This window comes from Lynx rufus, unplaced genomic scaffold (assembly GCF_022079265.1).
Source record: "Lynx rufus isolate CCGP_SWC_20201006 ecotype Redwood Valley unplaced genomic scaffold, mLynRuf1.p SCAF_4, whole genome shotgun sequence".
Taxonomy (NCBI): domain Eukaryota; kingdom Metazoa; phylum Chordata; class Mammalia; order Carnivora; family Felidae; genus Lynx; species Lynx rufus.
The window spans coordinates 15,527,505-15,598,206 of record NW_025814856.1 but is presented as its reverse complement, the minus strand read 5'-3'; the positions used below and the strand labels follow the sequence as shown (position 1 = coordinate 15,598,206).

Here is a 70,702-nt window from a genome sequence, read left to right as displayed (position 1 = left end):
CACTGTCTTTTTTTTTTTTTTTTTTTTTTTTTTTTAACAAATTGAAGGTTTTTGGCAACATTGCTTTGGCCAGTGGTTCCCCCTGCCCTCCGTCCGTCTTTCTCCCTCTCCTCCGGCCTCCCTGATCCCTGAGACACAATATTGACATCAGGCCAGTGAATAACCCTACCGTGGCCTCTGAGTGTTCAAGGGAAGGGAAGAGTCCCGTGTCTTTCCCTTCAAATCAAAAGCTTAGCGAAGAAGGCGCGTCCAAAGCCGACATAGGCTGAGAGCTAAGCCTCCTTTGCCCAACAGTTAGCCAAGCTGTGACTGCGACGGGAAAAAGGAAAAGTTCTTGAAGGAAAATGAAAGGTGCCCCTCCAGGGGACACACGGATGATACGAAAGCTGATAGGGAGAAAGCTTTTCCAGCCAGGAAATGCCTGGCCCTGGAATTGCCTGCTTAAAGGGTGGGCACTTCAAATCATCTCCCAGGAAGGTTGCACCAGTCTCCTCTCCCCCGCCCACCGAGGCTCCCTTCCCCTTTGTCCTCGCCAGCTGGCTGCAGAAAGCACCTTAATTTGTACCAATTCTGTGTCCGAAAATAGTATCTCGTGGTTTGCATTGACATCGTCTCCAGGTTTTATTGGATGTTGTGTTTCTTTCTCTACGAGCTGCCAGGTAGTTCTTAGAACGAACTTGAACTGACTTCTTTCTTGCCATTTGCTCCGGGAAGCCCTTTCCTGAGGACAGTCCTCCCTTCCCTGGCTTCCGGTTAGCCCGGAGCCCCGACCCGGCGCCCGCTGCTGGAGTTGACCTCGTCTTAGCCATACTGTATTGTGAGCTGCTTATTTTCAGGTCTTTCACCAACCCGTCCCCCAGTGCCTTGTTCCCCAGACGAGGAGGTCCAGGGACCTGGTCAGCCCAGCATCGCAGCTTCCCCGGCCTCTTGTGCAGCGTGACCTCGGGCTGCCTTCCCTCCGGCTAATTTCACTCCGCCTGCCCCATCCCCGGGTGACAGAAATACGTCTCAGCCGTCGCTTCGGGAGGGGGTGGGGTGGGGCGAGGGCAAGGTCTTTGAGAGGCACCACAGGAGGACAACTTGCTTGCCTCATCTCGAGCCGGGAAGTCCTACAAAGCATGCCCCTCCCCCAGACAGTGAAAGGAAGAAAAGGAAATCCTAAGTGCTCCACGCTCTGCTGATTCCGGGCAACTTATTCGGGACAGCTGACTGTATATAAGACAAGATAATCTCGATGCGCTTACCGGAAGTCTGATTTAGGCTTTTCGACATGTCTACGGTTTAGAATGCTTTCCCACCAAAACTGTTCTCCTGCCAATCAAATTCAACAAATATTGACTGACCGGCTACTGTGTGCTGAGCGCAGTGGGGGAGACAGAGATCTCCGGCACCCTAATCACCGGCTCCTTCCGTCATAAGACAAGCCCAGAAATCTACGCCAAGTGCCATTTTAGTTTCAAAAAAAAAAAAAAAAATGCTGATGGAGAGGGAACACCGACCGAGTCATGGCTCCAGCAGAGCGGTGGGGGGTCACAAGACCTGGAGAATCTCATTTCAAAGCGCTTCTTAAGTGGATTTTGGATTTGATTGCATCCGGGCATTCTTCACAGCTCTGAATGGTTTTGAAATGGATTAAAAGCAAGTGGAAGTTGAAGGCCGAAATGCAAATCCCAAACCGAATCAGAAATGGATTAAAGTGAGCTTTCCCCTATGCAAATGACCCTGGGCACTCTGAAGCGTGCCCAGCTCTGGAAACCGTCCGAGCCAGGCTGGACTTCTGACCTACGGTAATTGTGATCCACAATCACTGGAAGTTGTGTTAACCCAGTAAGTTTGTGAGAATTTCTTACACAGCAATATAGAAGGAATGCAAACACTTTCAGACTTTTTTAAATTGAAGTATATCATGCATTCATAAACATGTACAAAAAAACAAGGGTTATAGGTTAATAAATGATTCCGAAGTGCCACATAACTACTACCTAGGTCAAGAATAAGACTATTGCTTGGGGCGCCTGGGTGGCTCAGTCGGATAAGCGTCCGACTTCGGCTCAGGTCATGATCTCACGGTTCATAGGTTCGAGCCCTGCGTTGGGCTCTGTGCTGACAGCTCAGAGCCTGGAGTGGGCTTCAGATTCTGTGTCTACCCTTCCCCCTCTCGTACTCTGTCTCTGTCTCTCTCAAAAATAAATAAATGTTAAGAAATTTTTTAAAAAATAATAAGAATACTACTAGAACCCCAGAAATCCACTTCCCAGTTCCCGAAAGCCGACTACTTTTCTCATTCCTAATCCCAAGGATTGGTTTCTCCAGGGTTTGGAACTTTATGTGATCATAAGTGAGTGTGTATGTCTGCTTCTCTCTGCTCAACATCATACAGGTGAGATCCATCCATGCTGGGTGTAGAACTTCGCTCATATTCATTCCTGTATAATATCCATTGCACTGAATCTGCGCAAGGACTCAACACCGCTTATTGAAAAGATCATTCTTACATTTCCGCTCTACAATGCCATTTTCTTTTTTAAATTTTTATTTATTTTTGAGAGAGAAAGAGCGTGAGCAGGAGAGGGGTGGAGAGAGAGGGAGACAGAATCCGAAGCAGGCTCCAGGCTCTGAGCTGTTACAACACAGAGCCGGTTGTGGGGCTCGAACCCATGGACCGTGAGATCATGACCTGAGCTGAAGTTGGACGCTTAACCGACTAAGCCACCCAGAGGCCCCTCTACAATGTTGTTTTCATTAGGAATCATTTGTTCACATGTTGTGAGGTTTCTGTTTGTTTGTTTGCTTGTTTTTTAATGTCTGATTCTGTTGCCTTATTCTGTTTGGTTAGTCTCTGTCTCTTCTTGTAGAATACACACACACACACACACACACACACACACACAATATATTATTCACCAATAACATGATTCTACATGTAGACAATCCAAAATAATCTAGAGATGAACTGTGGGGCTTGATAAGTGTTCTGAGCATAATTAAGTTGTCCCAAAATTTATATGTCGAAGTCCTAACCCGTACTAACTCAGAAATGAGTGTTGGAAACAGGGCCTTTGGTGAGACGGTTAAGGTAAAGTGATCTCACATGAATGGGCCCTAACCCAGTATGACTGGTGTCCTTATAAGAAGAGGAGATTAGGGCAGAGGCGTGTGCACACACAGAGGGAGGATCCCGCGAGCACCCGGGGAGAAGATGCCCATCTGCAAGCCAAGAAGAGAAGCCTCAGAAGAAACCAGACCTGCCGACGCCTTGATCTTGGACCTCTAGCCTCCAGCACTGTGAGAAAAGACCTATCTGTTGTTTAAGGCACTCAGTCTGTGGTATTTGCTATGGCAGCCTTAGCAAACTTACATAAGTAGATTTCACAACGGTATCGGATACAAGGTCAACAATGAGAAGTCTGCCACCTGGAACAGGGCCACCCCTCAACCATGCTGGCAACTTGACCTTGGACTTCCAGCTTCCAGAGCTGTGAGAAATGGATTTCTGCTGTGTATACGCCACCCCGTCTACAGTGCTTTATTACAGCAGCCTGAACAGACGGAGACAGTATGTGAACAGACACACTGACGATAAATCTGACGGCGTAAGGCCACAAGGGGACTTAATGGGAAAGACAGCACAGGACACCAAGCAGACTAGCTGGTCCGGAACTGGATCCTTCAGGCTAGAGCAAGGCTATGGTGAATTCAAGATTTTAATAATAGGGGGAAAAAAGGGCATTTTTCCCATCTCGGTTTCTGAATATGTATTTACCTTTTTCCTTATCCACTCATGAAAAGCACCAGATCTCAAGTCCATTGTCTTATCCAGTCTCTAGATAAGCCATTCAGGTGTTCCTGAGCGGATCCCACCCCCACCCCCTGCCTCCCCCTGACTCTATACAGGCTCAGGTGTAGTTGGATCAAGATTGGCCATTGACGTGGACCTTGTTTATGAAGGAGTATTTGCAGATGTTCTTTTCGTCCATGTTCTAGGTCATGCTGTGCCAAACTGATGCCAACACCCAAGGCCATGCTTCTTGGAGTTTCTCAACAAATATGTTTAATGCCGGTGAAAGAAGGAAGGTGAGTGCATACATTTAACCTGCTTTGAAGAGGTTACTAAACCCCAGCTTCGTCATCCTGCATTATCCTCATAAAATTGGCATATGAACACCTGCCCCACAGAGATGCCCGACTACAGGCTTCTTATATTTTTAAGCTGTCTTGTATCGTATCTTTATCAGGTAAAACACCTACTATCAGGCCGCCTGGGTGGCTCAGCCGGTTAAGGGTTAAGCATCTGACTTGATTTTGGTTCAGGTCATGATGTCATAGTCGTGGGACTGAGCCCCATGTCGGGCTCTGCAGTGACAGTGCAGAGCCTGCTTGGGATTCTGTCTCTTCCTTTCTCTCTGGCCCTCCCCTGTTCGTGCTCTCTCTCTCTCTCTCCCTCTCTCTGCCTCCCCTCAAAATAAATAAATAAACATTAAGAAAAAAGATAAACACCTACTAGAGTTGCGGCATATGTAGGCACTTGACATATGTCACTGCCTTTCTATCTCTCTCTCCCTCCTGAGGCAGGTGGACCGATGGTCCCACATTCATTCACTCTTCACTCCTACTGTTTGCCAGGTAACGAGCGAGGCGTGATGCCTTTCAGGATTCAAACAAACGATGGTTTCCATCCTCAGGCCGTCACGGTCAAGAGGAAATCGACATGTAATTAAGCACGTTTCATCAACGTTAGGGAGTCCGTGTTAATGATGCTGCGGTGGCAGGAAGAAGTGAGGGGCCACTTTTCTAGGGGGCGGAGGAGTCGGACAGGGGAACAGGCACTTGCAGAGCGAAGGCGCAGAAGCATGACGGCCTGGCTGAAGGAGGAAGCTGGAAGGGCAGGCGGAGCTGGAGAAGTGTGATGGGGGCCGGTGACGGTGACATTAGTGGCAGGGGCAGGCCAGCAGGGGGAGGGTCCCAGAGACCGGGTACCCCATGAATTCTGCCTTTCGATGTAGCACTATGAAGAATCAAGCAGGAGAGTGACCTGAGCTGGTCTGCGTGTTTAGGGGGGTCTCTTCGGCGTCAGGGGGACCTAAGGCTGGTAACAGAAGTTCTTCCAGGTGACTGTTGCAATAGAGCAGCCGGGAAACGCAGAGGCCTCGAGTGATGCTCAGCTGTGCGCCTGGAGAAGTGGCAGATATGGATGAGGGCGAGAAGGTGGAGTCTGCAGGGTCTGCCGGGATTCGATGGGGTCAGGGAGGGAGTGGTCATGCATTTTAAGCGCATAGGAAAAAGAGATTCAGGGCACCTGAGTGGCTCAGTCAGTTAAGCGTCCGACTCTTGATTTCAGCTCAGGTCATGATCCCATGGTTTGTGAGTTCGAGCCTCGCATTGGGCTCCATGCTCACAATGCAGAGCCTGCTTGGGCTTCTCTCTCTCTCTCTCTCTCTCTGCCCCTCCCCTGCTCTCTCTCCCAAATATAAATAAATAACCTTAAGAAAAAAAGAAAAAAGAGATTCGTGTATAAAATAAGCACAAACAGGCTTCTGGACACCATACAGTATGTCAGAAAGGTCACTGGCGTTGTGCATCACAGGCCTAAGACCGGGGTCCATGTCCACCTGAGAACAGGGAATCCTTGGGCCTCGGAGCTTGGTCAGCGAAATGAACGGAGTAGTGCTTCTCTGCCAGTGTCTCGTGGCCAGCATGTGACCAGAGAACAGAAAACGCTGAATGTCATTTCTGCCACGTTAAGGACAGCAGTACATTTTGACAGCAGTACATTTTATCTCCTGTTTTGTTTTTGGTATTTTCCAAGGTTAGATATGTTATAAAGCACCTAGAACCGTGCCTGGCCTATAGTAGGCACCCCACCCAAAGAGTGTGAGCAATTATTTATGTGTGTTTTGTCATTTTGTCTTGACTTTGTGTGTTTCTTCTTCTTTTTTTTTTTAACATTTATTTATTTTTGAGACAGAGAGAGACAGAGCATGAATGGGGGAGGGGCAGAGAGAGAGGGAGACACAGAATCGGAAACAGGCTCCAGGCTCTGAGGGGTCAGCACAGAGCCTGACGCGGGGCTCGAACTCACGGACCGCGAGGTCGTGACCTGAGCTGACGTCGGCCGCTTAACTGACTGAGCCACCCGGGCGCCCCTGGCGTTCTTGATAATTACAGATTGGCTGAGTAGGAACCACCAAAGCATCCCTGAGTTTCTAGAGAGCCGATGCATTGGCAAAGTTCTCCTCCAGGGGGCGCTGGTCAGCAACACTGACTGCCGGTGGACCACAGGGCTGTTTGTTCTCGTCCGAGGTACAGATGACAGATGACGCGACTCCCTGCGGTGGACCTGGCACAGATCCGAGTTCTGGCCTCTTGCCGTTGAATAATTGTATTTGTGAAGAGGTTTGGCCTCCTCCCAGAGAAACACTAACCCCGTGGAAGTCTTCGAGAGGGTGCCACTTTCCGATCCTGGGTTCTCAGCGCTCTCTGTGGCCCATGCTGGTGGTGAGGGGAGCGGCCGTCAGGATGGCCCGCTGGGGTCACCCGGGTCTAGGCTCTGTTCTTTGGGGCGTGCAGCCCAATAGAAATGCCACGCCAGCCTCACGTGGGATTTTCACTTTTCTGGCTAGCCACCTCGCAAAGTGCGGAGAATCGGGTAAAATTAACTTTCATGGGGAGCCTGGGTGGCTCAGTCGGTTGAGCATCCGACTCTTGATTTCAGCTCAAGCCATGCCCTCATGTTTCGTGAGATCGAGCCCCGCTGTCAGCGCAGAGCCGGCTTGGGACTCTCTCTCTCCCTCTCTTTCTGCCCCTCCCTCCCTTGCTCGTTCTCTGTCTCTCTGTCTCTCAAAATAAATAAATACACATTTAAAAAAATTATCTTCCATAATGTATTTTAATTTAGCCCAGTTGATCCCAGAGAGTAGCATTTGATCACGTAGTTAGTATGATTTACTATAAGACGAGGGCCAGGGAAGCCTTCCTCAGCCCGGGGCGCCGTGCTTGAGGCTTCTAGGGCCGGGGCAGGTGAATTGGGCCCTCACCGCACGCCCCTACGTCAGTGGGAAGCATTTTGCAACGGTCGCCGAAGTAGAATGAAACAGTTTATAGCATTTGGGGTTTTTCATCCTTCTATCATTGTATCACGAAACGGGAATGACAGGCTTGTGACACCAGAGGTTTCCTTGGAAGAAGGCTTCGCGGTACGTGTGACTCAGTGTCCCCACAGAATGGAGGTGAGGAATGGAGTTGGTCCCTGGGGGTGCCTGGGTGTGCTTGCGTGTGGGACGCCCTCACACACGAGGCAGAGATGTAAGCCTCCCCTGGAGACGCTGAAGCTGCGGTCTGTGGATGTCGTGAGAGGCTCCCAGGCCCCCGGGGGCTGAATTGCACGAACGAGCGTCTGGTGGCTCAGTTGGTTGAGCGTCTGACATAGGCTCAGGTCATAATCTCTTGGTTCATGGGTTCAAGCCCCGGGTCAGGCTCTGTGCTGACAGCTCAGAGCCTGGAGCCTGCTTCGGATGCTGTGTGTGTGTCTCTCTCTCTGCCCCTCCCCCACTCACTCTCTCTCAAAAATAAATAAACATTAAAAAAAAGAAAACTTGGGGTGCCTGGGTGGCTCAGTCGGTTAAACGTCCGACTTTGCTCAGGTCATGATCTCACGGTCCGTGAGTTCGAGCCCCACGTGGGGCTCTGTACTGACAGCTCAGAGCCTGGAGCCCGCTTCGGATTCTGTGTCTCCCTCTCTCTCTGCCCCTCCCCCGCTCACGCTCTGTCTCTGTCTCAAAAATAAATAAAAGACATTTAAAAAAAACAAAACAAAGACCATGCGAGAGTCAGGGACTCAGAGGGACACTGGCGGGTGAAGACCACAGGCCACAGTCTTACGTGCTGCCCCCGGGAAGCTCAGAAGCTGGAAATGCTTTCTGGACACAGCCGAGAGATGCGGCCATCTGCACACGGTGAGTGCAATACGATAATAACAATTCCTTGTATTAACAGAAGTGCATTTTGTGCTTTAAAATACTTCCTGATTCATATCGCTACCTGTGAATGAGAGGCTCTGTGGAACATGCTGGAATATGGACCACTGGACCTCGCCCCAGACTTACTGAGTCAGAACCTCCCAGCGGGGAGGGGTCCACCCAGGCCAAGCCCCCAAGGAGCCAGTCCCAGGTACCACTGCACCAGACTGTGCTAATTCCACGTCCTTAGGGCCACTTGTGGTGTGGTCCTCCCAGACCAGCAGCTTTGGCATCGCCTGCGGCTTATTAGAGAGACGGACTCTCGGCCCCTCTCTGGCCTCCTGCGTCAGACTCTGCGTTTCGGTAAGATCCTAGGTGGTTTGGGTGGAGGGTTGCCAGATAAAATACAGGACACCCAGTCATATTTAAATTTCAGATAAACCACAAATACTTTTTAAGTATGACTCATGCAACATTAGAAACATACTCATATTAAAAAATGACTTGTGGTTTGTCCAAAATTCAAATGTAACTTGAAAGTATTTTTATTTGCTAAATTCCTGAGTCTTAGTTGGGTGCACATTATAGACTAAGGAGCCTGGGCTAAACAGTGGCCTGCTTCTCTAGCCCTGGCATCATAAAGGAAGCCCATTGTATTTGAATGTGTTTGGGGGTGGGGGCAATATTTTTCCCTTTAAATATGATCGAGCTTTTGAATATGTAGCCCTCTTATAAATTGAAAAAGTATTTAAGCAGTGTTTGAACTGCAACTACCTTTTTCAATTTATATTCTTTGGTTCAGAATATCATAAACAAAACAAAAAACCAAATGAAACCGTTACTAAATAGGTAACTTACATTATGTATCAAAGGAGAAAGATACCGTACAAATTCTAAGTAATGAGAAGCACATCCAACACGTGATTGGTATGATTTAATATTGTCGCAAGGATTTGGGGCACCTGGGTGGCTCAGTTGGTTAAGCGTCTGACTTTGGCTCGGGTCATGATCTCATGGTTTGTGGGTTCCAGCCCTGAACTGGGTTCTCTGCTGTCAGCCCAGAGCCCACTTTAGATCCTCTGTCTCCCTCTCTCTCTGCCCCTCCCTTGTTCACCTGCTCTCTTTCTCAAAAATAAATAAAACATTAAAAAAGTATATTGTTGCAAAGATTTATCTGATTCTCATCAACTTGGTATACAATTTAAAAGGATAATTTATTGGGGCACCTGGGTGGCTCAGTCAGTTAAGTGTCTGACGTTGGCTCAGGTCATGATCTCAGAGTTCTTAGGTTTGAGCCCCGAGACGGACTCTGCTGACAGCTCAGAGCCTGGAACCTGCTTGGGATTCTGTGTCTCCCTCTCTCTCTGCCCCTCCCCCACTCTCTCTCTCTCTCTCTCTCTCTCTCTCAAAAATAACCAATAAAAACATTTTTAATGATAATTTATTAAGATTTTTTTTGCCTAGTAAAATAAAAAAAAACTTAAAATATTTTAATTCCAATATAGGTAACATGTGGTGTTATATTAGTTTCAGATTGCAATATAGTGATTCAACAATTCTCTACATCATTACTCAGTGCTCATTATAAGTGTACTCTTTTTTTTTTTAATTTTTAAATGTTTATTTATTTTGAGAGAGAGAGAGAGCACAAATGGGGTAGGGGCAGAGAGGGAGGGAGACACAGAATCCGAAGCAGGCTCCAGGCTCCGAGCTGTCAGCACAGAGCCCGACACGGGTCTCAAACTCACAAACCGCGAGATCATGACCTGAACCAAAGTCCGACGCTCAACCGACTGAGCCACCCAGGCGTCCCATAAGTGTCCTCATAATCCCTATCACCTATTTCACCCATCCCTCCATGTGCCTCCCCTCTGGTTAACCGTCCGTGTGTTCTCTATCGTTAAGAGTCTATTTCTTTTTTTAAAAATTTTATTTATTATTGCTTCTCGGCCTTTTGGCTAAGATCACGTGTACAAATTTTATTTATTTATTTATTTATTTATTTATTTATTTATATTTTCATTTACATCCAAGTTAGTTAGCATATAGTTCAATAATGATTTCAGGAGTAGATTCCAGTGACAAGAGTCTGTTTCTTGGTTTCTCTCTCTCTCTCTCTCTTTTCCCTTTGCTCATTTGTTTTGTTTCTTAAATTCCACATATGAGTGAAATGATAATGCTATTTGTCTTTCTCTGGTTGACTGGCTTCTCTTTGCGTGATACTCTCTAGCTCTTTCCATGTCATTGCAAATGGCAAGATTTCATTCTTTTTTATGGCTAAATAATATTCCTATATATATATATATATATATATATATATATATATACACCACTGCTTCTTTGTCTATTCATCTCTCCAAGGATACTTGGGCTGCTTCCATAATTTGGCTATTGTAAATAATGCTGCTGTGAACATAGCGGGTGCATGTATCCCTTTGAATTCGTGTTTTTGTATTTTTTGGGTAAATACCCAGTAGTGTGATTACTGGATCGTAGGGTAGTTCTACTGTTAATGCTTTGAGGAACCTCCACACTGTTCTCCAGAGTGGCCGCACCAGTTTGCATTCCCACCAACAGCGCATGAGGGTTCCCTTTTCTTTGCATCCTCACCAACGCTCGTTGTTTTTTCTGTGTTTTAGATTTTAGCCATTAAGACAGGTGTGAGGTGGTATCTCACTGTGGCTTTGGTTTGTATTTCCCTGATGATCAGTGATGTTGAGCATCTTTTCATGTGTCTGTTGGCCATCTGGTTGTCTTCTTTGGAAAATGTCTGTTCGTGTCTTCTGCCCATTTTTAATTGGATTATTTGGTTTTCGGGGGTGTTGAGTTGTATCAGTTCTTTATATCTTTTGAGTACTGACCCATTATTGGATATGTCATTTGCAAATATTTTCTCCCATTTCCTAGGTTGCCTTTTAGTTTTTTGATCATTTCCTTCATGGTGTAGAAGCTTTTATTTTGATGAGGTGCCGATAGTTTATTTTTGCTTTTGTTGCCCTTGCCTCCCTTGTTTCCCTTCCCTTCCTTTTCTAGAAAAATGTTGCCAGGGCTGATGTCAGAGAAATTACTGCCTGTGCTGTCCTCTAGGATTTTTATGGTTTCAGGTCTGGCATGTAGGTCTTTAACCCATTTTGAGTTTATTTTTGTATACGGTGTAGCAAGTGGTCCAGGTTCATTCTCCTGCATGTCGCTGTCCAGTTTTCCAGCCCCACTTGTTGAAGACACTGTATTTTTCCCATTGCATATTCTTTCCTGCTTTGTCGAAGATTAATTGCCCATATAACTGGGGGCTTGTTTCTGGTCTTTCTATTCTGTTCCATTGATCTAGGTGTCTGCTTTTGTGTCAGCACGATACTGTTTCGATGACCATAGCTTTGTACGATAACTTGAAGTCTGGAATTGTGATGCCTCCAGCTTTGGTTTTCATTGCCAAGATTGCTTTGGCTATTTGGGGTCTTTTGTGTTTCCGTACACATTTTAAGATTGTTTGCTCTCATTCTGTGAAAAATGCTGTTGGTATTTGGATAGGGGTTGCATTAATAAAATGATAATTACAAATTGTTTAATGTTTATTTGTTTTTGAGAGAGAGACAGGGTGTGAGCAGGGGAGGGGCAGAGAGAGGGAGACACAGAATCCGAAGCAGGCTCCAGGCTCTGAGCTGTCAGCAGAGAGCCTGATGAGGGGCTCAAACTCACAAACTGTGAGATCGTGACCTGAGCTGAAGTCGGACCCTTAACCGACTAAGCCACCCAGGCACCCCAATAAAATGATAATTTAATTATAAATGCCAACAAATAGAAGATGTTGCACACAGAAAACAGTCCTTTCAAAACCCAACTATTTTGTAATTAGAGTTATCTTGTCTATAGTAGGCAAAAGGTGTTCTTCTGTTTCGGATGAAAGTGTATGAGGAGTCTGTGGCCATGAAGTGGGGGTTATATGGACCTCTTGGAACAGGCAGGGGTAGGGGCTGGGCGGGGGGATGTGGGGGTGGGGGATGCAGTGAGGTGAGAGCAATTCCTGATGAACTGATCGTCAAATTGTCACAGTGTTGGTTCTTAGCAAAGCATCTTTGTCCAATCAGTAAGATCACCAAAGAGAACCCAAATTCGCATATGTTTTAGGAAATTTATTGATTTATTTTTTTAAGTTTATTTATTTATTTTGAGAGAGAGAGAGAGAGAGTGCACGAGCAGGGGAGGGGCAGAGAGAGAGGGAGAGAGAGAGAGAGAGAGAGAGAGAGAGAGAATCCCAAGCAGGCTCCACACCATCAACATGGAGCCCAACACGGGGCTTGAACTCACGAATCGTACGATCATGACCTGAGCCGAAACCAAGACTCGGGCGCTTAACCGACTGAGCCACTGAAGCACCCCTGTTTTAGGAAATTTAAAAGAAAAAAAAGGGGAAATCCAGATCTCTGATGTCCGTGGCTTCAAACACGGAACACAGTTTTACCTTCCCTGGGTCCTGTCCCTTTCTGATCCCCCGTTTTGTTCGGTTCTTAGCTTGGAGTGCTAAGAGCACGGGGCCCCTTCCCTGTTTCTCTGGCCCGTTGGGCTCGATGCACTCCAGGATGGCTAGCGTACAAAAGGCCGTGCGGTCTGTACGGGAGGCGCGGTAATCCTGGGTTACAGGGCTCGAATTGGCCGGCTCGTCGTTTGCTCTGGGCCAAGCCCTCCCCTCTGAACGGTGTTTTGTCTCATGCCGGGCTGAGTCACATAGAATAGATAGATAGTTTATCAGCACATGTCCTACAGATCATATTCTCGACTGACAAATATAGCCCGTTAGCGCACAGGCCGGAGGCTCCAGTGTGTGTGGCTGCTGTGAGTGTCAACAATACTCCACAGCCCGGATTCCACCTGGCAGGCAGCGGGCAGGGGCCGGGACTGCGGCGCTCTCACGGGTAGGTGGCCGTCGTGGGCGTGGGGACGTGGGGGGAAATGGGAACGAGGGGGCTTGTGCACCTGCTGGTGGGAGGCTGGGGGGCAGTGCCTCCTTGTTTATATCTTTCCCACTGTGCCGTGCATGGCAGGACCCTGGCAAACATCCCCGGTGGAACATGGTGGGGGGGGGGATTAGCAATTTATCTGCGTTTTAGGGCAAGAAATGGAACTGAATGGAGAAGGAGAGACTGTGGCAGAGGTGGGTGGTGCCCAGAAAGGCTGCCGCTGTGGCGGGGGGGTCCCCAAGATTCCTGCTCCTGGTTTGTGAGTCTTTCCCAGGAAACTGCCCTGGTGCCCGCGGCTGAGCTCAAAATGTTCCGGTCCAAAGTGCTGTCTAGGGGGAGATAAATCAACTTTGTTTGTGTCTTCGGTGCCCTGAAAGGGATGATTGACATCTGGGGGTGGGGGGGGGACACTTTCCTTCTGGGGATTGTCTCCCCGCTCTCCAGAGAGAGACGGCGAGGGTGGGAAAGGGATCGGAGACCCAGAGGAAAACCATCTGGCTTTGTGAGCGGCTCAGCTGTGCTGGCGGCTCTTCTCCACCAAATCCTCTCCGGAAGCTCAGGGGCTGGGGCGGTCTCCCAGAAAACCTCGGCTGACCATGCCCTGGGCACAAGAATCCAAGGGTGCTCACGGACCCCTGGTTTGTGTCTTACGTTTAATAAGTGATGATGTCCGTCTTCAACTCTTCTCTTTTTTTCCTTTAAATCACTGACATTTTTGGGGCGCCTGGGTGGCGCAGTCGGTTAAGCGTCCGACTTCAGCCAGGTCACGATCTCGCGGTCCGTGAGTTCGAGCCCCGCGTCGGGCTCTGGGCTGATGGCTCGGAGCCTGGAGCCTGTTTCCGATTCTGTGTCTCCCTCTCTCTCTGCCCCTCCCCCGTTCATGCTCTGTCTCTCTCTGTCCCCAAAAAATAAATAAATGTTAAATCACTGACATTTTTGGAGCTTTACTGGGTGCCAAATACTCTCTTACGCACTTGACCGAGATGATCACACGCGCTCCAGTCGCCAGTCCCGTGAGCCGGGTGCCCCTGTCAACCCATGTTCAGAGAAGTACACCGGGGCGCAGAGGGGTTAGGTGACTGTCTCAGGGGCGTGCAGCCATAAATGGAGGAGGCGGGACTCCGGCCCAAGCAGGCTGACTCCTCTTACTCCCATGCCCGGTGGCCTCTGCCTCCCTGCTTGGATTTTCCGGTTTAACAAGTTACCAGGAAAACAATGGGTGCTCCCAGGGAAACTCTGGCCCTGTGACGTAAGATGTCATTTAATTCAGAATTTGGCTGAACTATCCTGACGGTACCGACCTCACTTGAGCACTTAGCCCTTCATAACCCTACTGTTTCTAGCCGAAAACTCACTCTGGGTGCCAGCTCTGGGGTCCAGGCAGTAGTCTTACGTGAGGCTAGAACGGGATTTGTGCGACGCTGAAGCCCCTTGTTGGCCACGTTACTGCCTCTTCTGTGCGTTGGGGTCGCCAAGAATTCCCACTGGTTGTGGCTGTTCCCTGAGCTCCGGTGAGGCTGAGGTGGGTGTCTTTTTCCCGAGGTAGATACACTGGGAAGAATGCTGTGGAGGGTCTGGAGCTGGTCTGCCCAAGGGAAAGAGGGGGCCCTGGGGTTCTGAAGAGTAGGTCGGGGTGAGGGGCCGGGCCCCTCTCCCCATGGCTGTTCAGGTGACCTCCTGACCTCAGCTCTGTCCCTGTCTCCCCACCTCCCCGCACTTGCCGCTGTCCCTCCCCCAACCTGGCACCCGGAATGGCTGGGCACCTGCACTGTGGGCTTTGCGGGGTCTCTTCCCCCGGGGCCTCTGCACCTTAGATTCTCAGAGATGGGAGCCCTCTACCCAACCCCCTGCCCCCTCTCTGTCCAGACTGCTGTTTGACAAGAAGGGAGAGGACTAGGTGACCAGAAAGTACCCCCCTCCCGCCTGGAACGCTGGCATACGTCTTCTGAGTGGGGACTTGTGCTCTGGTGCTAGGGGACGTGTTTTTTCCAGTCATGCCCTCTGGCTCGGACAGTGGGTGGTTCTGCGAAGTGATTCTCATGTGCCTGGCTTGCAGAGGGAGCGTGGACAATTACTCAAGCAAACCTGCACGGATAGTCCCCGTCCCCTTCCTCAGGGTCCCGTGGTGCTTCCCCGAGCCCCACTCTCCACGCGCGCTTGAGGGCCTCCCTCCTAACCCGCCTCCACAGCATCTATCCAGCCACCCTTGTCAAATCCCCACGCCTCGCTGAAATCCGTCTCTCTGAGCCTCTGTTCCCCTCTCCAGGGGGAGAGCTCTGACGCAGGGACATTCACCCTTCTGCATTTGACGAGCGCCCCCAAACGTCAGTTACTTGGGGTTCCCAGGAATCAAAGGACAGAAATGCACAGCAAGGGAGCTGGGCCAATACGCAGGGTTTCTGTGTTGAGGTCAAGGAGCCGGACCCTGGCTGCACCCCCCCTCCAGGGCTACCATCATTCACCCGGTGACCTCTCGGGGCACGCGCCTGACTTGGAGCCCACCTCTGGGGCCTCTCCGGGGGCTGCTCCCGTCAGCAAACCGGCCCTTCTCAGCGCGGTCTACCGACAAAGCGAACTTCAACCAACCAGCGGGCAACTCAACTTGCCTTGTGTGCTGTGAGGTAAACAAGCAACAGTCTGAGGGAGAAAGTAACAGGGGGCTCTGGCTTAGAGGAAGAGGCCACGCCAAGGAGAGACCACTGAATTCAGGGTATGGGGTGCAGGGGAGCTCCGTGGACGAGGGAAGGGGTCCAGGCCGAGGCACTGAGGAGGAGAGCAGTCGAGGGTGGACATGCCAGGGCCCTGTGAGGGGCTGGGATGTCCCCTTCATCCCAAAGGGAAGTCTCTGGAGCACTTGAGCCAGGTGGCCGCGTGATCTCACCCTCGTCGGAAAATGGCTCTCGCTGTTGGGTGACAAATGGATTGGACGTGGGTGAGTGGGAAGTCGGGGCGCCAGCTGTAAGGATTTTGCACGACCGGGGCCAGCTGTGACACTAATCGGTGGTGAGAAATGCCTGCCCTCTAAGACTTGGGTGATAGATCGGATGCGTGAATGAACGTGTGTGTTTGTGTATGAGTTCATGCCCACATGGCGGGAGGGGTGAGGACACAGAAGGCGTAAAGGAGTGACCTCCAGGTAACGGTGGAGTCAAGGTGAGGAATTAAGGCGGCCGGGGACGGATAGATTCCAAGTGAGTAACTCTGGAAAGGAGTTGTGTTTCTTCGAGAAATGTGGGAGACATCCAGGTGGATATGTCAAGGAAGCGGTGAGATCCAGACCCTAGAGGTCGCTGTAGATTGAGACCGGTTCTTTTAAGTGGCTCTTATTTCACTGTCCACTGTATTCATTATTTATCGCCGCATAAGAAATCGCCCCGACACTTAACAGCTTAGTACAAAAAACGTATTATCTTTCTCTTTGAGGGTCAGGAATGGCTTAGCTGAGCGGTCCTGGCTCAGGGTCTGTCGTGAAGTTGCACTTAAGATGTCTTCTGGGGCTGCTGCTATCTGACGACTCAACTGGGGCTGGTGGACCTGCCTTTAGACAGCTTCTGCTCACATGGCTGCTGGCAGGGGGCCTCTACTCCTTCCCGTAGGAAGCTTCTCTATTCAGCCGCTTCAACATCCTCATGACATGGCGGCTGACTTCCCCCAGAGCGCGTGACCCAAGAGATAGAGAGAGCAGTGCCCGGTGGGACTTAGTCTCAGAAGCTGCACGCCATCACTTTGACCACATTTTATTCATTAGAAATGAGTCACAATCCAACCCACACTCGGGGGGCGGGGGGAGGAATGAAATTCTACCCCCCTTTTTAGAGAGCAAGAGGGAGTGCAAGCAGGGGAGGGGCAGAGAGAGAGAGAAAGAATCCCAAGCAGGCTCCATGCTATCAGTGCAGAGCCTGATATGCGGCTTGAACTCACGAACCATGAGATCACGACCTGAGCTGAGATCAACAGTCAGATGGACTGAGCCACCCAGGGTCCCCAAGCCCTACCCTTTAAAATATTTTTTTCATGTTTATTTTTTATTTTTGAGAGAGAGACAGAGACAGAGACAGAACACAAGCAGGGGAGGGGCAGAGAGACAGGGAGACACAGAATCCGAAGCAGGCCCCAGGCTCCGAGCTGTCGGCCCAGAGCCCGACGCGGGGCTCAAACTCACAGACCTCGAGATCGTGACCTGAGCTGAAGTCGGACGCTCAACCGACTGAGCCACCCAGGCGCCCCAAGCTCCACCCTTCTAAAGGAAAGAATGTCAAGGAATTTGTGGGGACAATTGCAAGCCATCACATCCACAAAACAAAATACATTTTATTGTTCACCGAAGCCGGGAAGCACAAACAAGGCTGGCACACGTTTTTGTATGGCGTTCGGGCACTGCTGGAGGGGGCTGGTGCTGCGAGCCATGGAGACCGAGCTGGAGTCCCCCCCCCCACCCAGGCCCCTTGCCTCCCCCTATTCCCCTTCATTCTCAGTGCCTGTCTGCCTGGCCCGCTGTATCTCGCGGCTGCCCGAAGCCCACGCTGGTTGCCACCTACATGTTGGAGATTTCGCTGTAGTTGCAAATGCCAGGCACTAAGCATGGAATCTCTGCTCAGGGGCTGGTGACTTAGCAAGTCCACCTAGCTTCCAGCCAGCTACCCAACCCGAGCTGACACAGAGGAGAGAAGGACAGACCAGCATCTGGGCGTCACAGGGGCCGGGAGGGAAACTGAGCACAGCAGGTCCCCGTTCCCCATCCTTCCGCGTGCTGGCCTGCCGGGGCCTTTCCCTCTTGGGCCAGTGGCTCTTGTCCTGAGTATGTCTCCAGCAGGTGGCAACTGATCACAAAACACGGAAGCAAGCTCAAGGCTGGGGCGAGCCCACGGCCAAGTCAGCCGGGAGGGGCAGGCCAGGAGCTTTGTCTTTTGTTATGTAAGCGCCTATATAATATCTTCCATTTTGCCGGTTGGCCCGCGAAGCCTACAGCATTTATTCTCTTGCCCTTTCCTGAAAAGGTTTGCTGACCCCTAGAGTCAAGTGAAAGATTTTTCCAGGAGGAATTTTCCTTTCCACTAGGAATCCAAACTTAGAGAGTCTCTGATTGTTGACGTTTTCGCTCAGGACCCGGGACACCAAGAGAGGTACACAAACGAGCCTGACGACACTCTGTCCCAGTGTCCTTTCTGTTGCCATGAGTGACGTCATGCTTATCCTCTGCTCTCTTCTAGTCCCATGTGGTTTCTTGTCGGGAAGATGCCCTGTGGCTGCAGACCACGTAGCCCAAATCTAGGGATCTGTGTTCCCTTATGATTCTGCTGTGACCGTGCAAAGCCAGATCTCCAGCAGGGAACTGGGATCAGGCGTCTTCTTGGATTCGTGAATCTTTGCTGTAAAACTCAGTGAGGGCTTGCGCTAAAGCCCTGCGTTTCTTACGGTGCCTCAGGACAGTCTACTCGGATGTGGAGTTTTCTTTAGGAGGATATTGCTTTCTTTGAAACGAGGGTCTCTCAGACTGGATCCTGTAGAGGTGAATTTTTCTCTGTACTCCAGCTTTGGTAGAGTCTACCATGGTGCTATTTCTATAGTTCTGGAGAAAGTTAATGCTCAGGAAATTACATTTTACGTATTTGCAGGAAAGGTTGTGTTGACTAGAACTCATGCTACAAAGAAGAGATTAGCTTTGTCTCTCTTTCCTGAGACCGGCTCTCTTTCCTGAACCTGCTGAGTGACTGTCACCTGCATGGGTCCCTGACATCTGCCTGCTTTCTGCCCCTCCAAAGTGGCTTTGTCCCTGGATGGAGGGTCTCCTACCTGTCCTTCAATGACTCATGGGCTTTGTTGTAAAACCGCTTCTCGGATCTGGCACCCATCCATAGAGCTACTCTCTGAAGGGTTAACTTTGAACCTGTCCCGTGGTTTAGGGAGGCCTCCGTGCTGCCCTGGCCCGCACAGGACACCAGGGGCTGGGCTGGACATGGCCTTCAGGCGTTGGTATTTCTTAGCTTCCCTGGATTTCACATTATGTGTAGACCCCTAGCGAATGTGGTCATCTCTTACTGTTCTTAGAGCTTCCACATTTTGTCACACACGTTTGCAAACAGAACGTCTCACCGGCAAGACCTTGACTTAAAATCCCGGCACATTCAAAGCCCTCTTGACTGAAGACTGGAACCTCCTTCACTGCTTTGCAAGACGCAGGGGAAATGGGGAACGTGGTTGGATGGCAGACAGGATATACTCTTTCCCACCAAAACACTGACACTAACACTGATTTACAACCATTTAAAAATAGAACCCAAAGGCATCAAGAAGAGACCATTCCTCTAAGACGCAAACTTGAATCATATTTCTCCAAATGAATGCATGGAAACTAATGAGCAATGGTTTTTGGTTTTGTGTTTTAAGGCATGGGCAATTAAGGTACAGATTTGGCTACTCCCCAAGGATTTGCTGGTCTAAGAAAATGACAGACACTCAGCAATAGAGGCCGAGTCACGGCTGGTTGATCTAGAGCACACACGCTGTCCTTCAGCTTTAAGTACCTTTGACTGCCTGGGCTGTCCACGCTGCTCAGAAAGTTCCCTTTACTTTAGTTTTTGCTTTGCTTTTAATGTATTTTTTTAATGTTTTATTTTTAGTTTTGAGACAGAGATAGGGCATGAGCGGGGAAGGAGCGGAGAGAGAGGGAGACGCAGAATCTGAAGCAGGCTCCAGGCTCGGAGCTGTCAGCACAGAGGCCAACGCGGGGCTCGAACTCACAGACTGTGAGAGCACGACCTGAGCTGAAGTTGGACGCTCAGCTGCCTGAGCCACCCAGGCACCCCTTTTTTGCTTTGTTTTTCTGCATAGACTTAGGTTATGTGTAGAGATCGCCTCAAAACAATTAGTCTATCTGGTTCTTTCTCTCCTTTGAATTGTTCTCCATTTCAGGAGGGGGCCTTTGCTCTCTTGTTTGTAGGCTGGTGCCTCGCATGTTTTAATGGAAACTTTTTTTTTTTTTTTTGGTCAAAAACCAAAACCTTAAGCCCTTGGAAGCTTAGGCGCTCCGGACCTGAAGATGACAGTAAGGAAACTGATAGAAGACAAATTAAATGCAGCGGTCTCTGGTTCTGGGTGAGACGGAGTTAGGCATACTCTGCTGTGTCTCTCCCACCAAAGGCAGCTCCATAAAACCCAGACAGAATACATGGAATATGAAGACTCTGAAAAGTAACTGGTTGCAAGAGAATCAGAGAAAGACACCAGAATTCCAAGTACCAGGAACCTGAGGTGTGTTTCCCCTTTTCCCCTCCAGTGTTCCGCAGCCTGGACCCAAGGCAGCCTGGAGCCCAGAATTGGGCACAACGGTTCCTAGTCGTGCTCCAGGAATAGAAAAATAGAAAATAGGGACTCCTAGTGCTCAGAGAGTGGGGGCAAATCCCTGCTCTTCTTTTCCCCATCCTGTCACGTCTCAGCCCCCAAAGGATTCTGCGGTAACAGGAGGGACAGGGAAGGTTGGTAGCAGAGGACCTCGGTCACCCAAAGCTTGGAGAAAGGGGATCCTTCCATTCTGATCAGAGGAGTTACAGGCCCCAGAAGGTGGAGAAAACTTTCATTGCTTTTGACAACGAAAGCGAGGTCTGAAGTCCTTCCAAGTTTTGCCCTTTCTGGGGTACTCTCCCTCTGCCCTCTGGTGTGAATGGAGAGGTAGGAAGTATCAGCAAAGACACAGAAGCTATAGAGAACCAAATGGAACCTTGAGAAATAAAATAGGCCATCACTGAAATAAAATACTCCTTGGATAGGCTCATAAACGTAATTGGAGATGATATGATATAGGGAAGAGTGGGACATTTGAAGATGGGTTGCTGGATAATACCAACCTGAGAAAAAAGGGGGAAAGAAATTTATAAAGAATGAACAGCCTCAAGAATCCACGAAACGATAGTGAAAGGGCTCATATTCGTGTTGCTGGAGTCTCAGAAGGAGGGGAGAAAGAGGGCAGGGCAGAAGAAAATCGTTGAAGAAAGAATGGCTGAAAATCCCCCGGTTTGGCAACAGAACAACCCTCCTGACCAGAGGAGCAAGGCAAATCCCACACTGGATAAACTCAAAGAAATCCATGCCCGGATTCATCATAATTAAACCGAGGAAAACCCAAGACAAGGGAAAACTCTAGAAAAGTTGTGAGAGAATGATGATGTGTCACCTTGGTGAGAATTATGGTTCCAACAACTGCACGTTTCTCCTGGGAAACCACGGAGGCCGGAAGACACAGGCACAGTGTTTTGTTTTTTTTTTTTTTTTTTTAATTTTTTTTTTTTCAAGGTTTATTCATTTTTGGGACAGAGAGAGACAGAGCATGAACGGGGGAGGGGCAGAGAGAGAGGGAGACACAGAATCGGAAACAGGCTCCAGGCTCTGAGCCATCAGCCCAGAGCCCGACGCGGGGCTCGAACTCACGGACCGCGAGATCGTGACCTGGCTGAAGTCGGACGCTTAACCGACTGCGCCACCCAGGCGCCCCTGGGCACAGTGTTTATACGGTGCTGAAGAAAAAGCATTATCTCAGGGTTCCAGAGGCAGCCAACACAATCTTCAGGGTAAAGGTGAAAACGAGATATTCAGATGGGGGAGGACAGAACATTTATCAGCAGACATCCCCTGTCTGAGGGGACATGGGACCACAGGAATGTGGGAGGAACAACAGATATGGTACGTATCAGGGTAGACGTGATGGGCTCGCGTCCTCCTAGTGCATTCTTTAACATAAGATTCATGATTGGAAGCCCAAAATAGAACACTGACAGGTTCGGTGCCTGGGAAAACTGCAGCACAAAGGCGAGAGAGCCTAGGGGAACCTTGGTGGGAGTCAGGTGTCTATGGCTCACTCTCAGTGGTGAAATGTTTCTGATAGACCGAGATAAGAAGTGAAGCCAGAGTTGATCCTCCGGAGGGCAGCCATGAAAACGGAGAGGAAGGATACAGAGAAACATAGTCAAAAACACAGTGGAGAAGCTAAATTGAATCCTAGAAGGCGTGAAACACAAAAGAAGGCAGCAAGGCGTAAAGAGGAAAACAAAGGAGGGGTCATGCAGAAATCGGGTAATAAACGAATGTAGACCTAAAGGCAAAGTATCAGGCATTATATTAAATGTAATTGCCCAAACACACCAATTAAAAGCCACGGTTGGAGTGTGTCTAAATAAATGATCCGACAAGATTCTGTCTACAGGGGAGGCTGGCTGGCTCAGTCGGTGGAGCATGCGACTCTTGATCTCAGGGTTGTGAGTTCGAGCCCCACATTGGGTATGGAGCCTACCAACAAAAAACAAAAAACGAAAACAAAAGATTCTAGCTATAAAACCTCACATCAAATATAACCGTATACGTACTTAGGTTAAAAGTAAAAGGATGGAATTGAGAAAGTGAAAAAACAACTCCGAACACGGGAGAAAAGTTTTGCAAATCATCTATGTGACGAAGGACCTGTGTTTAGAATATATAAAGAAGTATTTATGACAAGTCAACAATAAAAAGACAAATGGCCCAATTGAAAAATTGGCAAAGGATCTGAATACCCAGGAAGGTATAATGAGGGCCAACAGGCACATAGAAAGGTGTTCCATCAACATCATTAGCTGTCAGGCAAATGCAAATCAAAACACTTAGATAGCACTTCCCATCCACTGGGACGGCTCTGATGGAAGAAAACAGAAGAACGAGTGTGGAGAGGATGTGGAGACGCTAGAGCCCCAAGCAAGGCTGCTGGGGTCATAAGATGATGAAGCTGCTTTGGAAAAGAGTCCCGTGGTTCCTAAAAAGGTTAAACACACAGTTAGTTATCAGACGACCCTGCAAAAGCTGCTCCCACGTAGTTACCCAAGAGAACCGAAAACATGTCCGTACAAAGATGTGCACCGTTTGCACCTGAATCAGAAATCTCCTGTAGGTAAAAGAGTTTTAAGGGAGACCAAAGACAGTCCCAGATGCCAGGAATGAAGGGAAAGACGGAAATAAATTGGGGCCAGCATTTTCAGCTTGTTAGACGGAAATTACGGCTCCTCAGCGCTCGGCTGCACAGACGAAAGCTGCGTCCCCCCCTCGGACTGGCAGGCCATTTATGGCGAGGACACAGCTGAGTCAGAAGATTAAATATTTGGTTTTGTATCCCCACTGACTGCCATTTAGAAGCATCTGGAGCTGGAGCAGAGAGTATTCAACAGCCCTGCTATTGGCCAGCCGACACGCTGTGTGTGTGTGTGTGTGTGTGTGTGTTCTGATTAACTCACGAACTTCCCTTTGAGTATGTTCCAACCTGTGGGAAGATTAGTTGCTAGAAATTCAATAGAAGGCAGAACCATGAGGCTTGAGGAAGGAATGCCCAGGGGGCTCTGGGAACCCACAATTCAGCTGAGAGGCAAGGGCAGAAGTGTGAACTTCTAGAAGAGATGCTTGAAGGGTGATGTTGAACTTGACTTCCCCAGAGTACGATCAGGCTTTAAGAACATTAGCAAATGCCATCCTGGAAGTAACAGGCATTTCATCATTGCTTAAGAGAATTGATTCATTCATTAAATTTTTTTTTTTTTATTTTAGAGAGAGTGTGTGTGTGTGAACGGGGGAGAGGGACAGAGGGAGACAAGAGAGACAGAGACAGAGACAGAGAATCTCAAGCGGACTCCACATCCAATGTGGGGCTCAATCCCATGACCCTGGGATCATAACCTGGGCTGAAATCCAGAGTTGGACGCTCAACCGACGGAGCCACCCAGGCACCCCTCATGTTTCATTTTAAAGCTCGTGCTACAACTATTTTCTTCTCTGTGTGTGTACAAAGCTGACATAACGTATGTTTCTTAAATAGGTAATTTCACACGCCCGAAATGGGACACAAAGTGGTCGTATTCGACATTTCTGTCGTCAGAGCCTTGTGGGAAACTCGTGTCAAGAAGCACAAAGCCTGGCAGAAGAAGGAGGCAGAAAGGCTTGAGAAAAGCGCTTTGGAAAAGTATGTGTTTTCTGTGCTTGCCTGTGGCTTCTCGGGGACACGGGGGCTTGGCAGGCAGCATAGTGGAGGGGGCTGCCTTTCTTCTGGGATTTCTCAGTCAGTGACTCTTGGTCACGGGACCTCAGAGCTGTCACGCTGTTGCCTGGCTAGTGAACGTTCGATTCCTGTAACAGTCACCCCCAGTGTCGTAAGGACCCACATACCTTCCAGGCGCGGTACTGGGCACCAGGACACCACAGGGAACTTGGTGGAAGGCTGCCAGGCTGGCCTCACTAGGCCATCTGATGCTCTCCACACCTGGGCGGCCCCTGTGACCATGCCCCGGGGCAGCTCAAGGCTACTCCCCTTCATCCATTTCAGCCCTCACCTATTGAACTGAAGGCTGCATAAGAGTCCCTGTATCGATGCATTTTTTACTCCGATTGAGATGATGTGATTGGACTAACTATTCGTGTCGACTCATGAAGTCTGAGGAAAAGAGAGTTACTTGTCTATGGAATTAAGTCGAGTGCTTTGGAAAAAACTGCATTTAGGAAAAATATGAGCCACACAATGGACTCTGCACTGCGCAAGTCTGAATATGACAAGCTGGAAAGGTTGCACATGGGGGTGGATTTGCATGTCTGTACTTTTTATTTCTTATGGAGGAACCCAAACCGGTGTTCCTGGCTGATGCGTTAAGGATGTGACTTACCTAAGAAAGGCAGAATGGGATTCCGACTGGCAGACCCATTTTCGGGGGAGGTCCATGACCCTGTCTCAAGTTGGCAGCCGGTGACCTATTTCTATGCTTGAAGCTAAAACACAAAATGCGTAAGGTGTCAGTGTGTCTCTATCCTGGGCTCTCCATTTTTCTGAACTATTTGGACACAACAAATACCTGTTCTGACCATGCTTGATAATTCCGCTGTGGCTGTAAGCCTCACCGCTGTCCCAGGGGGATATCATTATCCCCAGTCTGAAGACGAGGTGGTTGGGGCCTGAGTGACTTTGCCTGAGTTGATACAGCTGGTAAGGGGAGGATTTGGCCAAGCTCTTCCCCCTGCATCGTGCTGTAATCCCAGAGAGTTGGGATGTTCTTTTCACTTGCACTCGTCTGAGGTTATCCAATATGATGTGAATCTTGAATTTAAGAACGGGAACCTCAGAGTAGGCATCAATGGGTCTGAGCGATCTACACTAGCAAGAATTATCTACACTAGCACGAATTACACGAGGGGCCTGTGAGCCCAGAGTGACTCTCAGCTCTGTTCCTCTCCTCCCTCCTCCTCCCTCCTAGCATCTGGGGTTACCCTAGGGTAGGACAACTTGCTGAATGGGGACCCAAGCCCTGGGGGTTTTGGGGAAAGTGTCTGTAGCTGATGTAACCCCCCGAGGATTCTAAGGGAGCAGGAACCATCTTCAGAGAGCTGGGGTCCACAGACTCTTCTCCCAGTTGCTTTGGAGTGGTGTTTGCCTCTTGGACTCTGTCGTTCATTGTGGTGCTAAATGCCTTCATGAACAGGTGCGCATGCCTCTTGTGCCCCAGGTAGGCCTTGAATTGGGCTTGGGGTCATTGGGCTTGTGCTGTGTCCTATCTTGTCCTAAGAACAGAAAACCTTTTAGGGATTTGTTAGGCTTTTCTAGCTCAAGATAAGAAAAAGAGCCATCCAACTGGCTGGGCAGGTGAGGGGGAAGTGGTGATGGTGGAGGGAGGAACGTAGGTGTAAAAGGAGGAAGCTTCTTGGTTTCCCAAGACCTGCAAAACAGGTAGTAAATTTACCTTTTTATGCAGGTAGCTGAGTTTCCATCATATGATTCATACTGTGATTATTAATACTATCTGAAGGTTAATCTTGAGTCTCTCAAGATCTGTTTCCTGCAGGGACATTAACTCGTCGAAAAACTGATGAATGCCTTATCGTAAGAGGCAATTATCTGGTTAATTTAATTTCACGAAAACAGGCCAAACCCTGCGGCTTGCTCTGTGACCTCCCTTCATGGTACTTTATTTTGTAAGACTGTATTTGTTCCATGAAGCATGTATCAAAACTTAGAAGTTATAAGTAGAGACATAATACAGAATATCCCTACCTGAATGAAATCCAATCAATCACTGATGGAGAGAAAGAGAGGAGTCGCTGTCAGGGTCCGAGGGATGATTTCCTCATCCAACGAGGCTCCTTGCAACGTTTTGTCTGCACGTGATCGATTTAATTAGTAGGACCCTAAGGGCATTGTTTTACGTGTTTGGCTCATATTTGACGTTCTATTAAAATTGATTCAAGGGGGGGGCGCCTGGGTGGCGCAGTTGGTTAAGCATCCGACTTCAGCCAGGTCACGATCTCGCGGTCTGTGTTCGAGCCCCGAGTCAGGCTCTGGGCTGATGGCTCAGAGCCTGGAGCCTGTTTCCGATTCTGTGTCTCCCTCTCTCTCTGCCCCTCCCCCGTTCATGCTCTGTCTCTCTCTGTCCCAAAAATAAATAAACGTTGAAAAAAAAATTAAAAAAAAAAATTGATTCAAGGGGAAGGTTATTCAATTATATGGGTGATAAAGTGTAAACACAATGACAGTTTATTGATCTCATTTGATCTTTTTTCCCCATTGGATTTTTTTTTTTTTATTATTGAAGTAACTGGCATGCTATGTCACATTAGCTTCAGGTGTATGACGTAGTGATAAGACAACTCTATACATTATGCTAGACAGGTTACTTATTTGAATTACTCGCAAGGAAGGGAATGGAATTTAAAAAAGTTTATATGTTCACCTTGACTCTCACTAAACAAGGGCTCATCTTCTTATGAGGTTTTGGAGGGAATGGGACATAAAATATTCAAAAAGAAGTCCAAATGGGGCACCTGGGTGGCTCAGTCAGTTAAGTGTTCGACTTTGGCTCAGGCCATGATCTCATGGTTCGTGGGTTCGAGCCTTGCGTTGGGCTCTGTGCTGATAGCTCGGAGCCTGGAGCCTGTTTTGGATTCTGTGTCTCCCTCTCTCTCTCTGCCCTTCCCCTGCTTGCATTATCTCTCTCTTTCTCTCTCAAAAATAAATAAACATTTAAAAAAAATTAAAAAAAATAAAAAGAAATCCAAAAAAGATTTGGTATATGCTTACTTTTTAAAGTCTGTTTATTTTGAGAGTGAGAGAGAGTACGCACACAAGCAGGGGAGGAACAGAGAGAGAGCAAGAGAGAGAGAGTCCCAAGCAGGCTCCCCACTGTCAGCACAGAGCCCGACACGGGGCTGGAACTCACAAACCATGAGATCATGACCTGAGCTGAAATCAAGAGCTGGATGCTTAACCGACTGAGCCACCCAGGCGCCTCATGGTAAATGATTATTTTTAATGAAATCTGTCTGATATCCTTTTTTTCTCCTTTTAATGTTGGCTGTACCAAAATATGTGAGCTACTTACGTCGGTTTGTAACGTGTAATATAGGAAGGGTGTATTGTGTAGGGCTTAACGGGCATCATTTCATTACATTGGCAGGGCATCCCTTCAGGTTTGGTCTAAGAAATGAGGGTAGAAAAGCTGGAGGCATTAGCCTGAAAAGTACTTGGTGGACCCAAGACCTGGCGATGGCTGTACTATTGCTCGTTGACAATTCGGGCGATTTCTTCTATTCGTTCAGGGAGCGTGTCTTAGACCCAGGGTCTGCCCCACATCCCTGACTGCTACAATCAGATCTAGATCTGTGGGCAGGTATTTGCATTTCTTTTTATCACAGGTATTAAAATATTTGCATTATACAGAAGAGCTAATCATGAAAAGTAACAATGCCAAGCCAATCCCATCACTTTCCCCCAGGATTAAATTCATCTCTCTCCATGTGCTGGTATTTTTAAGTTTGTTGCTTTTATTGCATTATGTATAGACTTCTTTGTAGAACCCGAAGCCCTACCTACTTGGTTGCTGAGTGCTTATCCTCAGCTCAGCTCAGTGACTAGGACCTGGGTAGGGTGGTAGCTGGGCCAGCCAGGGCCATCGGCGAAATACTTTTCTCAAACACTCCCCTTTCTCCCAGCTTAATGGCAAGTTTGAAACTCCAGTGATACCCAAAGTGGTTTTGAAAGACCAAAAAGTCTGCACAGAAACCTGGGGATCCAGCTCTGCAGAAATCCAGGAACGAATGTTCCAGGCAGATACAACAGCAATGTGAATACTGAGGCATGTGTTGGCGTGGGTGTTCAAGGGAGAGCAAGGGGGCCAGCGTGCGGGCCAGAAAAAGCAAGTGACTGTTCAGTGGACAGACAGGCAAGGTGACGGCACAGATCTGCAGGGCCTTGTCGGTGTGGTAGGACATTGCTTTGCTGTGTGAGATGAGGAATCGGGGGCATTGTGATGGGCTTACTCGAACCACTGGGTGCATTTGGACCGTAGGGGGGACAACAGTGGTGCCTGCAAGGAGATGATGGGGACATGGGCAAGAATGGAAGCAGGGAAGGTGGTGAGGCGTGCGGATTCTCGTAGAACCAATCACATCCCTCGACGGATTTGCTACGAGGTATGAAAAAAGCACAGAGCCAATGATGAGCCTGAGGTTTTCAGCCAGAGCCTCTAGAAGGCTTTTACGGCTTTAATGGGGCAGAGGCAGGTTTTAGGGTGAGGATCGGGAGTTTGGTCTGGAACATGTTGATTGCGGGACGCCTTTTAGACTTTCAGGTGAAGTTCCAGGGGAGGCAAAGAGGCTGGATTCAGCGAGGAAGTCTTGGCTAGAGCAACAGAACTGATCATCAATAGCATACAGATATCTTTAAAGCCATGAGACTGAAAGACAGCCAAAGAATGAGTGTAGAGAGAGATGAGAAGAGGCCCGAGGGCTGGGTGTTGGGCCCTTGGGGATTTGGAGGTTGGGAAGAGATGGGGGACGGGGGGAGGCAGCCCAGTCGCTGGAGAGGCAGGAGTGGAGTCAGCAGAGAGAGGGGTCCTGGGAGCCAAGTGACAGGCTTCACGGGGGAGGAAGGGCTGTGTCAAATGTTGCAGATGGGTCCGCGAAGATGAGGACTGGATTTGACCGCTGGGTCTGGCAAAATGGAGGTCATGATGACCTTGGGAATAGTTTCTAAAGAACCGTGATGGTGAGTGAAGGCGGTTCAACAGAGAACGGGGGTGGGGTGGAGTGGGAAAGAAGGATTGTGGGTGTGAGCCAGCACAGCTCTTTCGTAGGGTTGACTGTAAGGTGGAGCAGAGAAGCGGGCCCCATGGGAGACGTGAGGTTGCGGGGGTGGAGGGGGGGTGCCCTTTAAGCTGGGAGAGGTGACCGCGTGCTCATGCGCTGATGGGAATGGTCTCCCAAAGCGGAACACTGAGGAGAGAGAGAGCCCCTGCAGAAAGTCCTTGAGTCTTGGAGGGCTGGGTTTAGCCCCGAAGGGAGTGAGGGTCGAAGCGAGGCCAGTTTGCAAGGCTGCGAATTTTCCCCCGTGCCCGAGTACTGGGTGGGCATAGGCGCGGAGCAGGGGAGCAGCGGGTACCCGCTTGAGCTTTGTCCAAGTGCACAGTAGGGAGCAAGAGAGGGGCAAGGGGGTCGAGGAGGGATGCAGAAGGCAATTAAAACGAGGCCCATGACATTTATTTTATAAAAGCTTTATTGATGAGTATACCTGACACCCTATAAACTGTACACATTTAAAGTAGATAATTTGAAAAGTCTGGCCCAGGTATACATCTGTAAAACCATCCCCACAATCCAGATAGGATCCTATCCGTCACCTTACAAGCCCCTTTCTCACTCTTGGTGACTCCTTCCTCTCACTTCCTGCCCCCAGTGCCCATGCAGTCACTCCTTCCTGCCACGGAAGATTATTTTATTATATCCCATACAAATGGAATCACTGTCTATGAATGGAATCATTCCCTTTTTTGGTCTGGATTCTTTCATTCAGGCTAATCACACTGAGGGTTTTTTTTTTTTTTTTTAATGTTTTCATTTATTTTTGAGAGGGAGAGAAACAGAGCACAGGCTGGGGAGGGGCAGAGAGAGAGGGAGACACAGAATCCGAAGCAGGCTCCAGGCTCTGTGCTGTCAGCACAGAGCCCGACGCGGGGCTCGAACCCACAGGCAGTGAGATCATGACCTGAGCCGAAGTCGGACGCTTAACGGACTGAGCCACCCAGGCGCCCCGGGGATTACTGACATTTAATGACACACTAGACCTGCTACCAAGCTCTGCTAACACTCCTAACATTTGACTGGAGGAAAGAGTCTGTGAAGCACCTACTAGAATATTTCAACACATGCGATTCCTTAAAAAGCGTGGTCCCAGCCCCGAGTCAGGGCTCTTTTGCCAGTTCTGCGCCGTCCCCGCGGCTTTGCCCGTGGTTTCCCTGCTCGCTCATCCTCTCGGGTCTGCACATCGCATTTAGTCAGGAGCGGGCAGTTAGGATCGTGTGAAGTAAAGAACCAATACAGAATGCCTGGTGGGTCAAACAAAAGCCAGGCAGGACAGAAAGCGGCTGAAGCTACATAAGTGAGGAGGTGATCACGACTCTCTGGGCCCTGCCGGTCCCATTCCGAGGAGGGATGAGGGCAAGGGGTCTGGGCTTCCTCTTCTCGCCTCACCGCACCCCTGCCCAGCCTTTGAAACCCCGAGCGCTCAGAGGACACCCACCTCGTGATAAAGGTTCATCTTTTAAAAAAGGTGAAGTCCTCATGCTGCCATAGATATAAAAGGAATGTGTGTTAAAAATCCCCTTTTTCTCACGGTTGCACAAAAGGACGAGCCGTAAGGTGTTACAACCGGGTCCAAGGGGAGCCCAGAGGACACACACATTTAGGTGGCAGGAAAATTGAAACGCACCCGCGCCCGGAACAGACTGTCTCCAGAGGTGGAGGAGGGCCATCCGTCCACCGGACAGAATCGATTTGTGTGCCCGCCGTCTCGGGAAGTATTTGTGTTGCTGTCGGTTTTCTACAAGTTCACCTTGGTCTCTACAGAGTTGTCAAAGCCTGTCAGGTATCTCGAGAACCGGGGCTGCCTGTGTAATTCAAATCAGATGCCTTGAAAGATCAGCATGTTCTTTTCGGCCTGCGTTAAAACAAAACAAAACAAAACGAAAACCCTCTGAGGGTTTAAGGTCCCCCTATGTTCCCGCAGCAGAGGAAATGAGGGAGGAGGCTCAGCTGGGAGGGCTGAGGGTTGGGCGGGTGCTTAAGTCCCCCTAGGCTGGGGGCTGGGGCCTCGGGCCCGGGCCCGGGGAGGGACTGTGCCAGCTCCAGGCTGACCTGCCCGCTGCTCCCGGGAGGTGAGGGCGGTTCCCCAGGAGAGTGACTGTGGCTTCTGCTGCCCGTCTAGGATAAAGGAAGAGTGGAATTTCGTGGCCGAGTGCAGGAGGAAAGGCATCCCCCAGGCTGTGTACTGCAAGAATGGCTTCGTAGACACCAGCGTGAGGCTTCTGGAAAAGATCGAAAGGAACTCTCTCACCAGGCAGAGTTTACTTTCCAAGGAGAGAGACAAACGGAGCAGTGCGTTTGTGTTTGAACTTTCGGGGGAGCAGTGGACGGTGAGTGTGCAGCGAGGGGGTGCCCGGTGAGCACCGCTGAGCTGAGCTCAGGGCGTTGGCCTTGGCCTTGGCCCTGACCCAGAGAGCGCTCCTGCCCCTAGAGAGCTTTCCCCTGGATGGGGAGGAGGCTGTTGCCTGCTTCGAACCGAACCGGTTTTCACATCCCTCCCTCTGTGTAAGACCCTGTCGTCCTGCGGGAGGGGGCAGCAGGATCCCCTTGGATCCCTCCGAGGCTGGCAGGGGCTGGGACCTGGGGGGGGAGGGGAGGGGGGAGGGGAGGGGGGAGTGGGCCCTCCCCAGAATGGCGCAGCCTTTAAATGCTTAATCCTGCCGTCTCTCCCCCAGACGTTAAAATCACTTTGCCTTAAAAAAAAATTTTTTTTTTAATGTTTATTTATTTTTGAGAGAGAGAGAAAGTGCAGGCGGAAGAGGGTCAGAGAGAGAGGGCGACACCGAATCCGAAGCAGGCTCCAGGCTCTGAGCTGTCAGCCCAGAGCCCATCTCTGGGGCTCAAACCACGAGATCATGACCTGAGTCAGTGGCTTAGCCGCTTAGCCCACTGAGCCCCCCAGGCGCTCCGGCCTTTTTTTGTTTCTGTTTTTTTTTGTTTTTTTTTTTTAAATGAACTGTGACTTTCACCGCACACTTCCCAGCGGGTGGTGGTGACTTTGCTGAAGTGTCAGGGTGTGCAGAGCAGTAAAGGAATTTCGGCAGACCCTTGAGCTGCTTTTCCTCTGAGATTCTGAGGCCAGGACAAAGATGCCCCCTTTCTTTCCTCCGGTGTTTACATTGGCTTCCTGCTCCCTCCGCCCCTGACCTGCTGCTTTGCTTGGAGAGGCACCTCCAGGGCTTGCCCCGTGATCCGTGATCCGAGGTTTACTCGTGGAAGCGGCACCTGCTGTGCTGTGGGCAGGTGAACCTGGGCTGTGGTCCCTTTCTGGGGGACAGGGCTCTCTGGGACCTACCCTTCATCTCTTTCTATCCCCCCAACTTCTAGCTGAAGGGGCTCTGGGCCGAGAGACTAAATTTTGGGGGGTGATCCTGGGGCCGTCATTTATTGGCCGTGTGACCTGGGACAGTTTACCCCACTTTTATATATTTTGTGTCCCCCCCAGTAAGACGGTGCTAATGCTTGTGTCGGCCCCTGCAAGGGCTGTTGCGGCGACCAAATGAGTGGATATTTTCTGACACCGATTTCTTAGCTGCACTGCCCTCTGATGCTGGGAGAGATGATCACTGTATGGCCTCTAGTGTTCTTTCTCCTGAGCCCCCGTCATTGAGATTCGTGGGTACTGGGTACCTGTCTGGATTTCTTTTCTTTTCTTTTTTTTTAATGTTTATTTATTTTGTGAGAGAGACAGAGCAAGGAAGTGAGAGAGCAGGGGAGGGGCAGAGAGAGAGAGAGAGAGGGAAAGAGAGAACCCGAAGCAGGCTCTGCGCTGTCAGGGCTGAGCCCGACGTGGGGCTCGAACCCACGAACCGTGAGATCGTGACCTGAGCCGAAATCAAGAGTCGGACGCTTAACCGACTGAGCCACGCGGGCGCCCCTACACAGTCTTAAAAGTGGCTTCGTGAAGTGGCTGTCGAGCTGGCGAAGGTCAGGCCTGATGCTCTCCCGCGTGCTCTCTCGTCTTCTACATCGATGCCCCGATGTATGCGGCTTTGTGCACGCTGCCCCTCAGCCCCAACACGCTGAGGAACTTGTTGTGACTGACGTCGTTCATTTTGTTTCAGGAGCTCCCGGATTCGTTGAAGGAGCAGACACACCTAAAAGAATGGCACATCAGCAATACCCTGATTCAAATCATTCCTACCTATATCGAGCTATTTCAAGCGATGAGAATTCTGGATCTGCCAAAAAACCAAATCTCCCATCTTCCGGCTGAAATTGGTATGTTCCCCAGCGGGAGCCTTCGGTGTTCTGGTCTGGGAAGCGGGCAGCTGGCGGGCAGGCAGCACGGCCCTCCGGGAGGCTGCTTGGACGGGGCTGTTTCCTGCGTTCCCAGAGTCGCTGGCTTGCTTGCAGTGTCCCCTTGGGGCAGCGACGCCACCGTCCCGCCTGCGGAACTCGGCACAGGCAGACGTGGGCCAGTTGCGCAGAAGCTAGAAGTGTCACGAGTGAGCAGTGCCGTGTTTGGGAGCTTCGTGTCTATTTTCTTTCAGTTTTAGAAGGACGAACGTGCAATGACATGTTCACTGTAAACATAAACTACAATAGTCGGTCCCGGATATTAGTCCGTTGATGAGTTTCGTGTAGCCTGGTAGGTCATCTTGATCGACATTTGATAAATTTCCATCAGTAGCTGAAAATGAAGACCGGAGGATCACTACTGCTTCTCCTTCTCTTGGGGTGTGAGGGGTGAAGGTCTGCGGCTGCCTAGTTGGATGAAGGATTAAAGAGAGAATAAGCAAAAAACGCTCTGATCGAGGACCAACATGCTCAGGATGAAAGACGAGCTGGCATTTAGTGAAGTGCTTAAAAAAACAAATACAAAATTATGTTTCCTGTCTCCCCCCCCCCCATTTGTACAAACGTGTTGTATCTTTGTCTTGCTTTTGCCGTTAAAAAACCATAAGGGATCTACCCCATGGATGTTCATTTGTTCTGATGACAGGTTGTTTGAAGAACCTGAGAGAACTCAATGTGAGTTTCAACCATCTGAAGAGCATCCCTCCGGAGCTGGGGGACTGCGAAAATCTCGAGAAACTGGATTGTTCCGGAAATCTGGAATTAACTGAGCTCCCCTTTGAAGTAAGAAAGCGATCACATTTGCACTATGATTTACTTTTATTTGACTTATGACGTGGGATGATCTATAACGTGGGGAAGATGTTTTACAAGATGAAATCTGTCTTTGTTATATCACACTTTCTTGACATGTCAATCACTATACCAGCAATTAGAAGGTCCTTGAAAATGTTCTTACACTAGACCAGGAGCCGAATTTAAGTTCGGAAAAGCTATCAAAACAAAACAAAAACAAACACTGGGGCGCCTGGGTGGCTCGGTTGGTTAAGCGTCCGACTCTTGGTTTCGGTTCACGTTACGATCTCACGGTTTGTGGGTTTGAGCCCCACATTGGGCTCTGCACTGGCAACGCGGAGCCTGCTTGGGGTTCTCTCTCTCCCTCTCTCTCTGCCCCTCCCCTGCTCACTCTCTCTGTCTCTCTCTCAAAAATAAATAAACTTAAAAGAAACAAAACAAATAGAAAGCTGCACAAAACTAGGCAAAATGCCCTATTTTCACACAGGATATTTTTATTTAATGCCTGTTTAATGTAAGATTCCTGTTGTCTGTAATGCTTATCTACAATTGTGAAATAAATCAGAAATGGGAATAAAGGGGGCAAGATTTTTTTAAAGTTTCTATATTCATAAAAACTTAGAGGTAACAAAAATCGTCCTACAGATAGGATTTTAAAAGTTCATTAATCGGGGCGCCTGGGTGGCGCAGTCGGTTAAGCGTCCGACTTCAGCCAGGTCACGATCTCGCGGTCCGTGAGTTCGAGCCCCGCGTCGGGCTCTGGGCTGATGGCTCGGAGCCTGGAGCCTGTTTCCGATGCTGTGTCTCCCTCTCTCTCTGCCCCTCCCCCGTTCATGCTCTGTCTCTCTCTGTCCCAAAAATAAAAAATAAACGTTGAAAAAAAAAATTTAAAAAAAAAAAAAAAAAAAGTTCATTAATCGAAATCAAATGAATTAAGTTCATTACTTTTGGTCTGTATTCACTCATGATTTAACATCATATTCTGATAAAATGGAACAGCTGAAAGGGAGCAGAGTTTATTGCCAAATAAAACTCAACAGGCTTCTTATGCTGAAGGGAGATATGGATCTCATGGTAACGAACTGGTAATGAACACACCGGAAACAGTAGTGCTCATGTGGTCCTGCCAACGCCCACTGATTATAGTCCTAGATGGGGTGTTATTGTCCTTGCCTGGAAACTTCTGGGTGGGAAGAAGTAGTCGCTTCTACTGTCGCCCCAGGAAATGCCCGACAGTGGTCCAGGTGAGGGGTGCCCCCCCAAGGGCCTGACCCCCTTCATAAGACTGCTCATTCCCCAAGCCTCCTTAGTTTAGAAAATGGCTCTGGGCACCTGGGTGGCTCAGTCGGTTGAGCGTCCGACTTCGGCTCAGGTCATGATCTCACGGTTTGTGAGTTCGAGCCCCGCGTCGGGCTCTGTGCTGACAGCTCGGAGCCTGGAGCCTGCTTCGGGTTCTGTGTCTTCCCCTCTGTCTCTGCCCTCTCCCCACTTGTGCTGTTGTCTCTCTCTCAAAAATAAATAAACATTAAAAAAGAAAGAAAGAAAGGAAGGAAGGAAGGAAGGAAGGAAGGAAGGAAGGAAGAAAGGGACCCAGTCTTGTCTTGGTTGTCCAGGCTGGAAGCAAGCCAAGTCAACTTGACCTCTGTTGCTCCCACGCTCTGTAACCACTTTGTAAATAAGTCCTGTTGAGCATGCCCTTTAGAATCTATTCTGTATCTGACCCCCGCCCAGCACCTTGCCACCAACACCCTAGTCCAAGCCCGTGTTGTCCATCACCTGACCTAGCCTCCTAGGCTTGCTTCTCTGTCCCTTCTCTTCGCCTGCCCCCTTTGTTGAAATACAATTCATACGGCCCCCAATTCAGCCATTGCAAGTGTACGATCCACCGAATTCACTTGTAGGATATTTCGATCTCGCTCTCGAAATTCTGTCTTGCCTCCTCGCAGTTAATCCCCATGAGCTGGCCTACCAGGCAGCACCAGGCAATCACCATTTGGGTTGTTGTTTTTCACCCGGTTCACCGAAACTATAATGACACCCGCGGGAGCAAATGGTCTCTGGATATAGATTTTTTAGGCTCTTTGCTTTGAATGGGATTCCATAAATGCACAGTATTTGTTATGCTTCCCCAGTTGGCTGCATTCTAATAGTTCACTGATTCTTCTTATCTATAACTTCGCGAGTTCAGTCCTGAATGGTTCTCAGTGGCCATCAGTGTCAACTATCTGTTCAAACTGTGGTTTATTCAAGATAGATGAAAAACCATATACCTGAAGACAGGCTGCACGGTCATGTTAAAGGGAGTGTCATCTGTGAGGGCATCTCAGCCTCACGTGTCGAACTTGTATTTACCCAGTGGAAGCACACAGCACCCCAGGTTCTGATGTCTACAGACTCAGGAAACCACTGTTTGCCCGGATGCCGTATCCAAATGCTAGCGTTAAAAAAATTTTTTTTTTTGGTTAAAAAACTAACATTATGTTTACCATCGTGACCATTTTTATTATTTTTTAAAAATTCTCTTTCATGTTCATTTCTTACTTTTGAGAGAGAGAGAGTGAGCGAGCACAAGCAGGGGAGGGGCAGAGAGAGAGGGAGACACAGAATCCGAAGAGGCTCCAGGCTCTGAGCTGTCAGCATAGAGCCTGATGTGGGGCTGGAACCCACAAACTGAGATCATGACCTGAGCCGAAATCAAGAGTCAGATGCTTAACCGACTGAGCCACCCAGGCGCCCCCATCGTGACCATTTTTAAGTGTATGGTTCACTAGGGTTCAATGCCGTCACATTGTTGTGCCCTGTCTTCACGAGGATGCTTCTCTCACAAATAATTGACGTAATCCTGAATTCAAATTCAAATAGACAGCGAGTAGAATAAAGGACGTATAGAAAGTTACGGGAAGGAACCGTCAGGAATTTTGAGACAAAGGTAAAGATAATGAAAGTTCTGTGTAAATGCGTGTTGTATTTATTATGACTGAACGTCAGATTTTTATCTGGACAACACTGGAGTTTTCAGACAAATAGAATTACCTTTCAAAAGAGTTTGTGAGTGTTTTGCTTTGCCCTTGATGAAAGTAGCTAGTGGGGAATGGCTAGATCTGGGCCTTCTGTCTCCTTGCTAGTTGAATACCACTGTGATTTTCCTTATTCTAATTTTCACAGATGTCTTACGTTATTTCCTTTATTTAAATTTTTTTTTTTTTTCAACGTTTATTTATTTTTGGGACAGAGAGAGACAGAGCATGAACGGGGGAGGGTCAGAGAGAGAGGGAGACACAGAATCGGAAACAGGCTCCAGGCTCTGAGCCATCAGCCCAGAGCCCGACGCGGGGCTCGAACTCACGGACCGCGAGATCGTGACCTGGCTGAAGTCGGACGCTCAACCGACTGCGCCACCCAGGCGCCCCACGTTATTTCCTTTAAATATCCCCAGTAATTTATTTTACAGTCCAAAAAGTGTACTTTCTACGTTTATCGTAAAAAGAAGAAAGACGAGAGACCGAGGATAGTTCAGTCTTGATTTTTCTGCCGATCTGATAACCCTGGCCACACAGTCAGGAAGTTCAGACTGAATCGTGGGCACCCAAAGCATCTTCTTTGACTATCACATTACTGTCTTCACGCTCATTTTTTTAAGGCGTTCCCCAAATCCTTTTCTGATACCTTGCACATTTTATTTTTTCGAGAGAAGGGAAGGAGGGGCAGAGAGAGGGAGAGAGAGAGAGAGAGAATCCCAAGCAGCCTCCGCACTGTCAGCGCAGAGCCCGATGTGGGGCTCAGACTCACAAACTGTGAGATCATGATCTGAGCTGAAATCAAGAGTTAGTCCCTCAACCAACTGAGACACCCAGGCGGTCCTTCACATTTCTTTTTATAAATTCAAAACAAGAGCAAAATTAGGATGTGCCCATTCAATAGGACCACTTTGGACTGTGCCTCGCTTGGGCGGATTTGGCAATATGGAATTAGGTATTATATTCAGGTAAATAGAGGCATAAACCTACTGCTTCTTTCTTCTCTACTTTTCACTAATTCCTCCTATTGGTCCAGTTGGTTCCATATTGTGGAACCGTTTTGAAAATGTATTCTGAGAGGCAGCTCAAGTTTTATTTGTGGACTCTCAGAATAAGCCAGTAAAAGGTAGCTCCTTATTATGTATTTCATAGTCACGACCTGACTTACAAAACCAAATCCAAACATGAGAGACATTTTCCTGCTTTATTCGCTGTTCATAGATTTGCATTTGAAAGAAAAAAAGTCTATCTCCCAGGGCGCCTGGGTGGCTCTGTCGGTTGGGTGTCCGACTCTTGATTTCAGCTCAGGTCATGATCTCATGGTTGTGGATTTGAATCCCGTGTTGGGCTCTGCGTGGACAGCATGGGGCTTGCTTGGGATTCTCTCTCTCTTTCCTCTCGCTCTCTGCCCCTCCCCCACTCATACTTTCTCTCCCAGAATAAATAAATAAACTGAAAAAAGTATATTCCCCTACAGATTCAGTCATCATGTTAAAAGCACAGATTATGGAGATAAGACATAAATAGTAGAGATTGAAATTATATTTAAAAAAAAAAACCCTGAAATAGTAGAGATCTCTGATCATTTGCCCTGTCCCTTTCTGAGGCTTTTTAAGATTTGTTGGAACTCCTTTGGCTGTCTTCAAGTCATTCTATTCTCGAAAGCTTGTGCTTTTTTGTTTTCTGGGACTTTGCACAGGCTGTTCCCCACCTGGAGTTGCCTTCCCTGTCTTCCCACCTGTCGAGGAACCTCAGGACCCAGTGCAAATACTCCATTCTCCATGAAATCTTTCCTGACCCCTGACCCTTACTCCACCTTGACGTTGGCATATTAACCACTTATGTCTGTGTTACCGAACACTGCCAGTTGAAACCTTCTTCACGTTAGTTCTTGCTACATAAAAATTGCATTTCTTATTTTGGAAAGTGTGAACTCCTTGAGGGCAGCCCTCTATGTGCCGTCGATCTTAGTACCCCCAGCATGGAGCACATCCGTAGGTGCTCCAAAATTCATGTTATATGGGTCCGTGTTGCGTAGATTTCTAGAGGTGCCTTTGAGAAGAAACATCACCTAAAAATTATTAGTCGAACTTCATTCTAGAAAAGTAATTAGAGTATACCTGTTGTTATTCCTTTCTAGTTAAGTAACTTGAAGCAAGTGACATTCGTAGATATCGCGGCAAACAAGTTTGCCAGTGTCCCGATCTGTGTCCTGAGGATGTCGAATTTGCAGTGGTTGGATATCAGCAACAATAGCCTGACCGACCTGCCCCAAGATATAGACAGGTAGCTACTCGCGTTCTGAAGGTGAGGTGTGTATGCATTAGTTACTAACGCCTTAAACACCGTTGCCACTTTAAACAAGTGTAACCCATGAACGGTCTTCAAAATCAACGAATCTTCCAAGAGTTTGTTGTTTCTGGGAGATGTGTCTGTGGGAAATAATAAGACAAGACAATTTCCAGTCTGTGTCCTACGTGTGTGTGCACATAGATGTGCATTTGAACACACCTTCATGGTCTTGGTGAACTTTAATTTACTTCTGTCCTCAATAGAATGCTATCATTAGCTTTCTTTTATTCCGCAGAAATGGAAAAGCATGCTTATTATCTACGGAATAGAAACCTCTCACTCTGTGTTTTTATACATATTACCACTCTGTTTATAGTATCAGTAAGGATCATTTTTATTGGTTTCATTTATTGGTTTATTGTACCAAATCTTTCAAACGAAATTGATACGGTTAGTAAGTTTTTTCCAATTATATACTTGTATGTCATTTTTAAAAAAATAATCACACTGGGGTGCCTGGCTGGCTCAGTCAGTAGAATATGCAAGTCCTGATCTCAGGGTCGTAGTTCAAGCCCTACGTTGAGTGTAGAGCTTACTTAAAAAAAAAAAAATTACACTGGATCATGTAAGATTCATTCATTCATTCATTCATTCCACCAATAATATTAGGCTCTTGCATGGCTGGTCCAGAGTTTAACATGGTTTTAAATCCACAGTCTTCATTATAACAATATAGTAATAAGTAACTGGCTCAGTTCTGAAGGTCACTCATATGACCTTTCTGTACTCTTGGCACCTGTAATGCATCGGTGCTTTCCAGGTTGTGAGACTAAGTGGGAACTGCTCTACCTTGAAACACAAGGGGAACGCTGTGAGATATTTGTGGGATCAGTCAAGGTTTTGCAAGTGAATGCAAGAAAAAGCTGGAGGGGGGGTGTCACTGAGTTAGAATAAAATGGGAAAGAAGTGAAACACATCTGGAGCGTAGTTTGCTCGTTTCCTGCTCATTCTGCGGTTGCTTTTCCATTTCAAAGATAGGAAATATGACGGGGGAGGAATACTGTGCTTTCCAGATGTGCACAAGGCAATATGTTGCCCAAATGTGTTCGTTCTCAGCCCAGCTCCAGGGCGGGTCCTTTCCCACGCCCCGCTGACCCCGGGGAATGCGACGGCTCCTTGGAGGGATGACCTGGTGTCAGGCCCCCTCTCGGCCTCGTGCACATTGTGCAGTTTGCTTACCCCGCTGCTCTCTTTGGGTCTTCGGCTGCCAGTTAAGCCAGCGAAAACTTAAAATTCACGTCACCTGGCATGACTCTATTTAAATTTTGAAGTCAGCTTATTCTCGCAGGGGTCGCCTATACAAGATAAACTGCATAGGGATTTCATACCAGAATTGATGTGTCATTCGCTTTGGTTTTTCAGCTGTGAAGTCAGTCCTGATTTTATTGCCTTTTGCTCCTTCTTAGGCTAGAAGAGCTGCAGACCTTTATCTTGTATAAGAACAAGCTGACCTACCTTCCGTACGCCTTGCTTAACCTAAAGAAGCTGGCCTTGTTAGTCGTCAGTGGGGACCATTTGGTGGAGCTCCCCACGGCCCTGTGTGACTCGTCCACACCTTTAAAGTGAGTAGATCCCAGTAGAGACAGTCAGACACAAGGTAAGGAGTGCCTGGAGCCTGGAGCCTGGGCGCCCGCCTGTTTCAGGAACCAGATGAGGTGGTTCTTGTGCTCTGAGGACCTGATCCCTGTTCACAGAGGTTCACAGAGGTTCCGATGCCTTTTTACAGGATTTTGAAGGTTTTGGCCATTGGCACGGGGAGGTAGAACTCAGAGGATTTCTGGGCAAATGCTACCGCTGTTTGAAGCGTGACAGGGCAGTTGTCCAGGGCTCCCTGGTCTGTTGTTGAGCCTGGAGGGTCAGTGGCTTTGAATGTTTCCTGGTGGCCTCGCTCTCTGGTTTCCTTAAAGGTATGTGTAAACCACCCCAAACTCAGAAAAACCATCCATGCAAATGTGACACAAACAGATTCCAATCTGGCGTGAGACGCTGAGCCGTCTTTCTTACCTTGGCAGTGGACTTGAAAAGCCCCCGCTCCACCCTCCCCTGAAGCTGACCCCAGGGCACATCCCCTCGGCTCCCGGCTGCCAGAATTTGAGGCTTTGGGGGTCCCCCCATCACCTCTCTCCTGAGCCCGTTTTGACCCATTCCAGGAAGCTTTACACGAGGCCACTCCAGTGACAGCCATTTCATCACTGTGTCCAAAGTGTCCACCTGCCTTGAGTACCAGTTGTTGGCTAAGACCATCGTTCAAGGGGCTCTTTCCCAGGGGCGCCCAATTCTTCCAGTGGTAAATGCTCACTATCAGCATAAATCTTCCTCGTCTTCTAATCCTGGCAATAAGATGCCTAGCAGACAGAAATAAAGAAGTTGACAACTGCAAAGAGAGAGACTACATCCATCACTGTGTAATCACAAGATGAATGGGGTATGACATCTCCCCACTGCCCCACCATACTCTTTCCACTGGAATGGGTCCTCCCCTGTCTTTGGCTGTCCCAGGAATGTCTTCTGGATGAGAAGGGGCCCCCTGGTGAGAGGGCTGGCAGGACCCACCCGTAAGCCCCTTCCACATTCAGCCAGCTGGGAGCAGGCGTGACAGCTTCTCAACCAAGGATGCACGGGAGGGAGACTTCCGGTCAGGAGACTTCCGCTCAGGGTAAAACTGACCTGTGTGCAGGCAACTAAAGTCATGTCAAACGATAATAATTGTAGGACTTGGAAATCTCAAAGAATCAGATGGAAGCTCTTTGAATTAATAAAAGTGTAATTTTTTTTTAATGTTTATTTATTTTTGAGAGAGAGAAACAGAGCACAAGTGGGGGAGGGACAGAGACAGAGAGGAAGACACAGAATCCGAAATAGGCTTCAGGCTCTGAACTGTCAGCACAGAGTCTGACAAGGGGCTTGAACCCATGAAGTGTGAGATCGTGACCTGAGCCGAAGTCGGACGTTCAACCGACTGAGCCCCCCAGGCGCCCCTAAAAGTTTAATAAAAAAACCCCTTAGATATAAGTTTGCATTAAGACTTCTATAAATAACCCATAGAAAAATAGTGGAAGGGAATAATGACAGTAATAGTATTAGCCAAAAATATAAAAACCTAAAAAAGAAATCTAGACAAAATGCTAGCAAAATAGCTCTTTATAAGAAACTAAAAAGTGCTCCCAAAGCCTATCGAAGAGGTCTTGAATATTTGGAAAGACATACTGTCTTTTCTGGATGAAAAGACTATAAACATATGATTTCTTCCAAAAATTATACTTAAGTGTATAATATGATCCCAACCATAACTCCAGTGGAATTTCTTTTTTTGGAACTTGAAAAGCTGATGTGAAAGTATACCTAAAAGGCAAAAAGCTAAGAACAGCAATGATAACTTTGGAAAACAAGAGTGATGGGGCAGAATTTGCCTTACTGAGAATTATGATGGGTTTAAAAGGTAGAATAACGGGGCACCTGTGTGGCTCATTTGGGTTAAGTGTCCGACTCTTGGTTTCAGCTCAGGTCATGACCTCACAGTTTGTGAGTTTGAACCCCGCATCGGGCTCCATGCTGACAACGTAGAGCCTGCTTGGGATTCTCTCTCTCTCTCTCTCTCTCTCTCTGTCCCTCCCACGCTCACTCTCTCTCTTTCTCTCTCTCTCAAAATAAATAAATAAACTTAAAACAAAAAACTGGCGTGTAATAATTAAAATGAGGTCGTGTTAGGCAAGGATTCGTAGGTGAATTATTAGAACAGAATAGGTAGTACTGAAATTAACCCTCGTATATGATACAGGGATTTTCATAAACCAGTGGGGAAGGTATGAGTGACTTAATACGCCATTAAGGAAGTTGGCTACTCAGGGAAAGACAAAGTCTGTTCGTCACTTTATAGCATAAGACGGCTTACGGCACATAGCCACGTATGTGCTGTATATCGTATATAGCATGTAGGAAGACATATAGAGAAAGCCACAGATTAAATATAAAAAGAAAACTATAAAAGGAATAAGATGTTAATTATGGTAGATTGACCATGTATTTAACACCCATCCTTCTGGAGACCCCGCTGAGATGAGGAAAATAATAAAACCTACAATCGACAATGATCAAGAAAGCGGGAGAAGGCTTTCCCAGAATGAGAGACAACAACACAACTTTGGGAGACAAACGGCAGACAGAACAGTGGTGACTGATAAAAATTGTACGGAGTAGCCTCAAGTTTAGAAACCAAGAAACTGAGCCCATTTGCCCTGGAGAACTCCGAAGAAGCTCGAGGTCAGAAATTCCAGGCACGTGTTGGTGCAGCCTGAGACATGGTGCTAAAAATAAAGGAAAATCTCATGTAAACAGATGACCCCCCCCACCTTCCAATCTCCTCCTCGATTCCATCCGACAGACCACTCACCCCCCGCAGTCTGGCCCCCTGACCAAAAGCCTGAGGTTTCCTCTAGGGTGGCCCTGGGGGAAAGACCCCAGAGTTCTGTGTTTGGAGCCTCCCCAGGGGGAAGGCATCACCAAGCCTTCCCAGATAATTGTCCCAAGAATACAAATTTTTCAACTTTAGAATCAAACTTCAGGCAAGATAGAAAAGTTAAATACGGTTTTGGATCAGAATGTGGACAGCGTTGGTGTTAATGCAAAAGTAAAAAGTACGTAACGTCTGCGATGTGCTTTGAATGCATTAAAAAATAAGACGGCCTGACGAGTGGATGGAGGGAGGACGGCTGGGTGTGTGATAAGGCAAAAGCCATAAAATCTTACGTATGGAACCTAGGTGGTGGGTATGGGGGTGTTCACTGTAAAATTTTTTCAACCCTTTTGAACGTTGGAAAATTTTCATACTAGGATGTTGAAAAAGTAAAAGTATGGATCGTAAAAACTGGGAGGTGGGAGGGTCGGGCAACTGAAGGGAAGAGAAGGGATGCCTCCACTTGATGTAACAACATTGAAGTATTTGTCCTGCGTAAAAGAGATTTCCGGCAGGTTAAGTAAAAATAATGATTCACAGATGAAAGAGCTTGCCTCTGGGATCTGAGAGACAGAGGCAGGGTTAGAGACCATGGCTTTCAATAAAAAGTATCCTTATACTTATCAAATTTTAAAATACATACAGGGGCGCTTGGGTGGTTCAGTCGACGAAGCATCTGACTCTTGATTTCAGCTCAGGTCATGATCTCACAGTCATGTGAGATCTCACAGGCCCTGTGTCGGGCTCTGAGCTGATGGCCTAGAGCCTTCTTGGGATTCCCTCTCTCTTCCTTTCTCTCTCTCTCTCTCTCTCTCTCTCTCTTCCCCTCTGCTCTTGTTCTCTTTGTCTCTCAAAATGAATAAATAAACAGCAAAAAATAAAATACAGACAGCGATTACTTGGATAAAACATTGAAGAATGATAACCTACAGGCTTTTTTTTTTTTCCTGGATAGCGAAGGGTGATAAAATTAATTCAATGAAAGAGCTTGCAAAGGAAATTACAACTTTGTTGCTCTCTCCACGTTAGACATTAAATAAAGTTAAAAGGGAAATGAACTAAGGAATATGTGTACTGAAATAGGACAGATGGGTGGCTTTATCTTCCATGTATATAGAACTCCTACAAACCAATGAGAACAGCTACCTCCCAAGCCGGCAGGGCCCACAGACCAAAGACTATTTGAGGGATTTCCTTTTTTTTTTTCTTTTTATTAAAAAAAATTTTGTTTTAATGTTTATTTATTTTTGAGAGAGAGAGAGTGTGTGTGTGCAAGTGGGGGAGGGGCAGAGAGAGAGGGAGACACAGAATCCCAAGCAGGTTCCAGGCTCTCAGCTGTCAGCACAGAGCCTGACGTGGGGCTTGAACCCACGAACGGTGAGATCATGACCTGAGCCGAAGTCAGATGCTTAACCCACTGAGCCACCCAGGTGCCCTGAGGGATTTCCTATTTTGAATTGAAATAATAACATCGCCTTTCACATCAAAACATCTTTCAAAACTGTGAAGACAGATCAAATCCCATTTTCGTTTCTTTCCTTTCCATCTTTTTTGTTTATTGAGTGTCCTCTGTAACTTAACCCACCTCGTTTTAGAGTTTGATAACACTAATTGGGAGTCATAGCAAACACAGTAGGACATCACCCAGTTTATTATTAAAAAATTTTTTTTTTCAATATATGAAGTTTATTGTCAAATTGGTTTCCATACAACACCCAGTGCTCATCCCAAAAGGTGCCCTCCTCAATACCCATCACCCACCCTCCCCTCCCTCCCACCCCCCATCAACCCTCAGTTTGTTCTCAGTTTTTAAGTCTCTTATGCTTTGGCTCTCTTCCACTCTAACCTCTTTTTTTTTTTCCCTTCCCCTCCCCCATGGGTTTCTGTTAAGTTTCTCAAGATCCACATAAGAGTGAAACCATATGGTATCTGTCTTTCTCTGTATGGCTTATTTCACTTAGCATCACACTCTCCAGTTCCATCCACGTTGCTACAAAGGGCCATATTTCATTCTTTCTCATTGCCACGTAGTACTCCATTGTGTACATAAACCACAATTTCTTTATCCATTCATCAGTTGATGGACATTTAGGCTCTTTCCATAATTTGGCTATTGTTGAGAGTGCTGCTATAAACATAAGGGTACAAGTGCCCCTATGCATCAGTACTCCTGTATCCCTTGGGTAAATTCCTAGCAGTGCTATTGCTGGGTCATAGGGTAGGTCTATTTTTAATTTTTTGAGAAACCTCCACACTGTTTTCCAGAGCGGCTGCACCAATTTGCATTCCCACCAGCAGTGCAAGAGGGTTCCCGTTTCTCCACATCCTTTCCAGCATCTATAGTCTCCTGATTTGTTCATTTTGGCCACTCTGACTGGCGTGAGGTGATATCTGAGTGTGGTTTTGATTTGTATTTCCCTGATAAGGAGCGACGTTGAACATCTTTTCATGTGCCTGTTGGCCATCTGGATGTCTTCTTTAGAGAAGTGTCTTTTCATGTTTTCTGCCTATTTCTTCACTGGATTATTTGTTTTTCGGGTGTGGAGTTTGGTGAGCTTTTTATAGATTTTGGATACTAGCCCTTTGTCCGATATGTCATTTGCAAATATCTTTTCCCATTCTGTTGGTTGCCTTTTAGTTTTGTTGGTTGTTTCCTTTGCTGTGCAGAAGCTTTTTATCTTCATGAGGTCCCAGTAGTTCATTTTTGCTTTTAATTCCCTTGCCTTTGGGGATGTGTCAAGTAAGAAATTGCTACGGCTGAGGTCAGAGAGGTCTTTTCCTGCTTTCTCCTCTAGGGTTTTGATGGTTTCCTGTCTCACATTCAGGTCCTTTATCCATTTTGAGTTTATTTTTGTGAATGGTGTGAGAAAGTGGTCTAGTTTCAACCTTCTGCATGTTGCTGTCCATTTCTCCCAGCACCATTTGTTAAAGAGACTGTCTTTTTTCCATTGGATGTTCTTTCCTGCTTTGTCAAAGATTAGTTGGCCATACGTTTGTGGGTCTAGTTGTGGGGTTTCTATTCTATTCCATTGGACATCACCCAGTTTAAAGGGCCTGACTGTGAGCAAGTGTTAGCGTCTGTCTCAGGGCCTCCTGTCCACTGTCCTTTGCATCTAAATAGCTCTCATTTTCCCAGCAGGACCTGAGCAGGCAGGACTGCTCCCATAATCCTGTTAGATTTTTCCACAGGGCAGTTCCACTGGTGACGCTAATATTATGTGGCCGGCTGTGACCTTCAAGGATAACCAAGAACTTGCGATTCGGTACCACAAAACTTCACTTCATGTGAGAGGAATGTTGCGGTTAAAAATGCACAGGTGAAAATGTGATACTGTCCATATTTTCTCGAATAGATTTGTAAGCCTTATGGACAATCCTATTGATAATACCCAGTGTGAAGACGGTGTGGAAGTGATGGAAAGTGAACAAGATCGTCAACACTTTGATAAAGAATTTTTGAAAGCCTATATTGAAGATCTTAAAGAAAGAGGTACGTCAATCACCTTTAAAATTCTTTTTAATGAATATACAGGATTCTGTGCGCTCATGCGACACATTTGACACGAGTCACATCGGCAACACGCTAATTGGTTATTTTTCCAGGTACCAAATATCTATAGTTTCTCTAAAATACTAACATTTTCTAGTGTACTTGTCATCAACTATTTGACAGGCCAGGGAACATACACTTCAGACGTGGCATTACTGACTGTATATGAGTTTTTAACTAAATGACATTGACAAAAGGCTATCCTAGTTAATGGGAAGGTAAGATTCCATTTCAAAGTCCATTTAAGTTCAACTTTAGAAAAGTTGGGTTACATAAATCAAGGTCCGCTTATATATAAAAATCACAAAAGGAGAAACGCGAGGTGGCAGACTGGTACCTAGGTTGGGTTAGCTCTGGTTTTCCCACGGGTGGTGATATTACAGAGGAACACGGGCGGTCACAGGACCTCAGGAAAGGGCGGGAAGCCTTTTCCCCAGTGGCTGTTTTCCAAAGACTTTTCCGGAATGTCAGAAGCCCTTCTTTCTGCCACAAGCACACAAACACAGGAAAAAGGCATAAGTCACTCTTTGTTTTTCTAATCGCCACCTGCTTCCTGGGTATGGATGCCTGAGAGTTCTCTCTTACTTTTCCAGGTCCCTTGTTTTTGTGAGTTAGGTAGGGACCTGCCAGAAAGATGTCCCGCAGGTGGATTTAGGGAGGAGGTGGCCCTGGCCCCCAGAGCTTTGAAAATGTGCACCTCGGTCACCCTCAGAAAATTTGCATGTGGGCTTGCTGCCCCCCCCACCCCCCATTCATGGACTAAAGATGATTGATCACATGTAGCTATTCAGGGGTTTCATGACAGCACTGGAAGACACCATTTATTTGTCAAATTAAAACTTTTATCTCCGATCTATTCGGTCATCCCTAATCTTGGATGTTGAAATATCATGAGATAGGAGCGCCTGGGTGGCTTGGTCGGTTGAATGTCCAACCTCAGCTCAGGTCACGATCTCACGGTTCATGAGTTTGAGCCCCACAATGGTCTCTCTGCTCTCAGCACGAGCCGACTTCGGATTCTCTGTCTCCCTCTCTCTCTGCCCCTCTCCCACTTGCTCTCTCTCGCTCTCTCTCAAAAATAAACACTAAAAAATCTTTGAGAAAACCAAATATTGTGAAATAAATTAGAAATTTGTGTGAAACATGAAACAAATAGAGAACCATTTATTTTGTCAAAATTTATCTTTGGGTTGTATAATTTTCCTCTTGGGTAAACCTTCATTGTTGTATTTTGTTGATTTGTTCATAGTTACATTTTAGAGTTATTGTTTAAAAATGCAAGAAAGAATTAGAGAACACAGGTATTTAGCTTTGGATCTGTTGGTCAGCGATAACATAATTTGCTTTTAAAATTTAACTTTAGTGTTGATAGCTTTTTTCATTTTAATTTTTTTAATGTTTATTTGTTTTTGAGAGACAGAGTATGAGTGGGGGAGGGGCAGAGACAGAGAGAGACCTAGAATCCAAAGCAGGCTCCAGTCTCTGGGCTGTCAGCAGAGAGCCTGATGTGGGGCTTGAACTTATGAACCCTGAGATCAGAACCTGAGCCCGAAGTCAGACGCTTAACTAGCTGAGCCACTCAGGCTCCTCTAGTGATGATAGCTTTTGAACTTATTCATTTATTTCTAAATAATTATAATAATTCTATCCTTCATATGTTCATGTTGGTTCACAGGACATTGCCAATATTCAGCTGGTTTTTACCTGTAAAAATGACAATTTCTTTGTTTTACATTTTTTTAAAGTTTATTTTTAAGAGAGAGAGAGAGAGAGAGAGTGCGCAAGTGGGGGAGAGGCAGAGAGAGAGAGAGAGAGAAAGAGAGAGAGACAGAATCTGAAACAGGCTCTAGGCTCTGAGCTGTCAGCACAGAGTCCGATGTGGGGTTCAAACCCATGAACCGTGAGATCATGACCTGAGCTGAAGTTGGATGCTTAACTGTCCGAGCCACCCAGGCATCCCCAAAAATGACAGTTTCTTAACAGTTCAACCTATATGTGGTTGGGCATATTCTTAAAGTTTGTTTGCTTTTCTTCATCGTGGTGTCTTCCTTCTTTTCTCTCCTTCCCCTTCACTCTAACATCTGAGTCAGACCCAGAGTCCAAAGCTGTAAGGAAAAAGTGTAGCTTTAGTGAGACATGTGACCCTCCAACGTCATGTGATTCAAGCATGATGAGGAAGTGAAACCCCTCACTGGTCCTCAAGCATTAGTGAACCTAAACAATCACCTGCAGGCCCCACCCTCAGAGATTTTGACTCGCCAGATCCGGGGTAGGGCCTAGAACGTGCATTTCTAACAAGTTCCCAGGTGATGTTGATGCCTTGGGTCCGGGAGCCTCACCTGGAGAGCCATTGGTCTAGACCATCCTTTGACAGAATTTGGCTGTGAAGACAGAGTGGGCAGTAACCTGTATCAACAGCAAGACTAAGAAAAGGCATACTTCCTAAGATCCTACTTGGTTTAGGAATAGCCCCAACTTTGCTCCCAAACCGTCTTCCCTTCTACCTGGTGTCCACGGTCTCAGGTCCTTGGCCTTTGATTTCTCTTTTGTCAGTTGGTATTATTTTAGGGTCATAAAGTTTCCAGATCCTGATGCAGCTGTGTGAGTCTGTTGGAGAGATTGCAGAAGAATGAGGGTTAAGAATTCTCTTCTAGATGTAAATGTTTCTAACGCACGACTAGGATTGGTGAAGGCAAATGTCACCCTTAATGGGGACAGGAGAGTGCATTTATCTCTATCCTTAACATATGAAGTAGTAACTTGTGTGGTGACCTAAGCCATGGCTTGTAGCTACAGTTGGTGATAAAATGGGGACTGGTTGAATCGACTTGTTCCTCTTGTTACAGAATCTGTTCCCAGCTATACCACCAAAGTATCTTTCAGTCTTCAGCTTTAATACTATCCATCAGAAGACTGCAGAATCTCCCTGTCCCGTGGAGCCAGCAATCTTCGTGTTGTGGAATAACGGTTTGTGCGTAAGGACAAAGTCTAGACACCACGGTCATAGTTAGGAAAAATGGATTTCAAATTTCACATTTATGAATACTTCTCTCTGGGGGCTGGAGAGTTGATAAATGGGTTTATAGAAGTAATATGTAAGGGTTCATTTGCATATACTTATTTCTAACCAATCCACAATATTTTAGAAAATGCGTTCGTTTTAAAAATTATAACTCAAAGACCAAATTAGGAAGTTGATCGCACTGATTTTAAGAATCCAGGAATAAAGAAAGGGGTTGTAAAAAGAACATTTGTATTGGGCTAGTCAAATGAGATTTTATTTTATTTACCTTTATTTTTTTATTAAAAAAATTTTTTAACGTTTTATTTATTTTTGAGAGACAGAGAGAGAGAGAGAGTGTGCAAATGGGGGAGGGGCAGAGAGAGGAAGAGAGACACAGAATCTGAAGCAGGCTCCAGGCTCTGAGCTGTCAGCACAGAGCCTGACGTGGGGCTCGAACACACGGGCCATGAGATCATGACCTGAGCTGAAGTCGGACGCTTAACCAACTGAGCCACCCAGGCACCCCTATTTTGAAGGAGTTTTAATGTGTGATTTCTTTTACTGAGGAGAGTTTTCCTTGGGCTTATGCAAACTGCTATTTTCATATGTTTCAATGATGTTTTGTAAGTGTAGGGTCTTGGGAGAGACTTTGGGCATAATTTGGGCATTGAATGTAGAAAGAAGGGCTGGATTGTCTGCCCGTGCATTGGGCACAGGACATTCAGAGGGTGCACTGGGGGCCCTAGCAGAGTCGGGGCCTGGCTGGTCCTGGGAAGCCTTACGTGGGCTGCATGGATGGTCCCCCTGCCCTGAGTGGGAACCTTGGGGGTCCTGGGACCCACCTTAGAGCAGGGAGCAGAGGTAGTACCTTTAGGGACTCCTCCTCCAAGGTGGCTGCACAGGGTAGCAGTGATGGCTAGTCCACACTGGTGAGGAGCCCCTAGCAAGGCTTCCTTGCAGATACCACAGGAGAACTCTGCCCATGGCCATAATGCTACGGTCCGCAGGAAGGTCATGAGACTGTTTTATGGTGGCAAAGATGGGATTCATTTTAGGGCTTTGGACTCTTACAACACATCGTATGATTTGGAGAAATTGTACAAATATCTATTTTTATACCATTGTCTTGAGCTAAAATCAACAGGATTGTGAGTTGAAGATAAGCTTTAACAAGTAGCTCTCGTGACTAAGAAGGAAAAAGTGCATATTTCACATATTTATATATGAATCAACTCCTACATGGTCTAGTTCAGTGCTGTTAAGTAGAATTTTCTGCAGTGATGGAAATGTTCTATATCTGTGCTGTCCAAATGTAGTGACCCCCAGATACATGTGCTTTTTGACCACTTGAACAATGACTGGCGTAACTGAGGAATTTTTAATTAATTTAGAATTTTTAATTAAATATAATTTTAGATTGCCACAGGTGGCTACCATATTGAACACGCACGTCTAGCCAGTTGGGTTTTGGGGGAAGAAACGAAGGGTGATTTTTATTTTCTCTTATCAGAAGGGCTACTATGACACCCTCCATATTTTGTCTTGGTAGACTGAATCAAAATTCCAAGTATTTTATCCTCAACAGATGCAAAACGGGCAGAGCATTCTAGAATCACATGGTAATACTTCAGCGGAGGATTGCCTCAAGTTAGAAACAAACTCTGAGAAGTAGGTTAAGAGATGAAAAGAGTAGGAAAATGAGAAATCACTTCAAGTGAACAGCAAACAATTATATTTTTCTTTTTAACTCCTTAAAAATGGGACTGAAATTTATTAATTGAACTACTCGAATAAGTTTGAGACTTTGTTTCGTGCCAAGGTATATGTTGTAGATAGTCAAATAGAAAATAAATCTTAAAGGGGGGGCAAATGGGGCTTTCATGAAAATTGTCCATGACTTATGTAAAATTTATTTCAATAAAACCAGTCTTTTGTGCGAAAACCTTGTGTTGGTGTTACATATAAGGGAAAAAGTACTGCACCGATATATAATTATCTCCTGTTACATAATATCCCAAACCAAATATATTGTTTGAATATGACGTTTGTAGGACACCACTTAATCTATTCATATATGTATAAAAATGCAGCCAGATTATAGCACAGAATATGTATTTTAGTGGAAATACCCTAGAGATTTGAAAATTTGATGTGATGCGTATGAACTGATTCATAATTTGGAAAAGGAATTTCCATTGCGGGGCACGTGTATGAGCACTAAAGCTATATGAATAAAGGAATAAGATCTACTTCTTAGAAGAAAAATGCTCTGGTTCCAAAAGCTTATTAGTATACCCGTTTTCATACATTGGACGTTAAAGGGACAAAGACACTTAGGTGAAATCATTCGGTAGTGCATTTTACTTACTAGCAAGGTCCGCATCACATTTCTTGACTGGAGCTTTCTAGAATGACCGGTTGGCGTGCTTGCCAAACTCCAGTTTAGGGTAACTTTGTGATGATGGCAAACAGAAAGGTCCAGAAATCAGTTACTGTCTTTCCTTCTCTGTATCCTTTCCTTCCCACCTCAATGTGTCTCTTGAATCTCTCACTACTCCTGAGCGGGAAGGAAAACGTACTTCGAGGTACTGTTTTGTGGTGGGTGTAGGTTTACTCGATTCTAATTTCCCGTGTCCTAAGTCTGCTCCATTCCTGATGCACAGGGACAGCAAATAGTTTCCCCCACCCTACTTGTCAGTAGCAATATTTGGTATCAGGGTAACTTTTGATCATGTAACAACACTTCTTAGGATTTTAACGTACTTTCCAATTCTTTCTTGAAATGAAAGTTCTTGACTCTAGTCTTCAGTGAGCTTATAAGTTGTTCAACATCTGCTTCCCTTAATGTCCCCATTATCTAAGTTTTCTACCGTGCTCTAGTTTGTTTTCCTTATTGACATACACTAAATCATTCCACCCATCCCGCCTATCTTTAGATACAGTAGAGTCTCTCTGGGAGGGATATCGGCACGTGTTTCCCACCTCCCTGTATCTGCAATCTCTTTATTGTGCAAACGTGGACTCACACGCACGTGCCCGTTCCAGGCTCTTCTGCAGTCTGGTCACCACCGGGACTCAGGGATCCAGGACTCTCTCAAGAAGTAAAAAGTAAAATAAATCTTTATTTTTTTAAGTTTTATTTATTTTAGAGAGGGAGAGAGAGAGAGAGAGAACATGAGCAAGTGGGGGAGGGGCAGCGAGAGGGGGGACAGAGGATCTGAAGCAGGTTCTGTGCTGACAGCGGAGAGCCTGATGCAGGGCTCAAATCCACAAACCGAGAGATCGTGACCTGAGCTGAAGCTGGATGCTTAACTGACTAAGCCACCCAGGTGCCCCGAGAAGACAATTTCTAAGGCTGATTCCATCTTAAACATTTTATGACTTGCCTTCCACTAAAAATTAAAAAAAATTTTTTTTTAAGTTTATTTATTTTGAGAGAGACAGTGACAACATGACGGGGGGGGGGAAGAGAGAGAGAGAGAGAGAGAGAGAGAGAGAGAGAGAATCCCAAGCAGGCTCTGCAGTGTCAGCACAGAGCCTGATGCAGGGCTCGAACTCACAAAACCGTGAGATCATGACCTGAGCCGAAACCGAGAGTTGGATGTTTAACCAACTGAGCTACCCAGGTGCCCCAGAACCCCTTTTTTGTATTAACGACCCACCATGTCCTTCCTACCTCACTGGTCACTCAGCTGCCAGCTGTTTATGGGGCTACTAGGTACGCTTGTTCCTTAGACATGTGTTTGTAACTGTCTTGTCCACTATCACATTTTAAGTTTGTGGAGTTTGCTGAATAGGTATACAGACTGGGCTCAAATATTTGAAAACAAATAGCAAGCCCCAGAAGAATTTGCCTACACATTTCTTTTGTGTTCCCAATACTTCTGTCTGTGCTGAGATGTACAAATATTATTTCTGATATTGCCTTGAAAGAGTAAGCTTGCTGGGGCGCCTGGGTGGCTCAGTCGGTTAAGCGTCCAACTTCGGCTCAGGTCATGATCTCACGGTTTGTGAGTTCGAGCCCCGCGTTGGGCTCTGTGCTGACAGCTCGGAGCCTGGAGCCTGCTTCAGATTCTGTGTCTCCCTCCCTCTCTGCCCTTCCCTGTTTACACATGCTCTCTCTCTCAAAAATAAAAAATAAACATTAAAAAAACAATAAAAAATATCTTTCCTTAAAAGAAAACTTCCATTGTAAAAAAAAATTGCATTTTCTAGAAATTTAGCACACCCATCGGTATAGCTATTATAAAGAAAACAACCCAGAAAATAAAGTGTTGGTGAGGATGTGGAGAAGTTGGAACGCTTGTCCCTGTTGGTGAGAGTGTAAAATGGTGGAATCACTAGGGAAAATAGCATGGCAATTCCTCAAACACTTAAAAATAGAATTACTGTATGTTCTACCATTTCCACTTCTGAGTGTGTATCCAAACGAGTTGAAAGGAGGGTCTCAAAGAGCTATTGATACACTTGCATTCTTAGCAGCACTACTTACAACAGCCGAGAGGTGGGAGCCACCCGGATGTCTAAGACGGATAAACAGAATGCGGTATATACAAACCATGGAATATAATTCAGCCTTAGAAAGGAAGGAAATCCTTCCCGTGCTACAACGTGGAGGAAACATGAGGATATTACGCTAAGTGAAATAAACCAGTGACAAGAAGACAAACGCTGTATGAGTCTGCCTATATGAGGTCCTCAGGGAAGTCACATTCATGGGGATAGAAAGAAGAATGGTGGTTAGCAGGGATTGAGGGAGGGAGAAAACGTGAGTTGTCGTCTAATGGGTACAGAGTTCTGAAAATGAAGAAGTCAGTGACAAGCTGAGCACGCGCTCCAAGTGGGTGTATATTTGTTTATTTACACATTGTGTCACAATACCATTCTACTCATACATCAACATACATTATAAGCCACACAACAAGAAATAGTAAAGGACAAAGAAGCAAAAAATGGAGTTTGAAGGTTCTATCCCCAACCTGGGTAGATGGTCCTACCTTGACCACACAGGTGGTGCTACCTTGGTCCCCCCTGAGCTGTGTGGACCCTGCTGTGGAGACCATTGCTTTGAGACCCAGGTTTTCAGCCTAATGAAAACCACAGCAAGTGCCTCCACAGACTGATGTCACAGGGTCTGGGCACGCTTCTCTGGTGAGAGGACCCACGGGTCTCCTGAGATTTCCAGATGGCTCTGTGGGCTATAATGGTTTTGGTCTACAGAGAATGAGCAGGATTTCAGTGTCTTTTAAATAACATTGAATGGAGGTGAAATTAACATGAAATTAACCGTTAAAGCTCACATGAAATCAACCATTTAAAAATGAACAATTCAATGGCGTTTACCGCATTCACAGTGCTGTACAACCACCTCCTCCATCTTGGGCCAAACATTTTCATCACCACTCACCACCTCCCCCCACCCAAAAAAAGCCCCCGTACAGATTAATCCCCTTCCCCACAGCCCCTGGCAGTCACCAATCTGCTCCCCGTCTCTGTATTTACCTATTCTGGAAATTTCCTATCCTTGGGATCATACTACATGACTTTGAACTTGGCGTCACGTTGAGATCCACTGAATAGTCTCTACGATAATCACCACCATGATGACTAGGACGAGGCAAAAACAGCAAACATTCCCATACCTGCACCTGGGATTCGGGGCTATGTGGGAACAGAGTCCCTCACTCCAGCGGGTGACCTGAACTCGCCTCTCCACGTGGTGGTAGGTGTTTGCTCTCGGGCTCCAGTGGGTGGGGAGGCTGGCAGCCTGCGTGGGCCCTGCATACGAGGGTCTGGGTAAAGGCTTTCCCTTGTTGGCCTGGGTGTTCACCGCGTCCACTGTGGTGCCACTCCCTGTGGGAGAGGGCATGGGAATGATGGTCCCGAAAGTAGGTGAGCTTATGGAGGCAAGTGCCGGGGACACCGGTGCCTGCACGGCTGGACCCACCCCACTCTGAGCACAAAAGCCCTGTAGACATGCCTCACAGTTGTTACTGTCATGCGGCCCCTCAAGAGAGATTTCCTTGATCATAGGAAGCTCCTCCATCGACTTAAATCCTTCTCTGTAGCATTTCTTCAGAATTCGGAACACCAAGTTATTCAGGATCCTTGAGATGTTCTCTGTGGTGAACTCGGGAACCTCAAATGGAGACTGAAAGCACTTCCGACATCTCTGGGCAAAGACCCTCATCTTCACCTTGCCCTGGGGTTCCCCCTTACTCTTATGCATGTGGAAAAGGACCTGAACTTGGGAAGAGGCCCAACGACGAGAGCACAGGGAGCACTGGAACCTGCGGAGACAGAAGATGAGGCCCTCAGCTTGGCCCAGGAAGGCTGAGTTGGGGGCTGGGCCAGAGGGAAGAAAGGGGACCCAACAACACACAGATGTGGTTTGACCGGGGCTGTGGTGAGTGGGGAAAGAACTCAGCGAGCCCCTCACTCCTGCCTCCATGGTGTTGCCAACATGCCCTGGGACCCACAGGTGTCTGTCATGAAAATAGCTAATCACAAGGTGTCTGCGCTGGAGGGGATTTTCTAAGTCCAACTCGATCACGCTGGAGATGAGGCACGTGTTGGAACTAATCGTGTGCAGAGACTCAGTGGGCGTAAGAAGCAGGACTAGACCTCCAGGCTCCTGGCCCCAAACCAAGGCTTCTTCAAATGTAGACAGAAGTGAGTCAAAAAGCTACAGGTGCAACAGCAGCCATTAAATCAGCCCCCAAGAACCCTGAACTAAAATCCACCAATGGTACAAATGGGTGTTGGTTAAGTGTTACTGTCTGAAAGTTTATGCCTCCCCACAATTCACATGCCGGAATCCTACCCTTCAAAGGTGATGGACGATGTTAGAAGGCCTTTGGGATGTGATCAGGTCATGGGGGGAGCCCATGTGAATGGGATTAGTGCTGTTATCAAAAAGATCCCATAGAGCTCCCCAGCTCCTCCCACCACGTGAGGATACAACAGAAGTCAACCCAGAACCAACCCAGAAGAGGGCTCTCACCTGACCAGCTAGCACCCTGACCTTGGACTTCCGGCCCCTAGAACCATGAGCAATCATGTCTGTTGCATATAAGTTGCCCAGTCTGTTTTTTCTTTTTTTAATTTTTTTAATATTTATTTATTTTTGAGAGACAGAGAGAGGCAGAGCGTGAGCAGGGGAGGGGCAGAGAGAGAGGGAGACACAGGATCTGAAGCAGGCTCCAGGCTCTGACCTGTCAGCACAGAGACCGACACGGGGCTCGAGCCCATGAACCACGAGATCATGACCTGAGCGGAAGCCAGATGCTCAACTGACTGAGCCACCCAGGTGCCTCTGTTTTGCTCTGTTCTGTTTTTTTGTTTTTCTTTGTTTTTTTTTTATAGCTGCCCAAACAGACTGAGGCAATAAGTCATAGCCCCACAGATCAGGGAAGGTCTAGTGTCCTAAGAAAAACATTGCTCTGCCCTGTTGCCCAGGGTCCCTGACCTGCCAGTATTACAGGGAGATCACAGTGTCCAGCTGTCTCTCCTTTTACGCCCCTCCAACCCAGTTGGGTTCTGTGTGTGCCTGGTCTCAGGGTACAAGAGAATGACACCTCGTCTCCACAGGGAAGAGGGCAATTTCCTGAGCTCAGATATTTGGACACGCACGGCAGGAGAGACGGAGAGAGGGGAAGGAGGCAGGGAAGCACATGGCTGCCCCCACGATGGGAATCATGGGAGACACAGAAGCTGCAGGGCGGCAGGGCCGTCTCATGCTGACCAGCTTGCCTGTGTGCTCTCTCCTGCTTCGCAGCCCAGTTACGTTGGGCAATGTGACCGGTTGCCCAATGGGAGGTGGGCAGCGACATGGGCTACTTCCAAATCTAGTGCAGAAGCTCTTGGAAAACGCTTCACTCTTCTTCCTCCGCCTCGGTGACCCTGGGACCATGTGTTAGGTCAAATCACCGACAGTTCGTGGTTCGGGGGGTGGGGGGTGGCGCTCTGGGCTCTGCTCTTCTGGCTGATGTCCCTTGTCCCTCCCTCTGGGTCATGCTGCTCTGCTCACGTGCCAGCTCAGAGTTCAAGGAAAGAAAGGAAAGAAGGAAGGAAGGAAGGAAGGAAGGAAGGAAGGAAGGGAGGAAGGGAAGGAAGGAAAGAAGGAAGGAAGGAAGGAAGGAAAGGAAGGGAGGAAAGGAAGGAAGGAAGGAAGGAAGGAAGGAAGGGAGGAAGGGAAGGAAGGAAGGAAGGAAGGAAGAAAGGAAGGAAGAAGAAATGAGCTGAGATTTTGCTTGGGTGCTCCTGGCTTGGGAAGCCGTGGGCCACCAGGAGAGGAGAGCTCTGTTTCCTCTGCCCAGACCCTGCCCCGGAGAGGAGGGCGGTGGGCAGGGACCGAGCCCCTGACCCAGTCCTAGGAGAGAGTCCCGGGCTCCCACCCTCTGGCAGGTGGGCAACCCCACCCACCTGACCCTTGGAGCTCTGCTTTCCCACCCGGATAAAAGGGTGGGGCTTTGGATGGACTCCTGAGGGTCTTAGTTTAAAAGGATCCATCAGCCTGGAGCAGAGGGGACAAGATGCATATTCCTCAGCTACCCCTATCCTCTGTCCTCTCCTGGAGGGGCTCCTCAGGCCTCTCCCTCCTAGGCTCTGTCATGAGCCCAGGTCCCCCGAGGCAGGGAGCGTATGCAGGGAACGTAGCTCTCTCAGTTTTCCTCACTGCTATCCCCTCCCCCGATTTCTCTGCATCAAGGCGTCTGCCTACACCAGTGCCCGGTCCTGCTACGGTGTGAGGTTCACTGTAGTAAGGAAAAAGCCTTCACCGAAGCTAAAGCTTCTTGGGTGATGGGCATCTTACTTCCTGTAGCGCTCAATTTGCAAGCACAGAATGGAATGAGAAAAGTAGCAAGTGGGGGCACCGGGGTGGCTCAGTGGGTTAAGCGTCCGACTTCGGCTCAGGTCGTGATCTAACGGGTCGTGGGTTCGAGCCCCGCGTCGGGCTCTGTGCTGACAGCTCAGAGCCTGGAGCCTGCTTCGGATTCTGTGCCTCCCTTTCTCTCTGCCCCTCCCCTGCTCTTGCTCTGTCCCTCTCTCGCTCAGAAATAAATAAACATTAAAAAAAAAATAAATAAGAAAGAACAGTAGCAAGTATACACAGCCACGAATAAACAAGAATGTTCTGGAATACGTCCCCTCCCGTTCGCCACTCACCTGGCGAAGGCCCACTGCTGGTACTGTGACCACCCTGGCTGCAGGGTGTTGGGAAGAAGGTCTTTGTCTAGTGTCAAGGTCCATTTGTGCCATGGTTTCAGCTCCTGAATTAATTCCTGGAACACCTGCTTCCATACCTCCACGTCCTCACCCATCGCCGCTGCTGTGGAGAGCCGGGTGCGTCAGGATCTCCCGGACTCTGGACTCTCCCGGATCTGGAAGCAGGACATGAGGTTTCCAGCTTTACAGAGCAAGGGCTGGGGCCCGCTCTCCCAATGTGGACCCGAACTGGGCCCGTGGACCAGCTCTTTGCCTCAAGGTCAAAGGTCAGTCGAGTCTGGCTCCCAGTTCCGAGAACAGTGCTAGCCTCCACGGGGAATTTCGAAAGACGCGGCGTGCATGGTTCCGGCCAACAAAATATTACCAAAGGCAAGGTCGGGACCCTGGGTTGGGAGAAGTGGACTCACTCTGGCTCTGAGCACCTGCCCCTTCATCTGGAACGGATAGAGGCTTCCCCGGACTCTTTCTGGTTCTAGCACTTGAAAGTCCTTATCCGTTGGGCTGCTGTGCTCCCGACTGGGGAGGAGAGCCGCAAAGAAGAGGGCCGTGGCCATCGTGTCCCTCCTCGGCTCCCTGCATCCCTGCTCTGCGCTCTTCGCTTCCCGTTCATAGGACCAGATTTCACAGCCCCCGAGCTGTCCAAGGAGACTCCTGAGGCTCGTCTTCCTCCCCATTAGAAAACAAAGCTGACGCAAACAAAGCTGTGTGTCCAGATGAGGCTGCAAGGTCCCCAAGGGGGTGAGAGGCCAGTGGCCACACCCGACCCCACTTCCTGGAGGGGAGGCTTGAAAAGGAAGGACAGAGGAGCAGGGGGCAGGCAACGGCCCAGGGAGGGTGGGCGAGATTCTGGCGACGACCCCCTCCCGGGCCAGCCTGGTGTTGACCTGCGTCACTTTCTCCTTTCCAAAAGAAAAGCCCCACCCTTGGCCATCCTCCAGCGTGGCCTCGGCCTCAGCCTCTCGCGGCACAAGAGCCTCTGTCCTGCTGTCCCCCCCAGGTGCCTCTGTGTAGCTCCAGCCACTCTCCGCATTGCAGCTGGGGGAGGAGTGGAAGGTCCCAAGCGCACAGTGCACTTCAGCATGGCCTTTGAAGCCCTCACAGGCCACCCTTGGCCCTGCCCAGCCCATCCTCTCCCAAGCCCACATCCACCCCTACACCCTAAGCCACAGCCCCTCACTCCGTGCCACCCAGCCCCGCGTCCTGTGCTCACGTTCGCCCCACACAGAGCACCTGCCTTCGCTGACGTGGCTCCTGCCCCGGGTCCAGTTCCAGGGCCCAATGGCGCATGCTCCGTGTTCCACGCCCCTTCCCTTGCCAACCACCCGCCCCCCCCACCCCCCGCCCCGCCCCGGGTCCCGCACCAGCGTCCTAGCTGCACCCGAGAAAGAAATCTCACCCATGGATAGTTGTATAAATGCAGATGCTTTTCTGCATCACAGAGGTGATTCAGAGGGAGGTGGAGACCAGAGGGTATTGAGACAATGGCCTGTCTTAACTTTTGGGTCTAGAATGAGGTCTTGTGTGAAAATGTCATAGGTGGTTCTGTGTTGTTAAAACTACCCTTGAAAGCCAGTGTGCAAGGAGACCTTGAAGATCCCCAGATGGCTCGGTGTTTCTATGTCCTGTGAATATTACCTTTGGCGTCTTGCTCTACTAAGAATATTCTATTTATGTATTTATTTTATTTTATTAAAAAAAATTTTTTTAAATGTTCTTTTTATTTATCCTGTTAGAGAGAGCGCAAGCAGGGGAAGGGAAGAGAGAGAAGGAGAGAGAGAACCCCAAGCAGGCTCCTCACTGTCAGCGCTGAGCCCGATGCAGGACTCCTACTCCTGAATCGTGAGATCATGACCTGAACCGAAGTCAGATGCTTAACCCACTAAGCTACCCAGCGCCCCATCAATAAGAACATTCTAACGGGAAAATTCTGAATTCTTAAATGATATAAGTATTTGAACACAGGCATTTAATGATGTGAGAAAGTTTGTCACATTTACGTTAACATAGGCTAAATGTCTTCCCTCTAACTATCGTGAGTAATGTCATTTACCTGATCTTCCAGAGAATTCTGGGTGTCTGGGACAGGAGCGGGGTGTCAAGGCCTAGGAAGAGGCACATAAACTGAGCAGGCCTGAAGACAGCCAGAGATTCACATTCCTCGGACCAGCCCCGAAGTTCTCAGTGAACTGGTCTGGGCCTCAGATTTCTAAAAACTCCTCAAGCGATTCCGAGGCCTGGTTATGGTGGAGACAGGGAGGCTGAAGGGAAAGACAACGCGGGCAGGTCCTGGCCAGCAATCGCAGACTCAGAGGCAGAGATTTTCCCCACCCCTGCGCCCCCGCCCAGTGCTGTGTCCGAATCAGCCAGGCCTAAGACTGCCTAAAACTGTCCTAAGACCGCCTGGTTGCATCCACCAGCGGGGTCGCTGGCAGTCTGAGCTGTGGGGAGGAGGCAGGGGTGGGGTGGGAGAGAGGAAGGGGAGGGAAGGAGGAAAAGGAAACATAGGAGGGGCGAGGCAGGAGGGGTTTGCTGAAGCCACTTTGGCAACCTCCTTCCTGGCCTCACTGCAGCTGGAGAGAAGATTTATAAAGCAGGTGAGGGGACAGGGGACAGAACCGCGCTGGTGGTCAGGTCTTTGGTCTGGGGCTCCGACAGGCTGTGTGACGGTGGACAAGTCACTTTGGGCTTTTATGAGGAAGGATACTAAGCATGCCTGGTGCAGAGAAGGGCCCAGAAGGCAGCCACCGCTGGTCCCTGAAGCTTTACAAAAACAATTCCCAGGACTTCGCTTGGGCGGGTGACTCTCACGGAAACCCCTCCACTCTGGAAACGGGGGTTTAAGTGTATAAACAGGAGCTCATCTCACTGCCTCTGCCTGGCAAGGGTTCTGTCCCTCCCTTCCTCGTGGGCAATGGCTGGGGCGCGTCCCTCCTCACACCCAGCTTCTAACCCAGAGGCCGTTCTCCTCCCAAGGTCCCAAAGGTCAGGGACCCTTGCTGTCACTCTTTCTGACCATCGGCTGGGCCCTGGCTCTGCTGCTGGGAGGGGGCCGCCATGTCGGAAAGCTTGGGATGTGCCCCGCTGACCTTGAACAAACAAGACGACCCTCTGCCTTCTTGCACGAGCTCTCGCGCTGAACACAAATGTCCTTTTCGTGGTCTACTAGTGCCATGTTTTCCAGAGTTTTGTGGTTTGGGGTTGGTGGTTTCGTGGTTTGAAGTGGCCACGAAGCGTAGTGCCCAAGCTCTGTCTGGTGCCCCTAAGTTCAAGTGCACTAAGCGCGAGCAGGCTGGGATGCGCCTCACGGAGAGAATGTGCGTGTTAGATAAGCTCCATTCGGGCACGCGTTCTCGTGCCGACGGCCGCGAGTTCAGCGTCAATAAATTAACAATATTTGCTACCTAAGGTGTCTTTAGACAGAAGCAACATAAGGTTCTGTATTGAGCAGTTGAACACAACGGTACTAGACGCTGGCAGGAACCTAAGTCTGTATTTCCCCTGGGAGCGATGGTTCAGCATTTGCTATTCCAGTGTTTTGGGCACCTTTACGGACTATGACCGCAGCAAATCGCGAGAAGGGCTGCATTTTCTTCGTCCACCCCGTGGTTTGTCTTCCCTCCCACCCTTCTACCGGGGGAGCTGCTTTGGGGAAACGAAATCACTTCCGAGCCTTGCCCTCCCCTGGTACCCAGCTTTTGTCCAGAAAGTTGCTGACGACGCGTGCAGTTAGCTCTAGTATTAGCCCCTGCCGGATCTCCAGGCCCTCTGCTGGCCCCTGTCCTGAGTCTGAGGCCCAGAGACCCAAGTGCCACTTTCTTACCAGCCAGGCTTCTGAACTGGTGGTTAACCGAAGGTGCACCCCTCGCTTTGGCTGTAACTGATCGAATGCACCGGGAACTCTGAATCTAGCCGTTTCAGACTGCAATTTCTTTTTACTCCAGTGTACCAAATTGCCTGGAATCTGGGGGGTGGTGGGGGGTAGTGGTGGTTTATATATTCCAGGAAAGCAAGTCCTCTCCATCCTCAGCTTAGGGCTTTCCAAGCCCTGTGCCAAAGGCCATCCGGCCACTTCTGGAGGTTCCTTGTATCATCATTTCCCCTGCGGTGCTCTCTGCTCTCTCCCCAAACAGCAGAGCGTTCTGTAACCTCTGCTCAATCCCCCAAGAAATCATCTATGTGGGGCGCCTGGGTGGCTCAGTCGGTGAAGCGTCCGACTTCGGCTCAGGTCATGATCTCACGGTCCGTGAGTTCGAGCCCCACGTCGGGCTCTGTGCTGACAGCTCAGGGCCTGGCGCCTGCTTCGGATTCTGTGTCTCTCTCTCTCTGCCCCTCCCCTGCTTGCACTCTGCCTCTCTCTGTCTCTCATAAATAAACATTAAAAAAAAAAAAAGAAAGAAATCCTCTGTGTGATGTCACAAGGTGCCGACAGACACCCTAGGAGCCTCCCTCATTTGTTCACTATGTGGTAGATGAAAAGACACCAACAGACCTCATTAGAGTATTCCTCCATTGTTCCAAATATATTAGTGTCAGTTTTTGTGTTCTAGACCCCACGGGTACAGTGGCAAAGAAAACTAAGGCTGCCATCACAGAGACAGACAGTGGGCCAAATGTGCAAGGTCGTGTCAGGCAGCCGTGAGTGCTATGGCGGAAAACAGCAGGGTGAGGGGCTAGAAAGAGGAAGAGCGTGGACTGGGTGGCAGGAGGGATGGCTGCTCAAAGGGGGCAGTGCTAGAAGGCTGCCACGGGAGATGACCTTTGAACCGAGACCTGTCGGAAGCGAAGGGTCAAGCATATATGTGGGGGAGGCACATTCAGATCAGAGGGGATAGCCAGTGTCAAGGCCCTGAGGTAGAAGTGAGCCTGGTGTGTCTGTGCAGGAGCAGGAAAACGAGCGTGGGCAGAATCAAGCGAGCAGACAAGGCGCACATGAGTTTGGAGACACAGCTGAGGGCAGCAGGGACTCGCAGGATTTTATTCCACGCGTGACGGGAGTCCGCTGAAGAGTTTTGGGGAGGAGGGCGATAAGGCCTGATTTCCCGTGGCGATCTTTGCTGTCTGACCTGTCCACTCAGGCTCTCTGCTGTCTCCGCATTGAGCTGAGGACGGAATGGACTTGCCTAGTGGGTCAAGGACAAAGTAGGGAGACCCCCCCCCCAGGAAGCTGCCGCAGGGGGACAGGTGAGATGCCACAGAGATGTATACCAGAGTGGTCATGGGGGAGATGACCAGAGGTCATGGTCATCCAGATGCATTTTGGACGTAGGACCTATAGGTATGTTGATGATTTGGATGCAGCATGTTAAGAGCACGATGAGTCTAGGATACTTTAAGGCTTTTGGCCTGAGCCAGAAATGAAAAATGAAATGGAAGTATCATTTGATGAGCTGCAGACATTGAAGGATTAAAACAGGATGGGCAGGGGAAAATCAGATGTTTGGTTTGGGGTATGCTAAGCTTGGGATGCATATTAAACACCCGGGTGGCAATAGTAAGCAGGAGGTTGGATGTAGGAATCCCAGCTACGGGAAGACTGAAGATACAAACGTGGGAGTCACTGAGATATAGACAGTCTTAAAGCCGTGGGAGTGGATGAGGTTATCTCTGCAGTGAGTGCTGACACAGAGAGATGAAGAGGTCACAGGGCTCGGTCCTGAGACCCCCCCCCCCTCCCCATTGCATAGAGCTGGGAAGAGGAGGATGATCCAAGAAATGAGATATAAAGTTTCTCAAGGAGGGTAGAGTGGGGGTTGAATTGTGTTCCCCCCCAAGTGTTCACCTATGAATACGACTGTATTTGGAAAAAGGGTCTTTGCAGATATAATTAGATTAAGTATCTTGAGATGAGATCTGTTTTATATGGTTTAAAGTTTCTTTTGATGGTACAACACGAGGACCTTCAGATGAAAGACAGAATTTTTTGTGATTTACAGCTCAGACGGCTGCCAGAGGGCTGCACCCCCGGGGGGCAAGGTAACAATAAGCTGGAGCTGTAAGGGGCAGTTTGTATATGGCGAGCAGGGCGGGCTTAGCTAGGTTTCAGGGGCTCACTGTAGATTGGCCAACTTGAATAATTTCCTGGGCTCCTGGGCATACAGGCTGTCCCTTGTTGTCTAGTATCTGTCCCCACTTCCCCCGGGCGTGTAGGTACTGCATTAGGATAAGTACAAAATGCTTTCAAGGGTGAGGCCCTTCTTTTACAGTCCCAGCTTTTTAGTCAAAGTAAGCCTCTCTTCTCTTTCAAACCTGACCACTCTGGCTTCTGCGATCTTATTCCCCAAGGAAATTGCTAAGTCAAGTTTAAAATGACTTCCACTATTTTTCTTTGATTTTGCGCTGTCCCTGTGCTGAATGCAAGAGAGAAAATAAAACCAAAACAGACCTTTAAGAGACAATTTAGTTCCTCTAGAGATTGAGAAAACCCTCATCCGTCTCCTCATCCCTGTATTTCACTCTTGGGGCTTTTGAAAGTTCCATTTGAACCACTGGTTTTATTATTCAACAGAGAATTCATGACTTCAAGACAACAGGATGACTTATCTGGTATAGCATAAAAGTTTCCATTACTGATTATCTGTTCACTGACACAACTTCCCCACCCCCCTGGGTTCACAGCCCGGGGGCCGGGGCTTAGGTAATGAACAGACCCGAACCAGGAACCAGCGTGAGACCATGTGACTTCAGAACCCTGGGCAGGGCCACAGGAATTGCTTCCTCCCTCCCCCCTCCCGCCCCCCCCCCGCCCCCGCCAGGCAGAGGCCTCTCACGCTGGAACTGCTGGACGAGGTGTACAGGCTATAGCTGGGGTACAGGGGTGCTTGAGGCCGCGAGGCCTCTGACTCCGCACGGCTCCTGGCCTACGCTGGCCACAGGACGGGGACCCCCAGGGTGGGCAGTGGTCCTCGCTGCTCAGTCTCTTTGTCCCCTCCTGGAGCATCTTTGGGCTTCAAGTTTCTTATTTTTAAAATTCAAAACACACGTTTATTTCTGTTGTTAATGGCGAAAAAAGGAGCCAAACACCAATAATAATTATTATTATTTTAAAAATATGTTGGTAGTAACAGGTCTCACAGCAGTTCTCCGCCCGCCTCACCCCCCAGGCGCCCACAAATAGTGTAGAGACAGGGCGGCCTCAGTGGAGCACCAGGCAGGCAGCAAGGCAGCCGGCTTGTTGGGCGCTGGTCCCGCCGATCCCAAGTGGGGCTGCCAGGTGAAACACAGGGTCGCCTGGATCTGAACTTCCAATTTCAGTAACAACGAATGATATTCTTAGCGAATTTTACACTAAAGTTAGTGTAATCAACTAACAGTTGATTCGCTGCTGGTCTGAAGTTGGAATTTAAGTCGGGGGTCCTGGTGCTGGCTTTGGGCTGCTAAATGGGGCGACGGTAGTCGCGGGGCTTCGGGCCCCTTGCTGTCACCCTAGGAGAGATCCGGGTCCACCACTGGGGGCGGCAGCGGCGGCGGACGAGGGGGCGGGGCGCTCGCTAGGAGTCGCGCGAGAGGCGGAGGAGGCTGGGGGGCGGGCCGGAAGTATGGAGGGGGCGCGGCCCGCGGGCCGGAAGTGTGCTGGGGCGCGCGCGGGGCCGGGCGGAGCGGGGGGGGCGGAGCGGGGGGGGCGGAGCGGGGGGGGCGGAGCGGAGGGGGGCGGAGCGGAGGGGGGCGGAGCGGGGGCGGAGCGGGGGGCGGAGCATAGTAGCTGCTGGAGTGCGCTGCTTGGCCCTCTGGGCCAAGGACCCTCATTGGGGACCGACTCAGACAAGGGAGAAAAGCCAGGACCCTTCCATCTGAACTGTACGCTGATGAGTTGAGGTCCAGAATCTACGTAAAGGAACAAAACACACGTAATATTTCAGATTATTCAAGTCTTAGGGTTTGTGCCCTCTCACCCCACAAAACATACTTCAAGCCTCACGGCGTTGGGAAGAAAAGGCAGCGTTCAGGTCCCCTGCAGGGGGGGGCTGGCGGGCCCTCCCCCGCGCCACCTGCGGCCCCACCGGTTACAGATTGAAGGGACTGAAGCTCGGGATTAACACGACCCCTTGATATTCATCCCGCTCTCGCCCGAAGCGGAGCCTCACCTGTTGCAGTAACTTGTCCTGAAGTAGAACGGACATTCTGAAGATATGCATATTCCACAAAATAACACATTTTTTTCACAGTAAATTTTTTAAATGAAAATCAGCAGTATTAGGATTAAGCAAAGAGGATTTAACCATGTTCTTGGCTGGTTGAAGAGAGAATAAAACACTGCATAGAGAATGAAAGGTATTTTACGGTGTTTCGTCCCCAGCTAGAGAACTGGGGACTGCCCACGGCTTCACCGCCACACCCCCCCCCCCCCAGTTCACCTGCTGTTGGCTCCTGGAAAGCCAGTCCAGTTTAATCTCTGATATATTTAATTCATCCTATTTTAAATCTTTTTGAGCCCGCAGTCGCTGTTGTTGCCCTAAATACAGCTAGAATATCCCCGTTGTGACCATATTTTAAGAAAATAGGTGTGAGTACCCATCTTTAGGCCATTCATATCTGTCCATTGTGGCTTCTAAGATCTTGACTTTTATTTTTTTCAAAAGTGTTTTATGAAATAGAAGAATGGGTAAGACATATATATGAGCATAATGGGTAATTATAAAGCAAATACTTGTATAAATACCACCAAGTTCAAAAAATAGAATATTACTCGAAATTGAGTTAGGAAGCCATGAAGGGAGCGCTCTCATGCACTACCACTCCTCATAGCTTACCTAGTTCCAGCAAGAGGAAGGAAGGTCCTCTTTCTGCCCAGAAATGGCAAGCATAGTCAATGAGAGGCCACCAGTGAACTTAAAAAAAAAATGTTTCTTTATTTTTGAGAGAGAGAGAGAGAGAAAGAGCACCCAGAGGAAGGGGCAGAGAGAGAGGAGAGGGAATCCCAAGCAGGTTCCAGGCTCAGGACCGAGCTTGACTCGGGGCTCGATCCCATGACCCTGCCATTATGACCTGAGCAGAAATCAAGAGTCACAGGCTCAACCAACTGAGCCACCCAGGGGCCCTGTTTTGCTTCTGTTAATTAAATGAGGAGGCCATTAGACTGAGGTGGCTCAATGCTTTGGTAGCATATATTAGCAAACTGAAACCTAAGTCAGGGTCAATGCACTGGAATCTGAGAAAGTGAAACTTCAGAATTATGTAGCACAGCCAACCAGACTTTCCCAAATAAGGCCACTGCTTAAGCTATAGCCAATCAAATAATTCCTTTGCTTGGCTTCTCAGTCTTCTCTATAAAAACCTCCCCCCTAGCTCCTGTGGGTGGAACATACTTGTAGCCACTTTGCATTTGTGGGCTGCCTTATTGGAATTGGTATAGGCTGAAATAAATTCTTGAAAAATGTTAGTGTACCTCAGTTTATCTTTCAATGCTTTTTTTACAAAATAGTGTACTTGTGGGATTCATCCGTGCTGTTCCATTCCATTCTCAACCCTGTATATTCCATTGAATGAAAATGACAATATATTTATCCACACTACTGTTGTTGCCTGTGTGGTTTGTTTCCAGTTTTTGCTTATTATGAATAATGAGACTATCCATATATTTAGACATATCTTTTTTGTGCCTTTTTATGCCTTTTTGGTGGGTATACAACGAAGAGTGGAAATCCTTGGCTATAAAGTATGCATATGTGAACCCTCAGTAGATACGACAGTTTTGGAAAGTTTATGAATATTTCAATTGTGTCAGTACTCACCAACACTTGATATTGTTGTTATTAAGAAAGATTGTTTTTCACATTTATTTTATGAGAGACAGCGCGAGACAGAGAGTGAGTGGGGAAGGGGCAGGAAGAGAAGAGGGACACAGAATCCGAAGCAGGCTCCAGGCTCTGGGCTGTCAGCACAGAGCCCGATGTGGGGCTCGGACTCACAAATCTTGAGATCATGACCTGAGCCGAAGTTGGACGCATAACTGACTGGGCCACCCAGGCGCCGCTGATATTGTTATTATTTTAAAATGTGACATTTCTAGCGGTTATGGAGAAATATCTCACTATGATTTAAATTTATGTTTGCCTGATTATTGTTGAAAATCGAGTATCTTTTCATAATGTTGATGGGCAATTTGGATATTCTCACTCTGAACCACTTGGTCAAGTCTTTTCTTCATTTTTATTTTTTTAATTTAAAACTCTTTTTAAATGTTTGCTTACTTTGAGAGAAAGGGAGCAAACAGAGGAGGGGCAGAGAGAGAGGGAGAGAGAGAATCTCAAGCAGAGCGTCTCAAGCAGGTGCTGTACCAACAGCTCTGTCTGAGGTGACAGTGCAGGGCCAGACATGGGGCTTGATTTCACCAACCATGAGATCATCACCTGAGCCGATATCAAGAATCAGGTACTTAACCAACTGAGCCACCCAGGTTCCTCTTTTACTTCATTTTGAAAACTGAGTGGTTTAACTTTATTTTGTTGGTTTGTTGGAATTAAAAAAAAAAATATATATATATATCTTCCATATTCGTTCTTTTTCAGCTACATGTGTGACACATATGTGTTTCAGCTTTCTACGTTGGAGATTTTGATAATATTAAACTTAAATAACATAAATACATATTACCTAAAATAAATAAAATAAAAAGAAACAGAGGAAACAAATAGCTGGCCAAAATTATAAAACATCACAGTTAGCATTGGAATGTTTCTGTAATTATTAAAGAAAGCCACCCAGACTGGGACTAGGTTGTGTGATCTACGTTTGTTTTCTAGGTGAGTTCTATAAAACATTCAAGGAAAAGGTAATTCCAACCTTACACAATTTTTTTTGACATGTATAGGAAAAGAAGTCACACTTGATAACTCATTTTATTAGCGCAGTATAATGTTGATTAAAAAACAGTCAAGAAGACAAATTGTAGGCCATGTCACCGAGAACTTAACATATATATATTTAAAAAAAAAACCTATATACAATAACAAAAAAACCCAGCAAAGTCACC

General features: G+C 48.0%; 2 protein-coding genes across 2 annotated transcripts; one reads left to right on the top strand and one right to left on the bottom strand.

The window, feature by feature from the left end:
• The first annotated feature begins 23,757 nt into the window (after positions 1-23,757).
• On the top strand, positions 23,758-50,397 carry LRRC2 (leucine rich repeat containing 2). The gene is made up of 8 exons (XM_047094715.1): positions 23,758-23,882; positions 31,158-31,365; positions 33,100-33,256; positions 33,981-34,117; positions 39,287-39,432; positions 40,905-41,060; positions 47,305-47,441; positions 50,348-50,397. Exons 1-8 carry the CDS (start codon positions 23,758-23,760, stop codon positions 50,395-50,397), a joined length of 1,116 nt encoding a protein of 371 aa, XP_046950671.1.
• Positions 50,398-56,062: 5,665 nt separating this feature from the next.
• On the bottom strand, positions 56,063-59,828 carry RTP3 (receptor transporter protein 3). The gene is made up of 2 exons (XM_047094641.1): positions 59,674-59,828; positions 56,063-56,795 (listed from the first exon to the last, which is right to left on the bottom strand). The coding sequence occupies exons 1-2, from the start codon at positions 59,826-59,828 to the stop codon at positions 56,063-56,065; spliced, it is 888 nt and encodes a 295-aa protein (XP_046950597.1).
• Between the last annotated feature and the right edge of the window lie 10,874 nt (positions 59,829-70,702).

Excerpts from the sequence above, each read along its gene's own strand:
- RTP3 (XM_047094641.1), bottom strand. The coding sequence starts at position 59,828 with ATGGGTGAGGACGTGGAGGTATGGAAGCAGGTGTTCCAGGAATTAATT. Across the intron at positions 56,796-59,673 it reads CAGCAGTGGGCCTTCGCCAG|GTTCCAGTGCTCCCTGTGCT; the intron begins GTGAGTGGCGAA and ends CTGTCTCCGCAG.
- LRRC2 (XM_047094715.1), top strand. The coding sequence starts at position 23,758 with ATGGGACACAAAGTGGTCGTATTCGACATTTCTGTCGTCAGAGCCTTG. Across the intron at positions 34,118-39,286 it reads TAACTGAGCTCCCCTTTGAA|TTAAGTAACTTGAAGCAAGT; the intron begins GTAAGAAAGCGA and ends ATTCCTTTCTAG. Across the intron at positions 47,442-50,347 it reads TGAAGATCTTAAAGAAAGAG|AATCTGTTCCCAGCTATACC; the intron begins GTACGTCAATCA and ends CTCTTGTTACAG.